This window comes from Mus caroli, unplaced genomic scaffold, assembly GCF_978045245.1.
Source record: "Mus caroli unplaced genomic scaffold, Mus_caroli_1 scaffold_5, whole genome shotgun sequence".
Taxonomy (NCBI): Eukaryota; Metazoa; Chordata; class Mammalia; order Rodentia; family Muridae; genus Mus; species Mus caroli.
In genome coordinates this window covers 37,418,906-37,490,395 of record NW_028227260.1, presented here as the reverse complement: position 1 = coordinate 37,490,395, position 71,490 = coordinate 37,418,906, and the positions used below count along the sequence as shown (strand labels likewise).

Here is a 71,490-nt window from a genome sequence, read left to right as displayed (position 1 = left end):
TAGGAAAATAAAATCAAAGTTTTCCTTTCATTTGTTTATTTAGGTGAGGTTAAAATTGTATTCTACATTTTGGTTAGTAATGACAGTAGATAAATGTACCCATTCCTTTATGGTTGACTTTAAGGAGGTAAATCTCCTGGAAGCTTTTTTCTTGCTAACAATTAACATTTGAATGAAAATGAGATGAGCTACAACCCATAAAGACAGGTTTCTGGCTTTGCCATATTCTTCTCTATTTGTAGGTCACTGTTGTTGCTGCAGCTCCTACAGGTGTTATAGTTCTTTTTTCTTTTTTTTTCTTTTTTTTTTTTTGTCATGAGATACTCATTTCTACTTGGTAGCAGATGTGGGAAAGAAAAGGCACAGATCCTGGAGGGAAAATGAGACAAGAAGAAAATGGTTTGGCATGGACCATTAGGAGCCAAAGGAGCAATAGGAGCAAAGAGTTCATGGGGAAAGGCAGACAAAGGGGGAGAGAAAGAAAATAAGCTGGCTAGGAATCCAACTGAAAGCATAAAAAGTAAGGCATAGCCACCCTGGGATCCGCTACCTCTGCTGCAATACCTGTTTGCATTTAGTCTCAAAGGATACCTTATAAAGTTTAAGTGGGAGGGAGAGCAAACAAGCCTACTTATTTGTTTCCCTTTTATTTACATCATGTTCCAGAAAGGTTTTCAGGCATCACCTACTCCTATTAGCCCACCCCCACTGCACTGCTGCTTTTGAACTATTTACTGTGCAGCTGTCTTTCTAGGGAAGCCAACTATGTTAAGGCTAGCAAGGTGGGCAAAGAAACCACTATCAGAAAATGAATCGAGAGCCAACATTCATTCCAGCACAATGACTTCCTTACAGTACCACTTAGCTAATTCCTTAAGTGATATGTGACCCCAAAAGTTAAATCAGTGATTCTCTTAGAAATTGTATATTGCTGCAAGTATAGCCTTCACTGGCTGTGGTAGGTGGCTAATCTTCTTTACCATTCATAGATGCCTGTCTGAACAGAGGACACATAGCCTTTCTTATTTGCTTGTATTCATTGGCAGTATAAATGTCATTCTAACAGTATTAATGTGTTTTTTAATCTTACAATGGCATTTTCCTCAGTGCGGGAATAAATGCCTAGGGAGTGACTCAGGAGATCTTGCCTTTATCTTGTAAGAATTCACACTCCCTAGCTGAGCTCATGATCTCCCCTGTCTTCCAATTATGCTACCTTTGTTTCCAGTTCCAGTTCTTTTAAATATGATTTCCAAAAAGTAATTCTGTCATTCCTGAAACCAAACATAAAACTCAGGCTGTGCATGCATGAAAAAAGGTGGAGTGTGCTACTGATTAAAGTTTATTTTAAAAGAAAGAAATCAAAGCTCTCATAAAGTAATTCATCTTAGGATACATAATTTTCACCAAAAGGGGTGTAAATGAGGGACCAAAGTTATTATGAAGAAGTGCAGATAAAATACATTATGTATCTCTTAGGATAAGCTTTTCTACCACGAATAAGTACTACTTGTTTTCTATTCCAATAAGGAATTGCAATAAACTATTTTTCTTATCTAAGTCCTGGCCTTCACTACAAAATCAGGTTGGGATCACTTTAAATCAGGAGAGCAGGTAGCAGCATGGATTCTTTATTCACTTAACTACTACCTTCTAAGTCCCAGGCAAGGAGCTTGGGAGGCTAGCCATGTAACCTCCTAGTGACCAAGACTCTGACTAGACCTGCATCTGAGCAGTTAAGAATCCAGAGAAAATAAAAGCAGTCATATTAGTCTGGGAAGAATATTTCCAGAGGAAAATGGTCCAAGTGTCTCGTACAAATTTAAGACTCTCTCTGCTTAAGAGTATGGGCTGGAATGAAAGGCTGATTAACAAAGTAAAACCCTTGGTCTTCTGGACTTGCCTTTAGCTGCCTGTGGGATTTGGGAGGATTGTGTGGCTTTTGGTAGAGATAACTCTTGATGCTTGTCTGTTCATTGGAGGAGTGATACCTTCATTGTGCTGGAGTTGTCTCCGGGATCTCAGTGTTTGCTCTTGCAGCCCCCACAACACTCCTTCTTGTTTTCTCTTTCAACATCTGTTTATAATAAACAGTGTTTATTTAACAGCCTACATCTGGTGTTGACATTTCCATGCTACTAAGTCTTTCTCTTCCCTCCCACTTTCCTATGCACAAAAGCTCCAGACTCCTGATCTCAAAAAGGCATAAGCAGTATTAGACTCCTAGTATACCTCAATCATGCATGTGAGTTCACACACACGCATGCACACACACACACACACACACACACACACACACACACACACACACACACACTTATCCAGGAGGGAAATGAGTCAAAATTAAAGGAAGCTCAACTCTGAGTGAGCCGCTGGACTTTTTTCCAGGCCCTAGGCTTCCTGAGCCACAGCCATACCTAAGAAATTTGAAGAGACTTGAGGAAAGCCAAGTTTATAAGGCACAGTCTGTGTTCAGCTTTCCTAACCAAGCAGGGGAAACATATTTAGTTCCAGAGATTTCGCAAGGGCACCATATTGAGGCTCCACTTCTAAGCAATAACTTCCCTAAGATCTATGAAGTAGACTTACTGGGGAAAAAATATGCTTACTTAAAGCTCCCTGTGTTCCACATTGAACTTGAAAGAATTAGAAGCCAATTTCTCAACTAATCAAAGCAACATGGAGAAAACAAACCAAAAAGGCTGTAGCTCTTAAACCGGCAGTTTATAAACACAGCACAGATTTTGTGCACCATTCTTCAAAACCTTTGTGGAATGCGACATAAACATAATAAGTTATGTGAAAGAAATGTTATGTACTTTTCTGTCATACATCAAAACTATGTCGTGATTTTTTTTTAATGCTGCTGGGCGGTGGTCACCCACTCCCTGGCAATCAGCATATTCTTGAAGATTCTCCTTCAAGTTGCACATTCTAGTCGAATGGGTCTCAAAGATAAGGGAGCATCCTGCCCATGCAACCTCAATTGCAGAAGACCACTGAAACAGTCTCATTCACATTTCATAGCCAAGATCATTCTAGGCTGAAAATCCTTTGCACAAAAGAAACACTTCCTTGCCAAGTGTGAACCCAGCTTTCCTCATGACTTTTTTTTTTCTACCAGCATTAACTCCAGACCAAGTCTCTTCAGTCATCTCTAGGCACACAAGGGATAACTTCTCTCTCTAGATTACCTAGGCTTTTAACACAACAGCCTGATGGTTGAAACGGGGAACTGGAGAAGCATTTGAAACCTCAAGGGAAAAGCTAGAGATGTAGCTGGAATCTCTTAAGCAGGGAACTGAATTTCACCAGATGCCGCCACAGCAGCATTTTGGAAAAGAGGGCATCTCTTCATTTTCTTTCTTTGCAAGATCCAAATTTTAACCTTGTACAACAATCCTTACTGGGCCCATTGTTACTTTGGACTTTTCATGTCTAGCTCTTACAATTTCCATGATTCTGATTGCTGTACGTATATCCTTACTCCTTATTCCTAAGATTGTATTTGTTGAACTGAGTACTTTATGTGGCATAAGCAAGTACTGCCTTCAAACAGAGTTATCATGAGTGGCTGAAATGGAGAAGAAGCCCAAATGATCAACAGGTAGTTGCAGTCCACCAAGCAACCTGACAGGAAGCAAACCAAAAGTGAGAAAAATTGGATTTCCCAACAATTCAATATTGCAACTAGTGAGGGGATGCGGATAGGGACAGAACCTTTAGAGGCATTCAGTAACTTGTCCGAAGTCACACATCTTGTAGGTGAAAGAACTAACATGAAAACTAGAACCTTTCCTGAGAATTCTTTCCTGTTTTACAACTGAATTTGGGGATTAGAGAGAGGATTGTAGATACAGGAAAACTTTGCTAGTAGATCAATTCTGTAAATGGAAGAAATGGCCCCTTCCTTCCTTCCTTCCTTCCTTCCTTCCTTCCTTCCTTCCTTCCTTCCTTCTTTCCTTCCTTCCTTCTTTCCTTCCTTCTTTCCTCCTTCCTCCTTCCTTCTTCCTTCCTTCTTTCCCTCCTTCCTTCCTTCTTTCCTTCCTTCTTCCTCCTTCCTCCTTCCTTCCTTCCTTCCTTCCTCCTTCCTTCCTTCCAGCCTTCCCTTTAAAAAGGAATGCCTGGCTGCTTATGCCATTTTTTTTTCAGAGCAGAGAACTGGTGATTGAAGATGCAGAAGTCCACCTTATGCATAAGAAATAATCTGCCAGCACTGTGTTGGTAGAGAAATACCCAGGGGCCCTTTAATTCTCACAGGCTAGCTTGGTAATAATATGGTACAGTACTTTCTTTTCCCTTCCCTTTCTTCCAGCCTAACACCTGCTAGCCAGCTATTCTGAGCATGTACTTCATCTTTGGAGAGTGTACCTCATAAACAGACAGTAAAGGATGAAGATGGAAAAAAAAGAGCAGCTAGATTAATCACAGGTTTCAGAAAAACAAACCTAAGCCAAATGTCCTCAAATCCCTGTCAGGACAGGCTACAGCCACTTGCCTCCAAACAGATCCATCACACTAAGGTGTGAGTCAGCTTTACTCTTTATAAAAACCTTTCTTTTCTGATCTCACAGACTGTCACCAACAGAAACAAGAAAACAGGGAAAAGTGTTCACATTGCAGGTGAAAGTCAGGGCTTATTGGCTACTCAAATGGAAGACTTAACTGGACTGAGGACAGAGTTCCTGGACAGGGAATAAAAATGGATTTATATTTCCCCCATACTTTGTCAAGTGCAGTCTTTGTACACATTACCTGGGTTTACCCATACATCCACTATCCCACTGGCCTCTCTGTCCTATTCCAACACTCTGACCCTCATAAGGCCAGTAAGAAGTCATTTTGAATTGTGTTGGAAAGATGTCTTTAGCACCCTTGCCCATATCTCCTGCTCCTGGTGTCACAGTACCTAAAATGCACCATTACAGCGCCATTCCTTTGAGTGAAGCATTGCATTCCATTTGTCAAATTGACAAATGTCTTCTCTGTTGCTACTATCTAGATGTAAAATCGCTTGTCAGATTGGTTTCTTCTCTTCCATAAGATCCCTAAAGCACTGGCAGATTCCTGGTTGTCTAGACAGGAGACAAAGGGACAGATGGGAATGAGAAAGGCATGGAAAAAGGCTATGAGGATGCAAAGTGAACGGGGTATGGAGATACCAGAAAAGGGGCTCATCCATTTGCCAATTTGGCAAGAGCCCATTCCATGTCACATGCTGTCTTTGCTCTGTCTCTCCTGGAACAAAGCTAAGTTAGGGGCAAAGTCTGAGGAGAGATACATGGAGCCTGATCACACCTTTCTAAGGTCAGCCATCCTGTCTCTGCTTTAGTTTGTTCCTGGACAGGGCAAAGCCATTTAATTCTTCATCTCCAGAAGGTACTTGAAGCCCGGAGCCAAGGAGCTTAGTAGACAGCAAAGTCCTTCTGATGCCAAAGGCATGAGCTCAGTCATCATATGGGCCAGTGAAGCTTGCATAGCCATTACCCAAGCAGTGAGCTCCACGGGGACCTGAGTGAGACAGTATGTCTGGAGTTACTCAAACCCATCCCTGCACAGTCCAAAGTAAGTCGCTGGCATCATCCTCCTAGACAAAGGACAGTCTGTTTCCGAAGGACACCTTTGATAGCAGAATTCCATCTGGGTGACTATGGAGCTCCCTACTCTTGCACCCTCCCACACACTAAGGATTCAGACACAAATGAAGTCATCCTGATCTCACTCTATTCAAGAAGCTACCATCACTGATACAAAATGGACACGCTGATTAACGGGTACAATTAACATGGCTGCCTCTTCCCACACCCAATAACAACAAACAAATAAACAAACAAACAAACAAACAAAAAAGCCAATTCTTTGCAGAGATGCTAAAAATAATGAAGATCTGCTGAGCTTGGCAGTTTCCAATAGTACTCATCCAGAGAGGTGGCCAAGCAAAGCGCACTGCCAACAGTGCAGGAAAACTCATTCCACAGAAGTACACTGAAATTTTAAATGTCACCAGCACAGTCCCATAGTCTTCTCTTGATGATTGAAAATGCAGTCTGTATTTTCTCTTTCTTTTGCCCAGGTAGGCCACAGTCCAATATCCCCTAGTCTCTAACCCAATTTTTTCCATGCAATAATCCATCAGTGGTGCTACTGATGAAACAAACACCCCAATCCAGCCCCTGGTGGCTAGCACTGTCAACATTTGTCTCCACAATGGATAGTATTTCTAAAGAAACTACCCCCTATTGGAAAGCCTGACAAGACTGTGTCTGAAGTAGATGCCTCTGTCCTCTGCTTAAGTCAGCCAACTGACTGCGAGCTTTTTTTTTTTCCCTATACCTAGAAGTTTCTCTTCCCTAGCTGGCTCCTACACTGAAACTGAGAGAATATTTAGAAGCAGAAGCAAATAACAAGTCTAAAGGGGTTTTCTACCTGTCACAAGCAAGGCTGGCCTTCCCAAGTTAACTCTGCAGTTGCTGGAGAGTTCTCGATACTCTTTTCCTTGCCTTAAAAAAAATACCCTGGCAATCTTCAAATACATTCCTTGGGAAAGAGGAGAGTGTGTCACTGGCAACAATACTTACTCAACAAATAAGCACTGTCCATGTCTAAGGCACTCCAGGACATGTGTGGGACTCCAGGACACAGGGAGCTAAAATGGCTTTGCCTCTGTTTTTCTTTTCAGTGGCTCCATCAGACTTCTCATGCTTGAAGTAACACTTGTTTCTACGAAACCCATCCAACTTGTTTTTCTACTTGAGTTGGGAAAATTTTGACCAGGTTAAACTAACATGCTGTCTGGGACATCAGCAGACACTGAAAACAACCCAACCCAATGGAAAATGAAGGAGGAGGGTGCTGCTAGGAACTGTGTTATTCGAAAGCAACACTGGCTCTGTAGGCCACTTGCTTCTTCAGAAGGGCAAGTGATTGTGCAGAAACCTAACAGGCAAAAGCCTCAAGGCCACAGGGAGATGGTAGGCTTGCAAATAGCACCATCAACTCCAGCATGCTTTCCAACAGAGATCAGACTCCTCTGGAGTTCATATTTGCTTCTAGCCCCAAATACATCCCAAGTTATAAGTTGCATGCTCGGTCCCAAAATAGAATACATCATGGGACTGGGCCTCTTGGTCTGGAGAGAGAGAATTGGCTCTTTTAGAGAGCAGAAGGAAGTATGGGGATTTGTTTCAGCCACTCAAGAAAGTCTTGATAAACAGCCTTTCAGACACGTTCTCCTTGGAAGATTCTGTTAATTTATGGCACCTCACCCTGTCACCAGAGGAATATACAGATGTTGAAAACAATAGAATCAAGTTTTTAAAGCATAACCCAGCAATAACCTGAGTGGGGATGGTTATCCTATAAAATAGAAGACTAAAGGAAGGCAGATGACCGCTAGATTTTTTTTTAACAATAAAGAGAAATAAATCAGTACAGGATAAGACTGTGAGTTAATATTGGCCAATAACATCTTCAGGTTCTAAAAAGGGCAAACACAATACTATTGAAGCACTATTAAAATCGGATAGATGTGGGATTGGAGCACGATGCCTAACCACTCTAAATGGTTTCACATCTCTTTCTAGGATGTCTGGATTTCACAGAAAGATGGGGAGAGTAATCACAGAACATTTAGAATAGGAAGCAGCAGCTCCAGGAAGGAGCATAGGCCCGAGGTGATCCCCAGGGTTAGCACAAGGAGGAAATACTTTCCAGGCTGGTTTGCAGAATATCATTTGCTACTTAGCCAAGGTTGCGGAGAAATCCACGGGAATGCTTCATAATTGGCTCAGCTATTTGGCTTAAATACAAAGCACTGACTCTGAAGGGACTCCCCGAATAGCAAAAAGCACCTCACTTTAATCCTATGTTTTAGAGACTGTCCAATGGCAAGCTGCTGAGATGAGCCCTCAGTACAAAGGTTCTAGAAAGAGAAAGTAGCTCAGGTATTTCCCCAGTTAAAGCATTTTATGAAAGGGCACCCAGACTACCTTACAGCCTGCTTTCCTTCCTCGGCTCCCCAGACCTATGACATGGAGCACACTTTCTACAGCAACGGCGAGAAGAAGAAGATTTACATGGAAATTGATCCCATAACCAGAACAGAAATATTCAGAAGTGGAAATGGCACTGATGAAACATTGGAAGTCCATGACTTTAAAAATGTGAGTTGTCTGTTTCCCCTGAAGCTTTTCAGTTAAAATACTACAATAATTGAATCGAGTTTAAAAAAAAAGAAATAGCCTTTAACCTTCATTTCATTTACAACAAAGCTTTTCTCTTGGAACTCAACGTTTGCCAGTCTGGGACTCTGATAGGTCATGGGATTAACTGAAATAATCACAGGAAATTGATTGTTGTTTTGTTTGTTTTATAGGGATACACTGGCATCTACTTTGTAGGTCTTCAAAAATGCTTTATTAAAACTCAAATCAAAGTGATTCCTGAATTTTCTGAACCAGAGGAAGAAATAGATGAGGTATGTGAGAAATGATTGTACTAAAAGATATCACTTACTGGTCGGGTCACTGGACTAAGTGGTTTCTTCTCATTAAATCCTCAGTCTTGTAAATAGGCATTATTATTATCTCTGTTTTCAGATATAGGATATGGGGTTTAGGACCAAAGAGTGACTTGCTGAAAATGCACAGCTAGTGAGTAGCAAATTGGGGTTCTTTAACTGAGGACTTTTATACCCAAATACCTATTAAAATCAAAACTATAAAAAACTATATACTAATTTTGTTCCTGAACCAATAATTTCTAGCAAAAGGAATTAACTAGAGGAACAAAATTAATCATGAGTATGAGAAAGATTTGAAGAAAATTAGTCCAGGGATGGAGAGATTGCTCAGGGATCCTTAGTTCAATTCCCAGTACTCACATCAGTCAGCTCACAACTGTCTATAACTCCAGCTCCAGAGCCAACACATCTGGCCTCCAGAGGCAACTGCATTCTTATACACACATATATCCCAATAACTTTGGGTATACACAAGCATACCTAAAGTTAAAAATATAATAAAAGTAGGGGCTGGAGGTCTAGCTCAGAGATTAAGAGCACTAAAGTAACTATTCCAGAGGACCCACGTTTTCAATTCTCAGCACCCATATGGTGGCTCACAGCCATCTGTAACTCTAGTTACAGAAGATCCAATGCCTTCTTCTGGTAAAGCAGACATACATGCATGCATACACCTAAAATCATTTTAAAATTAAATAATAAAAATAAATTGTGTTTAAGCCTGGAAATTGGTCCTAAGGCTACAAGAGGGTCCTACTACTTCTGTCATGCTCCAACATTCACCCACTTTAAAGGTTTCTGTTTGGTCCCCTTACCATTCTATGCTGAGCTGTTTGTTTAACAATCCACAGCTCTCCTCGGAAGAACCAAAAGAAAAGACAAAAAAAAAAAAAGCGTCAACCTAAGATGAATTCTCTGGATCTACTAATAAACTGGGATGACTGGGCCCCTGCTCCAATTAGTGATCCCAGGAAGCCATGGGAGATGGGTCATCACCCGCCTAAAATATATCACTCCTCACCATCCTTGAGGTTCTTTTGGGTTAATTTAGTTTGCTTTTGTCCTGAGAGGCTCTGCCAGAGCCTGACCAATACAGATGCAGATCTTCACAGCCAACCATTGGACTGAGCACAGGGACCCCAATGGAGGAGCGAGAGAAAGGAGTGAGGAGCTGAAGGGGTTTGAAAAGGCATAGGAAGAACAATAACATCAACCAACCAGGCTCCCCAGAGCTCCCAGGGACTAAACCACCAACCAAAGAGTACACATGGAGGGACTCATGGCTCCAGTAGCATATGTAGCAGTGGATGGCCTTGTCAAACATCAATGGGAAGAGAGTTCCTTGGCCCTGTGAAGGCTCTGTACAGACAGGCAGCAATGAGAGGCTAAAGCGATATAATGGGCTTTTTCTGGAGTGATATATAAACAAAGGCCATATCTTCTCTGGGTCAATTTTCTCTTCAGTTAACTTGGTGAGATCGTTTAAATAATCCACATATTCACCTCATGATAGTAAAATCATCTCATCTCCAAGAAAACAGAATGTCACACAACAGGTCTCTTTCAGGCTGGAAAATTACAAAAGCCTGGACTTCCCTTGGAACAGTAGCCATGGCGTGCACCTGGAAAACATGCAGAGTCAGTAGCTAAATAGCCCCAAGTTTGCTAACAAAGCTAGGGCGCATACCAACCTCATTTTCTGCAATCCCTTTCAATGTGTTCCAAGATCTTTACAGACTCGAGGGCAAAAGAGCCAGGACTTGAAAGTTGTGAATGGTTCAGAGAAAAAAATTACACAAAGACATATTTTAGCAAATAAATAAACACACTGAAACCTCATAAAACCAGGAAAAAACAAAGGAGGGGAGAAAAGGCCTTATTCAGAGCAGGCGCATAAAGCAGCCGCATTAACAAGTCGGTAAGAACTGGGTATTCGAGGCAACCACTCCCAGCACTAGAAAGGGAAGAGATGGTATTTTTAACAAAACTCTGCAAAGCTCTGTAAAGCAGAGCCCTCTGTGAGATAAACATTAAGCATTTAGAATGAGTGGGATTAATGAGTTCACATTCCATAAGTGGAAGACTTTAAAACATGAAAAGACAAATTTCTTGTAAATCCAAAATGATAGGTTAATTGGCTAATTTAGATGATAAGAGTGGTTTGGTTTGATTTCGTTTCATTTTTCTCCATCTTGAGGTGAAATCCTGTGTTCAACCTTAGCTACACCAGTAAAACACAGCAGGTATTCACCCATTCAAAGGGGAGACACATAAATCACTCATAGTACAAGCTCAAATTAAAGCTTGTGTGGCCCAGGGAGTGCCCAGAACATCATGAAAAGCTTTTCAAGGGAGATGATGGCAGGTGAAGCCCTTTTTAAATGAGGAGCCTTGCAGCCAGACACAGAAGGAAAGGCCCAGTCATCAGCTCTTCTATGTGCACCTACTATCAGCAGGGCATGGAGACAGCTCATGTGCAGCCAACCCTAGCCTTGCAACTCTCAGGCTCAAAACACACTGGTATTCCATATCATCTAACTGGCCACACTAACTCTTCTCCAATCCCAACTCTGACCTACTTTCTTCTTTCAGAATGAAGAAATTACTACAACTTTCTTTGAACAGTCAGTGATTTGGGTTCCTGCAGAAAAGCCTATTGAAAACAGAGACTTCCTGAAAAATTCTAAAATTCTGGAGATTTGCGATAATGTGACCATGTATTGGATCAATCCCACTCTAATAGCAGGTATGATCTCCTGTCCCCGATATGTTACTTCCAGTGATGGTAACATGTTAGTCATGGTGATACACATCTGTATTCCCAGTAGCCAGGAGTCTGAGGCAGGAAGATTTTGAGTTCGAGGCCAATCTAAGCTACAGAGCAATATACTATCAAAAAAAAAAAAAAAAAAAAAAAAAAAGATTGTAACAGGTTAATGCTTCCAGCATTGTGAGAGACCACATTTCTATGAAAACAAATGATCAGTTTATACCTTCTTGGAAGAAACTGTATATGCTGACTGTGGTGAAGAGGGAAGTTTTCACAGCCAAGTTATAAATCAGATAAATTAATGCTGACAGGCTTTTAAAATATCTCAGGAAAGGTAACACCACCGTAATGTGACCAGTGATAGCAAAGAGCTAATCTATCTTTCTTTGTACATCTATATTCATTGCAGCAGGGATACCAGACTATTCCTCAAAACCACAGTGGGTCCAACCCAAGAACTGGAGAGAGAAGAGACCAGACAGTGTACCACCACTGCCTCAAGAATTTTCATGTCAAATGACATTCTACCCCAGAATATAGGACAATCATGTGTGTGTGTGTGTGTGTGTGTGTGTGTGTGTGTGTGTGTGTGTGTGTGTTTAAGGAATCACAATAAATGGGATTGAAGGTTAGAGGTCCAGAGCAGAAAAGTACAACCTTTAATTCGAGAAGATGAAGGTCCCCAGACACGTTATTCTGTCTAGGTGTCACAGACTTTGGCCTCCCTCATTCTGTACAAAGACTACAGAGTAATATAGTAATATTACTCAAGACAGGACTGTCTCAACAATGCAGGCCTCTATTGGTATTATTTGGAGTTGTTTGATTGTGGGGGTTTGTTGTTGTTGTTGTTGTTGTTTAAAGTAACAAATGCAATCTGGTATCCTGGACTTGGATGCTGCAAAACAAAGAACAAGGATGGAAACATTGATGACTAGTCAGTAAGTCTTCCACAGACCTAAGTTGAAAATAAATGAGACACACACGGGGTGGGGGCAGTGCTGGAGAGATTTCTCAGTGGTTAGGCACACTTGTTGATCTTGCAGAGGACCCGGGTTTAATTCCCAGTATCCACATAGTGATTCACAATGATTTTCAACTCCAGTTCTAGGTTATCTGATACCCTGTTCTGCCCTCTGTGGACATAATATGTGTGTGGTGCACAGACATACATGCTGACAAAACATCCATATATGAAAAAAAAACATAAGCCTAAAAAAATTTAGAAACAAAAGAAAATTGATGGGAGAGCAGCTAACACCAAATCAAATCAGACAATCAAGAAATATTTTTGATCACTTGCAGCTAAAAATCCATTGAGGGAGACAGAAGTCCCTAGTCTTGTCAATTGACTATATTACTAAGAAAAGGAGTAAGTGTTTGATGTCAAACAAGCAATGAGGTTGGTGTGAAGCTAAATAGTCTCTGAACTATCCACTTAAACAGCTAGGAAATACAGTCCATGTGTGCCTAAGTTATCCCAGTCAAAGGGCAGACAGAAAAAGCTTTTCTTGACTTTTGTCTTCTAACCCCTCCTCTCGGAAGCTCTTGCGAAGTGATGGCATCCCAATTTTGTGTTTGCTATCTTAGTTTCAGAATTACAGGACTTTGAGGAGGACGGTGAAGATCTTCACTTTCCTACCAGCGAAAAAAAGGGGATTGACCAGAATGAGCAATGGGTGGTCCCGCAAGTGAAGGTGGAGAAGACCCGTCACACCAGACAAGCAAGCGAGGAAGACCTTCCTGTAAATGACTATGTGAGTGCTGTCCACTGCACTCATGTTCAGGGCAGAGACAAAAGAACTCTCATAAAACTTACTACCTCTTAAAGCACTTGAAAAAGTTATCATGGGTTTAACAAACAGTTAAGAAACTCAGATTCTCCAGGGAGTGTGTTCAAAAACCAACCTTGATGGCATAGCTACGTCTCCGTGATTTGGCTAAGACATTTAATTTCTCATCAGCCCCCCCCCCCCCGCCCTCAACTCAGAGTCACAAAGTCCTCTCTTGCTTGGTGGGACCTCCTCCTAAAGACTTCTCCATCCAACACTGTTTTCTTCTTCTTTCAGACTGAAAATGGAATTGAATTTGACCCAATGCTGGATGAGAGAGGTTACTGTTGTATTTACTGTCGTCGAGGCAACCGTTACTGCCGCCGTGTCTGTGAACCTTTACTAGGCTACTACCCATACCCCTACTGCTACCAAGGAGGTCGAGTCATCTGTCGTGTCATCATGCCTTGCAACTGGTGGGTGGCCCGCATGCTTGGGAGAGTCTAATAGGAAGTTTGAGTTCAAACGCTTAACCTTCTGTTAGCCAACATATAATGAATGCATGCTACTCCATGAATTTCTGCCTATGAGGCATTTGCCTCCAAGTAGCCTATCCTTCAGAATTACTTGTAGGATATTCCTCTCTTCATGTTCTAATAAACTTCTACATCATCATCAATGGCCTTGTTGCTGCTGAACACAATGGGGGAAGTGTTTGTTGAGAATACTCCTGGCAATTGGAATGGACTAGACCTGCCTAAGATGGATGGCAAAAATGCCAGTTTGAACTGCATCACCAGACTTGGGTAGACCCTAATAGTTCCCAAATCTCCTATTTTTACTGTGTTGTTTTGACAAAGTAAAAATGAAGGGGTGATGGCAAAATGTCCCCAGAAGCAATGAAGAAAAGCATAAACTTGTGTGCATAGTCCCAGTGCTTAATTACCTGAAAGGCATGCTGTGGACTTAAGTGTCTATAAAGCTGCTGGTCAGGCAGTGAGTCACAGCAGGCCAACACTTAAATATTCTAACTGCTCCGACTCAGCAAAGGAGAAAGCTAACTTAGCAAAAGGGGTCCTGTGTCTCTGGGTCTCCCTCAACTCGAGACAAATTCAACATTTTAGAACCTTCACATCTGACTTTTCTTTACATCAGTATCTGGATACATAATGTTCCAAGGCAATTTTCTGAAACATGAAGACTCATAAATAAAATCCATAGAAAGAGACATATGAAAGTACTGGGGTGAAAAACCAAATGGGCCTTTCCTCCCAGACTATAGAGGACTAGCCATTTGCTAAAGCAATGGTAAGACCTAGTTCCTAATTACCCCATATTTTCCTTAGGAAGAGGAAAGAGTACAAAAGTGAAAGAAAAAAACTGAGTTGAAGGTAATGTTAACTTTGACGTCCCTGAAAGATCAAGTTTCAAGATTCATGCTCTGCCAATCTGTCACGCCCCTTGTAGGTTCATTTGAAGATAACATCCTGCATTGCTCAACTAAACATTATTGTGTCATGACAATAACTGTCTGGAAATTTCCATCAAGTAAAACCCTCACCTGGTCTACTTTTGTGGACTAGAAAGTCATATTCTCCCACTTCACAACTGAGAAAATCCATAGAAACAGCTATAACCAAGACTGACTTAGGATTAGCAAGTTACTAATTAATAGCACACATGCTGTACTTAGAGTATTAATAGTCACAAAATGAAAGTACAATCAAATATATCTAACAATGTTCCCTCTATTATTAATTACTTAAGAGGCCCCAGACGTTTTTGGATTACTCCAATTATACTAGGAATTAATTTATGTTTCAAATAGAAAAATGTGAAAGATGAGATCAATTTGAGGCTGTATGAACTTAGTGGTGTTAGCTATCATTTTTTAAAATAAATTACTCTTTTTGACGCTGTTTCCAATGATTAGCCAGTAACTTTAAGTTATGGAGACACTAAAAATTGAATAGTCTCTAAAATACTCTATGTACCTTGCTCTGTGGAGGATGTAAATTTTCTGAGAACGACAGCCAGCATACATGATTGCAAATACAGGAGCATATAGGAAAATAACTACAGTTGTATTTCCTAGGTATATATGCATGCATGTACACCTATACACACCAACATATATTAGGAAGTATGCAGTGTTCTATGTAAAAGTTTTGCAGTCTGGATTTCTGCTTACATTTTCCCCTCCTTTCTTTCCTTCTACTCCCCACCCTTCTCTGTCTCCAAGAATCTTGAGCATGTGAGACATAGAACACATATCTTATTCCAATAACATACCTCAATCACTAATAATTTCACAGTGGGAAAGTACGAGTCCTTTAATGAGGCAGACCATCAATCCAAACAGGGAAAGAAAAGAGCATGTTTAAGTACCATTCAAACCATCTCTTGGTTTACATGGAAACAAATAAGCACCAGAAAGAAGCAAATAAACCCATACATACATTAGTCTATTTCAGCTTAGGTACAAGCCAGAAGGCAAAAGGAGACAGTGTTCCCATTTCTGCCAGAACTTTTTGCCTTCGAGTCCTGGGTTAAAAAGCCTCACCACTCTATCCCTTCTGCCACACTCAGATCAAATCAGTCAGAGGGAGAGCAGCCTCACTTACTCCTGCCTTTCTTCCCTATGTCAACTTCCCAATCCCGAGGAGCAACACCAAAGAAACCTCAGTGCCCGTGTATATGCTTCACCTGTGTATGAATGTGAACTACATGGATGCCTAGTTCCCTCAGAGGCCTGAAGAGGGCACAAGATCCTCTTGAATATGGAACCTAAGGCTCCATGCATGCACTGGGAACCCAACCCCACCCAGTCCTCTGTAAGAATAGCAAGTGCTTTGAACTGCTAGGCAATCTCTTCTGGCTCCTGTATTTGGTATTTTAAGTAATCTCTCCATTTGTCCTCTACACCAGGCTCTTACCACATGCTTCCAATTCTCCCTCCTAAATCACCCCTCAATTGTATTAATAGTCCAGTTCACACTCTTCACCCTAACAGTGACCGCCTGTGCCTGATGAAACTCTCACATTGTAGATTGAAGGTTAACATAAATGCTTTCACAGGAAGTTTGTTTTTCACATCTAGATTTTGTTCATGTCATTTTTTACCTGACGTTCTATGATAGCTACTTACTACATTAAAGAGCAGGTGTAACTTACATAGAAGACACCCTTAGCCAAACTACGCAACAGCTACCTCCGATCCCCCTTCTCCTCTCACTACCATATCTCCCCCTTGGCAATCCTCAAACACCTTAGCTTCATAACCTGCTTGCCCAGTCACCCCATCATCTCTTTTCCCTCTTGCCCACACAGGAAATCTAAAACTTCTGGATTTCAATATGGGGTCTAAAGTATACAGGACACTCCAACTATCTATTTTTTGAAGGCAATGATGTAGAAGAGGAGAAAGAAGGCAGGAGAGCAGAGGCTATGCTATAAAAGAACACAACTACAAAGCTCTTAGGAATCCTGCAAAAGGTTAGCCTTGAGCTCTGTTAAAAAAAAATGGGGATGAATTATCTTATCTTACTTAAATCCACTTCGTCATCTTCTGACAATGACAACAGTGACGAATGCCTCTAATCGCAAAATGATTGAACTCTTCCAGAAATGCCCACGGCCCAGGCATCTATTTCCATTATAAGACTGCAGCCGTTTGCATTTTAATCTCCAGTTTCAATGATTCTAAGTATAAGGGGGGCGGGGTGCAAAAGGCCTAACTTCTGTGAAGTCACAAGAAATATCATATTACCTTCCAGATTCTTTGGGGATTTCAATTCCAATTAAGAAACGGCAGGTGAGGGGAAGCCATCCATTGCTCCCACTCGGCAGAAGGACACCATGCATTAGTGTGCTCAGCGCCTTCCTGCACACCTAAAATGGCTCTTTGGCAGGACTAGGGGCAAAGAAAATCTATTTTGAGTTTTTATATATAAGACTCACTGTCTGGCTGAGTCCAAAACTGTCACTTTGGCTCCTAAAGTCTAACGCTGAAAGCTTACTGAGATAAATATGGACCTTCTCATTTGGGCTGTCAGGAAATGCGTGGATCTATTTTATTTATACCCTTAAAAATGATTTCATTTTGGCTTTCCTTTTTTGAAGAAGTTTCATCTAGGGCTTAATTTTGCTGACAGCATGCTGTTCCCTAACAAGAAAGAAAAGTGACTCCATATTCAAAACCAGGTATGAGTGTATAACCAAAAATTATTGTCGCTGGCAGCACAGAAGTCCTGCTTCAACGTCTCCTAGAATATTTTAAATCAATTTTTCTATGAAAGCTCCTTAGCCAATAACTGCATTTGTGATTTCTTTAGATGAATATTCTGTTTTGGTATTTACAGACTATGAAGTAATCAGTGGTCTACTTGCTGCTTTGGTATTTCTGTATTTTCCTCTTCTTTCTTAACATCATACTCGTGCCCATTGTCCTTGGTAGAAGGGCTTTAAAAGACAGGCATATTGAACCAAAGGAAACAGATGAAGCCACAAGAAATTCTTCAACCAAAACAAATGGCAACAACAACCAAAGGATTCCAGATATTTCATAGGGCTGAGCTGATCCATATCTGACAGTGATATTAATATACTGTTTACATTTATCCTTCCCTAATTGATGCTATCGTCTGCCATTCTGAATTTTCCACTGACAGCAGTATTTCTGCTGCTCTTCCAGAGATATTGGCTACTAAAATACTTCTCGTGCTTACACCCTCATCAATCTTCACTGAGCCAAGGGCAAGGGACTTTAAGGGACAGGACCTAGCTATAGTGAAGCAAGGAAGCAGCAGCAGGGTTAAATGCCAAGAGATAGAAGATGGAGTTTGAGCTTGTTTATTTTACAAAGGAGCCCAGACCACTTGCCAATGAAAAACTCACTGTGTCAGCTGACATGCATTTCTTAGTGTGAAGGTTGCCTAGTATACAGCAACCCTGGATAAGCTGTGTATATCTAGTAAGCTTATACCTTGTACCTGCCCCCACTGCTTCTCCCAATAACAGCTTTAGTCATGCTAAATAATATTATGTTGAAATCAGAATGGTTTGTGGTTGACCTTTTCTATTTCCTGTTCCTCAAAATTACTTCTCCTTTTAAAAGTGTCTCCCTCTAGGGGCATCCCAATCTAGGACACCAGCCACAGGAATACCACCATCACCATAGGACCATCGTGCTCGACAATGAGAATAAGGTGCCTTCCTTGTTTTATAGCATTTATAAAGTATTTGACATGGTACAATCTATACACTTTAAACAACTAAGAAAGTAGAACATAGTTTTTGTCAAAGGATCCAAAAAAAGCAAAAATTTCTTCAAACAGTCTCAGAAAACAAAACAAAACAAAAAATTCTTTCAAAAGACAACTATTGATTTGCTTTGAACTTTATTACCAAGTGTTCTGGGGGCTTTGTAAACCTTTATTTCTAGAAAATATTTCTACTTCTACTGTATCATTAGTATCAACTTTGGCTGTACATAGCAGTAAACCCCGTTACATACATAGCAGTAAACCCCATTACATAGCAGTAAACCTGTTAACATTTAAATAAGGCAATCCAGGTTATTCAATCAAATGACCTGTGAACCTGCTCCACCATCCTGATTCTGTAGGTTTTTTTTGTTTTTTTGGTTTGGTTTTTGTTTTTGTTTTTGTTTTTTGTTTTTCGAGACGGGGTTTGTCTGTATAGCCCTGGCTGTCCTGGAGCTCACTCTGTAGACCAGGCTGGCCTAAAACTCAGAAATCCGCCTGCCTCTGCCTCTGCCTCCCGAGTGCTGGGATTAAAGGTGTGTAACACCACGCCCAGCAGTTCTGTGGTTTTTACCTTCAAGTTTACCTCATGATCTGAGACGACTCTAATTGTGGTCAATTATACCTGCACTCTATATTATATTCAGACTAACATCAGATAGAAGGCAGACAGGATAAGACATCATCCTGTCTTTTGTGTAGTCACATGTTTAGATACTTTAAACTTAAATGTAATCATATAACCAAATAGAGCTCTGAAAGAGACTTGTTTAATAAATCTTACAATTACCTAGAATGAAATCAAAATTGTGTTAGTGATAAAGAAGGTGTAAAGACATGGTAGAATGGATAACTGACAACTTGGCAGTTATCTGGTAACTTGTCATCAGATCTAAAGGCACCGCTTTCAAAATCCCTGTTCAACTCAATTATATTTCTTGTAATGGGGTAAAAGTCACTAACAAACTCTGACCTATTCTTAAATGTTCACAAACCAGTCAGATTAACTATAGCTCTGAAGAGCAAAAACAAAAGGGAAGCAACAGCACTTGAGAAGCAACGGCAGCTCTGTTCATAGACAGTGTGAAATCAAAGCACCACACAAGGCAAGGCTGGGGGTAGGAAGACAACCAAAACCAATTTTGCTGCTTCTTGCTTTGCTGCAGATTCATCCTACACATGTAAGTTAATGCGATGGTATGAAATTGCTACCACTGTACTGCTCACACCAAAAGAAAGAATACAAATTGAACAATTCCTGTATTATCTTTTGCAAGGCTTTTACTTTGGCAAAGGAGGGAGGATAAGAAAGGCTTAGAATGGGATGGGGAAGCCCTTTAAACAGTCCTCACTGACGCCCTGGAATAAGAGTATGGCGTTAATTTGGAGAAAATTTGGAGGACAGGTTTTGCTTCTCAAAACTCATTAGATTTTGGATTACGACCTTCATAAGATGATAGTATTCATTAAAGAGGTTTTATTTTGATGTTAAATTCACTAGAGAAAGTGTGTTCTCCATGATGGAGAATCAAAACCTGTCTTAAAAGAAGAGAGTAAATCTCATGATACATAGAGCAGATGTGAAAGGTCGAGGCCAGGGGGTGGGGTTTTATTTTACTGTCATTCAGGGAAACCCCTCTTTTCTATCAAACAGCCAATAATCCACATGCATTCTTCAAATCGGCAAAATTTTTGTACCATCAGTGAATTCAACAGGCATCCCAATGAATGTAGATTTGAAGATATAAAAGACTGTAACCAATTTCTATCCCAATCCCAAGAGTAAGAAACGTTCATATTCAGAGAATAAAATAAAATTATTAGTTTGAAACCTGCTCAGTCTTGGGGCCAACCAACAGAAACGGATTCTCTGCCAGCACACTCATTGGGGATACTCAGTGTTAAGCAACCTCACGCGGTGTTGTGAACCAGGATTTCACTTAGGTATGTGAAGAAGGAAGACCATCCAAGCACTGAGAAATGGTTTCATAAAATTTCTATTTGCCTTATGTTCAATATATTTTTATCCTAAAACGTGTTTTTCTGATTGACTGCATCTTGTTAATGAGCCATTCCTTCTCCATGAGTTTCTGAGAAGTTACACAGAAAACACCAAGACCGGCTTTCACTTAAGGCTAGGAGTATTTTGGACTCAAATATTTTATTTTTTGTGGGAGTTGGGAAAGGGGAAGAGAAAGTTGAGAGTCATTTTAGCTTATTCCCAAAGCCTCAAAACCCATTCCCATCCGGCATTCTTTATAGATCTAAATTAAGCCAGTTTTAGTAGCTGGGAGGGAAAACCAAACAAACACACAACTCCAATCACAGAATACTTGCATCGGGATGTGCATGTTTTCCTCTTAAGTATCTAATTACAGATAACAAAGTGTATTGTTTTCAAAAGTTCAGTAATTCAGCATCTCCTGATTGTTATTACACATTCGTCAACTTTTCACACTCCATTTTAAAGTACTCACTTAGAGCCTGTATTATACATAAAAGGAGACGTGCCTTTCATCTCATGAAGTGACATGTGTAGAAGAGCATTTTCTATGTTTTTATATAGGTATGCCACCGATTTCACTCTATGCCATGTTTGAAAAACATATACCACAATCTAGGACACATTTCTGTCCTCATATAGAACTGGCTCTTGTCTCTTCCTATCCAAGCAGGAAGAAAAAGATAGCCATGCTCAAAGCAAGAAAATAAACATCTCAGAGCTCTTTGTTTTTACAAAGTTTAAGAACAACAGACTTACTGTGCTCCCTACTGGTAAAATCAAGAGCTACAGCAGTATCAAACACGTTTAGGAAAGCTTTATGGAGCTAGGCATTAGCAATTACTTTACAGTGATAATATCTTGCTGCTGAGTTCATAAATTACAAGACAACATTAGCAGGAAAGCAAATTCAGAGCAGCTCCAGTGTCAAGGTGAATATGCATTCAGATACCAGTATCATTTGAGATCATGGTCAATATCACCAGCTGTTGCTGTATGCTAGACAAACCATATCAAAATATACCCTGACTCAATGGTTCTCACACTGTCCTCTGCATCACAAGTTCCTTGGGGGCCTGTTCAAAGTATGCAGTCTTAGCTCCATGGTCGAGGAATTCAGCAGCTTTGAGACAAGACTCTACCAATTTGTATTATATCAATTCTTCCCTCTACTGGTGAGTCTGACAATATACACATTGGGAATTTTTTCAAATTATTATTTTTATTTTATATATCTACATGTTTTGCTTGCATGAATGCATGCACACTGTGTGCATACCTGGGGCCCATGGAGGCCAGAAGAGGACATCAGATGCCCTGGAACTGAAGTTACAAATGGTTGTGAGCCTCCATGTGAGTGCTGCAAACCAAACCTGGGTCCTCTCCAAGAGTAGCCAGTGAACTTAACTGAGCCATCTCCCCAGCCCCAACCATGAATACATTTGCATAACAATGATACATTTTTACAAAATATCCTGATAGGATCATTACCTAAATATAGTTAACTATCTACTCAGAAAAATTGACATGTTGTTTTTGAAACCACAGTCAAGCCCCAAAGACAAACATAACTGAAGTCATCAGTTGAGAGACTGATGACTTTTTTCTTTACAGTCAGTATAATAAATCTCTCTCTGAACCTCACCTAGCATTTGGGCCATGCCACATCTTCAACTGCAAACCTTCCATTTCTTCTTGTATCCTTCTTTTAAACCACTATTTTCTTCTTTGTGTTTGTTTGGTTTCCCACTGGGACAAGGGACTGAGGTGCATATGTTACATATCAAAGCAGACCTGGCCTCCAGGTTCTCCCAGCATCCCTCAGTCCCTACCTAGCACACCCTGCCCCCAACCTTGAACTTTGAAGCAAGCTGGGGGTGGGGTGGGCTGCCATACTCCCAGAAGCTCTTTCTATATGCTCTCTCTTCTTCTCCTTCTCTTCTCTCTCTCTGAATGCTCACACACCTTTCTCTTCACCCACCGCCTCTCCCCATGGTGACTCCCCTGGCCTCCATCCTTGGGGCCAGTGACCTCACCAGAGAGCAGCTTCCCAATAAACCCATCTTTAATATAATCTACTCCGGTTTGAACTGGCTCATTTCACTGGCAGCAGAGAAATAACCTATCAGTGTTCTCTGCATAAACTACTTTTAAAGTGACCAAGACACAAAGATTTTCTTCTCTGAGCTTCTACCCAAAAAAATTGTGAGCTCAAGACATATGCAATTCTTTCTAGGTGTGACTATGAATGCCAAAGATCACCAATAAATAGCCAAAATGTTCCCAAGAAACTATATGTTCCATTCGGAGTTTATTGGAGTTTGAGAACCATTTATAAAAGGGAACCAAGTTTAATTTTTTTTTGCATCTATTTATTTAGCATGGTAAGTGTGTACATGTGGAAGTCAGATGAGAACTTAAGGGAGGCAACTCTCTCCTCCAACCATGTGGGTTCCAAGGATTGAACCTAGGCTGTCAGGTTTGGGAGCAACCATCTTTACCCAGTGAACCATCCCACTGGCCTGGGAGCTGCACTTTAGCCACAGCTAAATAAATGATGTTTTATCCCCACTCTGGAACAGTAAATAAGTTAGACAAGACTTTTCTCAGTTTTGTTTTTCTTTTATATGTGATTTCAGGACCAATGTTACCTATACCATAAGGCAGTATGTTTCTGCTCAGTTAGTTTAGTAATAAGCTAATGACTTCTCAGATAATTCCTGCAATGGCTTAAAATAATTTCTACACCATTTGCCAGCAATGGTGTCCCCTGCCATCTGGGGGAACACCTTCACTACTCCCAATTTTTGACTCTGCCCCAGCAGCCTTCAACTCTGGCTTGCTAAGACCTGAGGTTTACCAGAGGTGGGCTGAGATAGCTGCTCCCTCCAGTTCTTCCTGGGAAGAACTCAGCACATGGAGTTAGCTTTCAAGATCTTTTGAAATAAATCAATGCTCTTTAAAGCCCATTCTTAACACCGAGATCTTTCTTTTAGGCCTTTGGCCGCCTCACATGGAAACCATTCGAGAGTCAGTTTGACAACTTCACTACAGATGGGGTCTCTCTTAAGGAGAAAGCTTTGAGTGAAATAAAGAAAATATTTTGTAAACAGGGCTTCTTCCCCCAGGGAGTCATGAGATAGCTCTAAGAGTCACATACTCTTGGATGGAATTTTGTGTGAAGCTCCAAACCACCCTGAGCCCACACTGAGCTCTGGAAGATTGAAGCTGGGCACAGGTACTGCAATTACAGTCCTGCAGGTCTTCAAAGGTTACCACGGAGCTAGGGCAAGGGACATGGAAATAGGCCAGGCTCAAATATGTTCTGATAGAAATACAGGTCTCTCTTTTTTTTTTTTTCTTCAACATAAATAATCCTCAGAATAGTACTTCGATTAATTCCCTAACTTTTTTGGAAAAGTTAGTTTGTATCATTTTTACTTATATTATTATTTCGTGGAGGATTAGATTTGCCTTCCTAGGCATTCCACCTCATTGGCCATTGTTTTATTTTGGAAACTATCTCCAAGATTGCTTCTCTCTCCACCCCTATTTGGCCACTTCTCTTGAAGGTGTTTTACACCAGGTCATGCCTATCTTATGTAGTGTGGTTAAAATCCAAGTGCTGTGTCTGTGAATGAGGTCCTGTGAAGATTAAGGAACCGAGTTAGCCAATTATATTATCTAAAATATCCACTTTCAACATCTCTACGAAGGTTCAGATGTGAAGACCAAAACTAGGGCTTCTATAAATGCATTAAAAAACACTAAAAGAAACTGTGACTTTAAAATTTGTAAGAAGAAACATATGACAATGATATCCTATCATCAAACACAGAATGTCAACAAAAGTCAAAAGTTTTAAATACCCAGATGGACGTTCTAAAGGAAGTTTGGACAGCCAGAGTAGTTGGAGCACTTGGGAGACTGTAGCAAGGTGGCAGGAGGATTACAAGTTTAAAAAACTAGTCAGAATTACAAAAGCGCAAAATAGAGGAGACATGGTAAGGGAAGGGAGAGAGGGGAAATGTAGGGAAGAAGAGGAGAAGCAGAGAAAGGGGTTGTAAAGTTAAAAAGTACAGTAATAAAGGATTTCACCTAAAGGTTTCAACAGCAGACTTGAGCATCAAAGCATCAGAGAATTCAAAATCAGATCGATAGATTGTACAATATGTGTAACCAAAAGTAAAAATGGTGAAACAAATGAACAGACCCTCAGAGACCTGCAGTACACACCAAATACACCCATGGACAGGTTAAGTTCCTAAAGGAGAAGAGGATTGGGGAGTAGAAAGAACATTTGAAGAAATAATGGTCACTATGAAGAACTTTGATCCATATAGCTAGATTCAAAATGGTGTATGTGTGTGTATGTGCATGCGTGCATGTGTGCATGTGTGTGTACATGTGTGTATTCAAATAGATCATAGTCAAGATGCTAAAAGACTCAAGGGCATCAAGAGGTGGGCATCTGATTACATACAAGGGATCCTCAGTAAGATTAGCAGTAGCACTCTCATCAGAAAGCACAATGCATGGAGAAGATATATTCAGACCAAAAGGGAAAAATCATCTATCAAATTCTATATTTGATACATTAGATATATCTCAGTGTTGAAGAGCACTTGGTGTTCTTGCAGAGGACCTGCAGTCAGTTCCCAGGACCCACAAGAGGGTTCACAACCATCTGTACCTCCAGTTCCAGGGATCTGATTCCCTCTTCTCATCACCATGTGCACCAGGCATGCATGTGATGCACATACATATATCCAAGAAGAACATTCATACACTTAAAATAAAATAAAATAAATCTAAAAATAAGTTCAATAATTTTAGATTTGGCAAAAATATTTCAAAACAGAAAAATATTTGATGCATTCCCAAATGAACAACAACACAACACAAAGCATTTTCACTAATAAGCTTGAAACATAATAAATATGAAATGAAATGAAAACAATAAGCAATAACTCAAATCTATACAAATCTGAAATGAAAACAATAAGCAATAACTCAAATCTATACAATGACATAGACACTAATAATGGTGCTTCCCAGATAAACAAGGACAGTAAAAATGCATGTTGGAACCTTTCTCTTCCTGACCCTAAAGAATAGCAAATGAATCAAATATTTAAGAATACATGCCCACACAAAGACTTCTCTGGAAATGCATTCTTCATAATTGCCCCAAACTCCAAACAAAGTGAACACGCATCCCCTAGAAAGTGGATGTGACAGAACCACACAACAGAACATGGCTCAGCAGGAAAAAGGAGCAGGCGACCACGGATGCTCCATCATGGGGGAATCTTACATTCTGCGGTGTAAATGTGTTCAACCCAAAAGACTACTGAACAATTCTGTTTATATGAAATGTCTAGAACAGAAAAGCAGGTTGATGATTGTATACAGTTGAAGGCCGAAACAATGTTTAAGTAAAAACAAAAAAACAAAAACAAAAACAAACAAACAAACAAACAAACAAACAAAAACCCAAGAGATTTCATGGAGATTAGAAATGTAAAATCAATTTATAGGGATGACTACATCACATCGTAATATTAGTAAAATACTGACCTGTACAGTTAAAAGGACTGGATTTTATGTTAAGAAAAAAATATATTTCTATAAACGCCTTGTAAGCATTAGAAGTGACAAGCAATTTGTATGTATCAGACACTGTTTTAACTACTTAGCATACAGCAATTCATTTAATCCTCACAACAGCACTATGAAGTAGATAATATTATTTATTCCCCTTTCACTAATGAGAAAACTGAGGTACAAAGAAAATAAATTATTAACTTGTCACAAAGCACACAGAGATTGAACATGGGCCCCATTGGCTTGGCTCTATGATTTGTGATCAATTCTAAACCATGACTGTATTTGTAGAGGGGAAAACAGGAATGCATAGATATACTGCTGGTTATATGACAGTGTATGGAAGAAATGACAAGATTTTCTCATTAGGAACTCCCTAGGAAACAGAAATGAGGGGCCTGAAAGGGACCTTTTACATATCATTCTCTGAACTCTGAGATCGTACACACTTTATAATAATTTGTGTATTCTTTTTGTAGCTGACACATCTATTTTTACATCAAAGTACTGGTTATCTTCATTTGTTAGAATACACATTTTTATTTTTCTCTGAACATTTTTTTAAATCTTTTTTCCCAGTTCTTTGGGAGTATGTTTTCAAGAGGTCAAATTCTGCATTAATTACAATGACATGCTTTCTGCTACATTTCATCCTTCCTAGGTCCACTCCCCAGGGTGCTCTGGGACCTGGCTAAACAGGGCTAAGACACACTTCGTAAAAGAAGGACCTGAGGTGTTTGGGCTACCTGATCAAATTGGATTCAGGCCCACAGGAAGCTATGCTGTGAAGTTCCTAGTCCCCAGACCATCCTGAGATCCACCAGGGATGCTAGCTGCCTGAAACATTACCAACAGAGGAAGAAATTCTCAATATGCATTTTCACACAAGAAAAGAAACCCATTTAATGAAACTGTCTGGATTTGTGCCTACATGGTGAGAGTGATTATGCCTCTGGCATATGTATATCAGTGAAGAGGAGGCTTACTTATCTGGTTTTCTTTTCTGCTCAAAAAAAAAATTCACATGGGACTAGATTATTAAAACAATCAAGAGATGGGGGATATCTTTACTAACACAGGAAATAGCTTGTAACCTTTTAGTTATGCAACAAGATGCATAAAATTAGTGCTTAATGTTTAAACTAAATAAGCCTTTTGTAATCATTTCCTTGATTCAGTCACTTTGAGAGGACCAGGAAGGACAACAGGGTTGGTGGGTCTGCAGTAATGTACTTACTGCACACTAACACCTTCAAAGGGCAGATGCCAGGAGAAGACGGGATGCCCTTTTTATGAAGGCCTTTCTTTTTAAAGTTTACATTTATTAAATACTGATGAAAAATATGTGGAAGAGAGGAGGGTTGGGTTTTGGTTTTTCCGATTGCTAGCAATAGGCTGCACCGCACAATCTCCTTCACTATAACGATGCCACAAAAACCAAACAAAATATTGTATAGGGTTTGGAGTGTGGGGCTCAGTGGAAAAACACTTTCCTAGCCTGAACTCAAGGCTTTGAGTTCACTTCCTAGTCATACACACATATACACATACACACATACACACACACACACACACACACACACACACACACACAAGATACTATACAATCCTGTGAATCATAGGTTCAAAATGTGATCCATATTCAAATTCCAGATCTGTCATTACCAGCTATATGACCTTGGACAAACTGGATCCTCAAATCATCTTTTTTTAAGGTAGGAAAGGGGTCATACTACCACCTTACCTGTGGTAGTCAAATAATTGGAGCAATGAGTGAGATGTCAGGAAACAACAATCCTCTGTCTCCCCTCTGGAGAGGAAATTGAGTTGGGAAAGAAAATCCTTTGGGCCAATTTCCTACTTTCTCTTATGGTGCCATTTCTCTGCTAAGAACTCTATGGCTTTTCCAGGCAGTGAAAAGGTATACAGCCATCCTGCTGTGTCTTTCAAATTTTCCTATGCTGTACCTAGGTGTATTCCCCAAGTTCTATACAACAGAGCAACTCTACAGGTTCGATCTCTACATGATCTACTAGTTGTTCCATCCACTCCACTTGCCTATCACACCAAATCTTTTTGACTCGCTTTTGGGGTATTGCTATCAGACTTGTATTTTCCCGGAAACGGTAGTGAAAAGCTTCTGTCCTGACTCAGAAGTCCTTCCAAGTAATCATTTCCATTCTCTTAAACAAAACCTTTGACAGTATGGTGATGATACCACCACTAGAGCACGCACCACATATGGCAATCCTACCTAAAGAAGTCATGGTGACCTGACAAATGTATGTGACAGAGCTAGAGATGATCAACGTTGGCAACAGCTGGTGACAGGGTCAATTTAGTGAACACCGTGTCTACCTGTTATTGGCCATGCATCATGGAAGGATGTTGGGGGAATGTGTACGTACGTGTTCAGAGTACTACGTCTCTGGGTATCAGAGAGTGAGCGGAACACAAATGAGTATCTATGATCAACACAAAACAGAAGTATTGAAAAGATAGCACTAAACTTTATATGCCCCAATACAGGGGAATGCCAGGGCCAAAAGAATGGGAATGGGTGGGTAGGGAAGTGTGGGGGGGGGTATGGGGGACTTTTGGGATAGCATTGGAAATGTAATTGAGGAAAATACGTAATAAAAAATATTAAAAATTTTTAAAAAAAGAAAGAAAAGATAGCACTGTTCATCCTTTATATTTAATTCCTCAAGGTAAGGTAAGCTAAAAGAATAGAAAAGGAACACAAGACCTCAAAAGGACAGCAGGAGCCAGGCGTGGTGGCACACACCTTTAATCCCAGCACTTGGGATGCAGAGGCAGGCGGATTTCTGAGTTCGAGGCCAGCCTGGTCTACAAAATGAGTTCCAGGACAGCCAGGGCTACACAGAGAAACCCTGTCTCAAAAAAAAAAAAAAAAAAAAAAAAAAAAAAAAAAAAAAAAAAAAAAAAAAAACCAAAAAACAAACTAAAAAACAAAAAGACAGCAGGAAAGAGGAAGTGCCAGGAAACTAGAAATATCTGTGGAAAGGAAGAGAATCAGCATCTCAAGTCAAAAACAAAACAATCAAAAAACAAAAACAAGAACAACCCCAAAACCTATGAATGGCGTCAAGTCCAGCAAAGAACTGAAGAAGGAGAAGCAGCAGGAAGTGATCTGACCAGAGGAAGCTGACAGTGGTTTCTGAGGTTAAGTGGTTTCTGGGTAGGTAGGTGGTTTCTATTATATCAACGCTGGTGTGTATTGAACGGGGATATTTAGATCAGCATCTTGGTTTTTTCCCAGGACATTAAAGACCCATTATAATTAGACTCATTCATTCACTCATTTATTCCACTAGCATTTAGGTGCTCCCATAAGCACCTAACTCCACTAAGCTCCATTGGGTAGGGCACCTACTAGAAAAGCCATAATTAAATCATAATGCTCCTTTCTTGGGAGCAATCTGGGCAAAGCTTTTAAACTAGAGACATATTCAAAAGGAGAGACTCACTTCCCTGTAGCTATTTTCAACTTATACATTCTTTTCTAATATAGTAGCCTTTTGTTTTCCGTTTTTGTTTTGGTTTGGGAGTCTTGATTTTTAAATTAGGAAGGTTAGGTTTGCTGATCTACAACCAGGGGCACCAAAAAAAAAAAAAAAAAAAAAAAAGTAAAAGCAGAATACTGTGAAGAAAGGAGGCAGGAATGATGGTATTTTTATCTTGTGTTAGATTTACCCGACAAACACAGAAGCCCACACAACGTAGCCCAAAGGAACCAAACTTTCTTCTGCTTCACACACGCAAATGCTTATACTGCCTCACATCTCATAACTTAACACATTTGTTTGGCCACATCACTGGCAAAGTACTAAGCTGGATGCCAACATGAGGTTAAGAAGAGCAAGTCTCAGAGAATCTTGTGAGCTCTAAGGGAAAACAGAAATGGTATTTATACCTTGGATTAGTTATGTATGTCCACAGCTTTCATGCCTAAAACATAAACCAACCGCCCACAGGAACAGGCCATGGAAAGTTACCAAGCATCCCACATTTTCAGAAAATACGCCTACAGAGATCGGCGTCTCTACATGGAGCTCAGAGCCCCCCCCTGCAGTGCAAAATCTGGAGGCTGACAGTAATACAGCCCACTGGACATTCGACACATCAAAGATGAAGAATCATTTTAAATTTAAACTTGGGTATGATGTATAGAAAAAAAGAGAAAATTTGCCAGTTTTTATAAAAACAAGACAAAGCTTCAAAGGATTTTTTTTTTTTAGTGATTTATTTATTTATTTTAGACTCAAATGCAGGCCTGTGTCACAGAAAAAAAAATATTCACTGAGCTATTAGGGGTGTTAGCTCTGGAAGGGGCAGATCTCTTTGGCCCAGTGGAAAATGCATAAATTTGGCTTCCACCACTACAGCCCCTCACTCTCCCCAGCTATTCTAATCTGCAAAGGTGTGAAAAACTTTGCACTCCTCAGGTAGACTCTCAGCTAGCCAGGGCACTCATTAGCATCAGAATTTAGGTTTCATCCAGTATGTACAAACATATGGCAGCTTTATAAGTGGCCTTTTGTATTTTGCCATCCAAAATCAGCATGACTTAAAACTCATCAAGCCATTCAGATGTGTAGTGAGAGATTGTTTCTTTTGTTTTCTTTTTCTATTATTATTATTATTTAATCTTTGTTTACAATCCAGTCGTTATCAACCTCCCAGTTGTTTGTTTATTTTCTACTTCCCATATTTTAATTTCCTACAGTTGTTTTTAGTGAGGAAAAGAAAAAGCTTTTTACAGAAACTGAAGAAAACCTTGAGAGATTTTTCAAGATCAACAATGTCTTTGATGTACAGTTAAGAGGGAGGAACATGGAAGGCCTCTGACCCCACATTCACTCCATCTCAGCCCAAAGCCCAAAAGTTAAAAAAAGACAGCCTGAAGAGGCCATCAAGGAGAACTACAGAGAGATGGGGGGAGGGGGAGAGGCTGAGGTGTGGCTCACCACAGTTAATGGCTCTGCCTGGGGTGCAGGTGGAGAAAGTCCCAACTTTATTTGGGGGACTGGCCACTGGGAGTTTGACCATGCTCCAGTGAGGATATGGACAACACAAAATGCATCTTTTTTTTCTTTTTGCGGGGAGGTGGAGGGAGGGGGACGGGGGGGGGGGGGAGGTCACAGGAAGGGGAGGCAGATCTAGGAGGACTAGGAGGAGAGTGCCATCAGAGTGCATATGAGATTTCCAAAGAATCAATCAAACAACGAAATGCTAGGATTTTATAAGATTTTATAAGACAATAATATAAGAAGTGTCTTTGAAAATTGCTGTGATGGAGCCTGGAGAGATGGTTCAGCGGCTGAGAGCACTGACTGCTCTTCCACAGGACCCGGGTTCAATTCCCAGCACCCCACAAAGCAGCTCACAACCTGTAACTGGAGTCTGTAACTCCAGTTCTAGGGGGGTTGACATGCTCATACAGACGTACAAGCAGGCAGCACACCAATGCACAGTTTAAAATGCAAATATTATTAAAATGAAAAGAAGCACTGCTGCGCGGACCCTTCCGATACTTGCATCCCTACCATCACTACCCTCTATACCTAGAAATCAGATTTATTGCTTTGGGGGCATTTTCATGTTTGTATTGTTACCCCTCTTAGGTCAAACATAAGCCACACCTATCAAAAGTTTACTGCTATGCCTTTTTACACAACTCCAAGCATTTCAACACATGCACCCGAAATTCATTAACTAGGTTTTTGTTGTTTTTAGCATATACTAATTGTACAAAATGGGTTTCATTATGTAAATTTGTGTTTCTGTACATGTGCTCATGAGGGAGTGTACCTGGAAACACCTTAAGTGTTGTTCCTCAGGCACCATCTGTCTTTTTTTTTTTTCTTGAGTCTCTCACTGGCATAGAGTTCACCAAGTAGGCTAGGCTGCCTAGCCGGCAAGCTCCCAAAGATCTACTTGTCTCCACCTGCCCAGTACCAGGATTCCAAAGCATACAACACCTTACCTGGCTGTTTTCAGGTGGGTTCCAGAGACAGAACTCAGGTCTTTGTGCTTTCAAGCCAAGCCAAGCAGTGTAACTAAGCTATCTCCCCCACACAGGACCATAGTTGGTTTTGACTTTGTCTCAATTTATCCCCTTCCCCTCCTCTCCCCCTTCCTCTCTCCCTCTCGCTCTCTCCCCTCTCTCCTCTCTCTGCAGGACTAAGAACTAGCCATGCCTGCCAGGCAAGTGCTTTACCCCTGGCTCCCAGCCCTAGCCGTTCATTACAACATTTTAATGCATGCATATAATGTACTCAGATCATATTCCATTCACTGACCTCTCTTATACCCTCTTCCCCTTCAAGTGGTCCCCTTTCTTATCATAAACTGGGTAGGTTTTGTCCATTTTACTGATGTGTTTGACTTCTTACCGCAAAATCAGGGACTATGTGATAAAAAGAGGGTTCAGTATTGGATGCATAGACTCAAAGTCAAAGGAATTATTTCATTATCCTAAAGATACAGGTCATATGATCTCTTATGCAACTTTTCAATGCAAACTATACCACTACAAACGCCTGACCTTTTAAGAAAATGGTAAACACATGCTATTTAATGACTTGGAATATGATATCATAGAGAATGCTATTTTCAACGGGGATACTTAATAACAGAGTCAAAGCCTTGGCCTTACCTTTCATCCCTAAAAATGGGATTCCATGTGGAAATGTAGGGTTTGACTTTCTCAGTGGGAAAAAAAAAAAAAAACACCATTCCAGTAGAGTTTCTAAAAATTAAAAATGATTCTTTCAGAGGAAATGCAGTATTTATTGTGTAAAGGATCTATATTTATTAATCAAGGATACAAAACAAAATGAATACTATTAAAATGAACCAAAATGCTGACAGTTGGTATGAAGTATGATTTGCTTGGTGAGGAATAGCTAGCTAAAGTTAATCAAGTAAGTTCCAGTAAATTCATAAGGAAAATACAAGAGTTCTGATGCCATTAAAGTAATTATAACCTTTCAAATAATAAAGTAGAATCAGTATAAATGCCTTGGTTTGGTGACAAAAACACATACATTGTGTGCTGAAAGCTGATGTATCACAGAATACAAGTAGTGGCTCTCAGTCTCTGTCCTTTGCACCCAAAGCCTGAGACTGGTACCACCACGCAGGAACGCCAATGATGGGCACCATCCGATGACCAGCTGGAATGAAATTATACAATGCAACTCCGCCTATCAGCAGAGGCTAAGGAAATGTTTTCCTTTTTTGGAGCAGATTAATCAAGCCAGACAATCTTGACTAGTACAAGGCCCACTCAAGGAGACCAATTTTCTATCACACTACATCAACGACAAATTCATAGGGGTTAAAGTTCCATCAGTGACACTGTTAGGGAAATGGCAAGTTCACAGCACTTCTCACAATTCCTATACTGAGAAATCAAATCCAAGGGAAACACGGTATTATTTTCATTTACAATTTACTAGCACTTCCAGTGTTTCAGAGATACAAGGGTGTAAGAATAGGACAGAAAGTGGACACAGAACACAATACACAAGTATCTTGATTGAATCAGCCTACTGGTGTAGCTTTTCAGGCTAAGCAGATGTCAGTCTCCATCCAGGCGCTGTTATAACTCACAAAGGTAACCTTGGTGTCCAAAAAATTAAAGAAAACATAGTTAATTTAGTTGTTGCCTAATTTCATCATCGGCATTTGCCTGCATTCTGGTCTATTCCTGCTAGTGCAGCCCCCCACCCCCACCCCAATGCTCCCAGGTCATGCCCCAGTTCAAATATTCCAGGTACCCTGGAGATTAATTCAGCCAGTAACAATTGTCCCCCACACCTGGTTTTTTATTTAAGCCAGGTTAACTTTAACTCACTGAAATCTAGTCTACAAAAAAATTAACTTTTTACCTAGAAAGCAACACTATTAGGCACTAAGGCTGTATGAATGACCATTAAGGTCTAGAGGAAATATTAACACCAGTCAAGAGCAGGGCATATTTTCCTTAACACTTCATGACTTAAAGGACATAAAGGTCAAAGTTAGACTCTTTGTTTCTCTTCCCTCTAGGTCAAAATCCATGAGAAAGGAGACCTCTTAAGACCTTTAGGCTGAGAAGTGGAAGTGAACTCTTAAATCCAGAAAAGCTCTTTTATTGCCCAGATGTTTGAAAAAGTAACCACAGATAAGCTACATACATACTTTCAGGCCAGCCTTGCAGATAGAAACCTGACCTGCCTAAACAGTGCTTCCACACCAACAAGATTTAAATAAGCTACTGGAGAAGGCCTTGGGAAAGTTAATTCATAATTAATATGTAAATATTAATATCACATAGATATCAATATAAACAGCATTAAGAACCAAAATGAACGCACCTTAAAACTGAGGAGATATAAGCCCATGTGTACTGATTATACTATCTCATACTGGTTATTTGTTATGGCACGAGACAGGCAGTAGGCAAGAAAGATTCCAATTAGCTGGAGAGAAAATACGAACCAAGATTACACATTTACACACACAAACTTGCAGATCTGTCAAGGTTGAAGAGCTCAGGATATGGACGCATTCTCATTGTATTTGTAATTTACCAGTAATTTCCTTCCTTGAATTGTCCTGATTACATTAGCTGCTTCTGCAGTGCCAAGGTCACATCCAATGATTCTAAAAAAAACCTTCCCTAACAGTGACCCGGAACTTCACAAAGGACAGTAAGGAAAATTCAAAAGTCCTGGGATTTAGAGAAGCCCTCAGCTACCAAAAAGAAAATGATGGTATTGTCTAGAATAAGCATTTTATCAAGGAAAATCCGAACTGATGTGGACAAGTCACTTTTTTGGATGCACCTGTGCTGTTCAATACAACAGACTTTAGCCTCGTGTGAGGACTTAAATCTAGTGAGAACGACTGGGGTTTTAATTTTGTCTAAAAATTAGAATGAAGGAGGCCCATGGCTGTTGCATTGGTGCAGATTTAGACGGTAAGACATGCACCTTGATAAATATATTAGGGCCAGCCTTGCATTGGTCTTACCAATTGGTCTTCTATAATGCTAAATGTGTAAAGAAAAAAAAAAAAGCTTTAAAAATTCATTCCAAATCACAGTACCAAACTTGTCATGCTGTAGTGATCAGCACAACTCAAGAAGAAATTCAATCTATAAAATTACAAAATAATAGGCACAAAAGAAATAGAGGCTTGTATGATCTATAAACAAACCACCAGGCAGTTGCAGTCCAAGAAAGGAAGACTCTAATAAAGTCATAGAACCTTGACTGATCGCAGAGTAAATAGTCCTATCAATTCATGTTTTGATCAACTATGAGGGTATTATATCTTCCCACAGTTAACTGCTTTCAGAAAATATGTACTGGGTTTGGGATGTGGCTCAGTGGTAGAGTGCTTACATCTATTTATAAGGCTGTTAGTTCAAGACATACACATACACACACACACACATGTATGTATGTATGCTATATGCTTATTGCTAGGATTGAATTCTTGCTCTTTTATAGATTCAAAGCATGATTTCTATGACAGTGTGAATTAAAATTTAGAGGGGCTTTATGTTTGGTTTGGTTTGGTTTTTGTTTTGTTTTGTTTTTTTTTTTGGTTTGGTTTTGGTTTTTTTTTTTGGTTTTTTTTGTTTTTTTTGTTTTTTTTGTTTGTTTTTGGATTTTCGAGACAAGATTTCCTGTGCAGTCCTGGCTGTATTGGAACTTGCTTGATAGACCAGGCTGAGCTTGAACTCGGAGATCCGCCTGTGTTGGCCTCTGGAGTGCTGGGATTAATGGCGTGTGCTACCACCACCTAGCTAAATTTACAGTTATTTGTTGTCGTGTAAAATGCAGGATTCAGGAAATCCTCCAGTTAAAGAAAGAAATGAGTCAATGATAAACAAAATCAGTAACATACATCCAACGTTAAGTCCCAAGACTTCACCATAAGAAAACCTATCCTGTGATAAGTAATTGACTGCTTTGTGAAACCTAAGACCTCTCTTACATTGTCTTCACTATCCAGTCTCCTGAAGTAAAACCTTCAGCATGTCTCCAAAGGGAAACCATATGGTGGCATATGTCTTTAATGGCATCACTTGAGTGACAGAGGCAGGTAGATCTTCAAGATCTTCTTGAGTTCTAGGACAGCCTGGTCTACATCCTGAGTTCCACACCCAAAACAAACCAACAACAACAACTTCTCTTATACCTATAAGAATAAGATATTTCCCAAAGAACAAAGAAAACCTACCTGAAAGCAAGCAACTCCAAAAGAAATTCCAGCAACGACTCCCATTTCTGACTCTATAGTTGTCATTACCTTTATAAAACAACCCTAACAGGAGAGGAAAAAAGACATTAAGTACAAGTCAAGAAAGCTGTGCTTTTCTTCCTGGTAAGAACTACTTTGATCATTCAGCTGGCCACAGAAGACGGTCTTGAGCTACAGTGATTGCCTTTGCTTACCACGTTACTGAAACCTAGCCTGTCTCACCTGTCCTCAGTCTCGGCTGCTTCCATCTTTTGGATCATGCACTGGACTTGCTAACTATAGGAAATGAAGTACCGGCTTCCCTACATGCTTCAGATTACATCCATTCATGGAGTAAAAAGTGAGTTCATTTTGGATTCCATTAAACCCTCAAATACTGTCAAATAAAAAGTCCTAAAAGGACCCTTACCTCTTCATTGACTTTATCTGCATCTCTCTGTGGATAACAGCCCTCCAGTTTACAGCAGCTCTTGGGAAATCCTGTTTCTGAGTAATAGTTCGTACCTTTCCAATCTCTGTAATTGGTGACACCGCAACAATGCAACTGAGAAAGAAATGTAAAAAGCATTGGTTTATATGACTGGTTTGCTGGCAACCATTTAGCCTAACACCATCTTCTATTGTAATATGTGCCCAAAACAATATGTACTATACTCAGTGATCTCTCTTCTTGATTTATTCAAAAGACTGGCACTTGATTCTAACAATAAGCATGGGTTTTAGACGGCCTTTACGGCCCTGTCTTAGTTGGCCCTAACAGTATTTGTCTATGACGTCAGTGGAAAGGAAGAGAACAAGGAAATGTGCTGGTATCTCACACCGCCTTTCCATACAAGTGGGACACACCCAGCAGCCTAGCTCCATCCTTTCCTTGGAGGCGATAAGGAATGAAAACACCCCAGCTCTAACCACTTACCGTACTTTGGATCTTGTCTACAGCTTCACTTCTATAGTCTCCTGTGGAGTTGTACTCCTTCAGAGCGTTTTCATAGTTACTTTTAAAGCTGTTCTTAATCTGGATCCGAAAAAAAAACAAAATGCCAGTAAACAAATATTCTAGAAAATACTTTGGGTTTCTATATCAACTAAGAAATTCTCATTTCTGGCCAATCATTCTATCTTTGATATGTGGTAATTAAGTCCAATGGTCTGATGATAACTACTAAGGAATATAATTTTGGCTGAAAGGCCTATCAAGGAAAATATTACAATATAATACCTACAAGCTCAAGGTGCATATACCTATTCAAAGGCCCCTATGTACTGCCTTTCCACCCCTCAGCCTAAATCTTCCTCCATGTACAAGTTGGATGCCTACAGAATGAACCTGCACTAACAATTCAAATAGTACTTGAATACACCTTCCCTACTTGATAAACGGCTTCTCAACAGTACTGTCTTTACTTGATTTTAATATATGAATATTAAGCCTTTGATGATTTGCATTAATTGTGTCTTTTCAAAATGGGACTCACAGGAAGGTATTAATTTTCTGCCTTAAACTTTGTATTTTACTTTCCTATTAGTAAAGCTCTAAAACTCCACTTTAATACACCAAATTACAACTAGAAATTATTGTGATTTTGGTTATAATTTTCTTCTAGTGATTATCATCCTGCCAATTTTTACTAGAAAGCCACTCTTGTCAGCTGCAGGTTGAAAGCTTAGCTTGAAATACAGCTTCAAAGGGTTTTCAGCCTCATAGGAGGAACAACAATATGAACTAACCAGTACCCCCAGAGCTCCCAGGGACTAAACCACCAAACAAAGAAAACACATGTTGGGATTCATGGCTCCAGATGCATATATAGCAGAGGATGGCCTAGTCAGTCATCAATGGGAGGAGAGGCCCTTGGTCCTGTGAAGGCTCCATGCCCCAGTGTAGGGAAATGCCAGGGCCAGGAAGCAGGAGTGGGTGGGTTGGTGAGCAGGGGAGGGGGAGGGAATAGGGATTTTCTGGGAGGGGGGCCCAGGAAAGGGGATAACATTTAAAATGTAAATAAAGAAAATACCTAATAAAAAATGAAAAAAAAAAGAAATACAGTTTCAAATGGTTTTAAACATATTGAAAGCTTATCAAACTGGGCCACTTATGGAATCTATTTATCTAAGACAAAAGGACAAATTTTTAACATAGTATGATTGTCTAAGTCAGGCTTACCTCATGTCTGAAAACAAATCCAACAATGGCGGCAACTAGTTCGACCAAAAAAATGAGTGTCAGAAACATCGCGTACTGTGGGATGAAAAGGTTTTAAAAAGTTCAAGTTAGTACAAACAAGACTCAGACCAAAAGACTCATATATCACAGAGGAAAAGAGGGAGGTGGCTGGAGTTCTGAGCAATCAATTGAACACATTTTTATTGAAAAGAGCAGGGAAGGCAATATCAAAAGCTCTACTTAAATATGGAAGCTAGCAGGGGGACTGGTAGTTTGTTTTTTTTTCCATAAGGAATGGAAAAAAGTGTAAACAGCTACGGTCAATTCCAAGAAACAAAGAAATTATAGAACATACAAGAATCTTCTAGGAAAACCAAGAGCATTCTAAAGAAATCAAGGACTTACCAGTTTCAGCATCCAGGCAGAGGCTCGACAGGTAGCGAAACAACCAAAGGTGCCCAAGAGAATAATGACAGTGCCTGTGCCAATGAGCACAAAAGGCACATTGGTGGCCTTCTCATTTAAGAGGGAAAAATAATTTTCCAGGCTCACCTTGCCCCAAATGCCAACGGCAAGAAGGATAACACCAGTGATCTATGTGAGAAACCAGAGAAAGAAACAATCAGGCACCGTACAAGCTTGAGTCCTTGATCACAAACCCAGGAAGCGTCTAAGACACAATGCTTCTGAGAATTAACAGCCCAGTTGCCACAGCACAGTGGCTAGGATATGGGGGGATGGGGTGGGTAAATATGGAAGAGGTAGGAGGAAAGGGTTCTGCAAAAAAGAAAAAAAAAAAAAGGCGGGTTGTGTACTAGGTATCATCTCAAAACTGCATGAATCCGTTTCGTTGTGTAAAATACATTCCCTGCGGCATACATGTCTAGAAATGAAAATTTCCTCAAGCAATTTAATCCAGTCGGAGAAAGAAAACCATCTTGTAAAGAGGGAAGGGTTAAAAGCGTTTCTGGATTCCAGAAACTTCTCGAATCCCCCATCCCCAATTTTGGGATGGACATAGGATACAAAAGGATGGTACACAAAAGAAAACCCAAGGAGAGAGACTGGCAGGAATAGATTCACACCATACTTACCTGTGAAAAACTCCCCTCTTATGAAGCAGTGAAAAGAGAGATATTATTATGCAAAAGACCCCTCAAAGGAAAGGTTCAGGGACACCTCGTGTGCTCTAGGGGCCTTATCCCCTTTCTTCATCTCCCGCTCCGACCTCGATCTCCTCAGACATCTGGGTCCTACTTCAACCAGTCATCTCACATCAAGACCCCAACGCCAACTCAGTGCCGCCCACCCCAGCTCCCAACTCGGGGACCCCGCCACTGTGGCCTAGGCCAACTCGTGCCCAAGGCTGGGGTCTCTGGAACCACAGCCGCCCAAAGCTCATCCCACTCCAGACCCGAGGTTCTCGGCTCCCAGTCACACCCACCACCTAAGCGAGAGTTCCCCAGCCGTTCCCGTGTCTCACCCAAAAGATGAAAGTGTAGATCAAGAGAACGCTTTTCAAACAAGTAATGACTGGCTTGGTCTGCAGCCTCCGAGATGGGGACGCCATGACTACCCGGAGACCCTGAGCAGATGCACTGGGCGATCGGCTCAAGCTTGCCAGGCGCGAGAGTTTCCGAGTTTCCACGGAAACTGCCGAAAACTCACGAGTATCTGCAACTGAGAAGAACCGGAAACAGGAGACGATTTTCTAGAGGGTCATTCTTAGGAGGCTGCCCGGAAAGTTGCAACAATCGGACGCCCCCTACTGATCGTTACTGAAAACTAAAGGTTAATACTTGCTTCGGTATGGTTTTTTTTTTTTTCTTTTTTTTCTTTTTTTCTTTTTGTTCGTGGTGGCTTTTGGTATTGTTGTTGCTCCTCTATGGAATCTTTCCCGTTTCCCACCTAACCTTCTCCTCCGAGTCTTTTTTTACTTCATAAGTTGTCTATTACTGCCCGCAGTGTTGGAAGGTCCAGCCTCCCAGGTCCCTAGTGCCCTAAAAGAAAAGAATAAAAGCAAAATTCAGATTGCCCTCCACTTGAATACGATCTTTACTTCTCATGAGAACAGCATAAGGATATTTTCTTCTTCTAATCAGATTCACACTACGTATATAAAATGTACATAAATACAAATGAATTAATGAAGTGATGCAGAGATGGTTAAGTGTGTGGTATTGCTATAGGGTTGGAAGGCAATATTTACTTCGTATTCAATACAGACTTTACAGCCAGGTTATGTATTCATGAAAGATAAGGAGATTCCTTTTTTTTTTTCTACTTGAAAGTTTGCTCGAAACATATGCTACTACAGAAGCAGAGGGCAAGAAAGTTCCATTGACTAGATCATGCAGAGCTTTCCTGTGGTTTAAATATTGACCTAGGACCAGTTCCTATAACATCCAACCACACATCTGCAGTCCAAGAAAATAACATTTGGAAAATGAGTTATTTCATTCCCAGGCTTTATACTAAATTTTATCGCAAAAGTACAAAGGTGCAATACAAAACTGTATGGAAACTGGAGTGTCTCTCTTTCTCTCTCTCTCATCTCTGTGTGTGTGTGCATATTTTTGCTCTGGGGAGAACATACTCCCATAAATACTTTGAGGTAAAGTCATCAGGAAACAGACATTCAGCTTTTAGAATACATTTACCATAGCTACAGTCAGGCAGCTGGAGCAAGGAAGCTTTAAGAATATGCAAAGCTTCCTTCTGAAGCTAACTGACCCTATCTGAGGATTCCTGTATTAAAAACAACAACGAGCAAGGGAAGTCTTGCTAACTCTTTGTCATCCTAAATAGAAAGTTTTCTTCTGAAGTTTAGATTTGTTCCATGACTTTGAAATCATTTTCGTTGTAAGCCTAAGAGGAAAGTAATTTTTGTGTGGCTGAAGAAAGAAAAAAAAACAGCTAAAACTAAAAGGCACATCTTATTTCCAAGAATGTGTTAATGTTCCTTCTCTCCCTTCCTCTGCCACTCACAACACGGCTTTGTTTGAAGGACAGCCAGTGCCAAACTAAACTGAAAGCCCACATGGAAATTAATGTTCCTATGGCCACAACACCTTGTACCACTCCTGCCTTGCTGGGCCAGCTTGTCCCCTGCCGTGCCAACAAATCCAACAGTTCAATTCAGTTAAAATGTAGGCTGGGGTCTGGATCCCAAACCAAACCAAAAGGACAGCTAATCCCATCTAAAGCAACTTCACATATGCTTCTCTGGGCCATCAGATGAGTTCCTTCTTTCAAGTATTACTGCTGACTGCAATGCTGAGCACCATGTACCAGCCACTGCTGCTAAGCCCTTGATACCTCTTACCTTGCACCTACATCACAAAAGTTCTATTATGAGCTCGGATCCACTACCCTCCTCAGTTTACAGATGGAAAACCAGGCTCAAAGAGCCCAAGTACCTTGCCTAAGACTAAGCCCAGCATACCTCTCTTTCCTGCCTCAGACATGGGGCCCTCTTTGCAGTGAGACATGACTAATATAAAAACAAACACCTATCTTGACTCAGATGGAGCCAAGAGTGTTGCTGCTTAGACTCTGAATCACAAATGGGGGCTCTGTAGAGTCCCTGAAGGGTCTGCTGCCACCAGTCCTTCTTGCTCTTAGAGTGGACAGTTCAGTTTTCCTTTTGCCTTAGCTCCCACAGTCCAATCACCCAGGTAGTGACACTGCCTCCAAGGGGTGAGGCAGAGCATCTGATCTTTTTTTTCTTTCTCTAATTCAATCGGTTATTTTCTCCACATTTTGGGCAACAATACACTTGATGCCAAAAAAAAAATGGAAGAAAATATTTTCCTTAAATATTTGGCTACTTTGTTACGTTCAACATTTAGCAGGGAGATTTGTATCTCTTTCCTATCAAATTCCTTTAACTTTCAAGATTAAGTTGAAATGGTTTTCTTTGGCGCATGACAGGATGCATCAGAAACAAGAGCTCTCTTTTAAGTCAGATCTCTTCTGTGGCACTCCAATCCCCAACCCCCAAGCTCTATTAAGCCCTCATTCCCCACTGCCTTGCCAACATGAATGGTCTACTCCACACTAAGCCAATAAGATTATCCTCTGAACAAGGCTGTTTTCCTGTTCCCCACCAACCCTTTGAAAATGAAAGCTATTTCCTGTTCTCAAAGTCCCCCATCACCCCATCCCAGAATATTCTCCCTCTCACATCCCCACCCTCTAACAGTAGTTAGTACTCGTAGGCTGACCACATTCCAATATTAATGTAGAGCGTTAGTCAGTTACTGTAGTACCTACTCTACATCCTACCTAGATGTCCAGCAGCTACAGAAGAGCTTGTGTGACAGGGCCACTGTGCCTCCTTTTAAACCCTCAGAGCACCTAGGACACAATTGATGACCTCACCCAGTTTTCAGCCAATCCCTGTTCAGCACATGGCTCAGTAAGATCATGGCTGGTCTAGAAGTAACAGCCTATTAGTTGCTCAAGGACTGGCTATTTAACTTAAATTTTTTTTAAAAAGTCTAAATTATTCCAGTATTTCACTGTCACAAACAGGGAAATTAATTTGAGCTGCTATATACTGTCTTCAGGCATTCCCATTCTGTCTTTGAAACCAGAAAAGGCCAGAAAAAGTACATTTTACCTTTTGCTCACATAACCTTAGCATTTTTACTTCCTTATCCCTTTTCTTACACGCCTTCACTTTCCCTTGGCTAAATACATAGGATAAAACTTAAAAGCATCTCCCAGTTATTTTCTTAACATTTAAAATAGGATGTTATATCATCTTATACATTATAACTTCGTCAATTGCTCAACATAGACAGTGTTAAACTCACTTTTCTGGATGGCTATATCTTTTTATTCCCTACTTTCTCTTGGAAATTCTAAGTATTTCTTCTTTAGTTGTCTGTTCTATGTCTATTTTTTCTATTCACTTGTTACTTATTGAGACAGGGTCCACTATGTAGCCCTGGATGGCCTGCTATGCAGACCAAAATGGCTTCAAACTAGTAGATACTAGAGATCTGCCTGCCTCTGCCTTTTGAGTGCTGGGATCAATGGTGTGTGTCACCACTCCTGGCTTTATTTATTTTTACTTGTGTAAGTGTTTCGCCTGCATATATGTACCTCCTTGAGCTTCATTGAGATCCCAAGTAACTCTATCTAATATTTTAAAGAGAATAAAGAGAATAACCCTTACTGAATGTTTAGAGGCTTCATATTAACATTCTTAACTTGAAATGATATCGGACTTCAATAAATTTAGTATGGATTTTGTCTGTAGTCTCCTCTTTTCTTTCTAACCAAACACAAAGAGAAGTGGTTTTGTTAAAGTGTTCACTCCAAAGTATCTAGCATAGTATTTTCCACACAGAGTGAGTGTTGTAGATGTGTGTGTGGGGGGGGGGGGGTTAACCCTGGGTGTTCTGGATGATGCAGAACTCATCTTGTCCATTAATATCAGAGTGTGGTCAGCTTACAAGTACTAACTACAGTTAGAGGGCAGGGATGTTGGAGGGAGAACATTGTCACTGGGATGGGGTGGTAGTGGACTTTGAGAACAGGAAATAGCTTTCATTTTCAAAGGGTTGGCGTGGAACAGGAAGCCAGCCTTGTTCAGAGGATAATCTTCTTCTTGTGCTTTATGGGAATGTTATTCCCTCTCATGTGCCCTTCTTTTCATGAGGCCTGCAGGAGCATCCTCATCCTAGTCTGTGCCAAGCTCTCTGGTGGGTACTGGAAACATGAAGAAGTGTTGAGAGGGCCCACTAGGCTCTCACAGTCTACTAGGGATCAGGCCTAAGTCAAGAACAATGGCAATAACTGTGATGAGTATAAAATTATTGAGATGTATGCAAATGAAGCTGTGGGAGGACAAAGAAGGAAAATAAACTCCTTCTGACTGGCTGAGCCGGAGCTTCTCAGGAGATGTGGTTCTCAGCGGGCCAAGGAGAGAGGGAGGGATTTTGTGTGTGCAAAATCATAACCGTGTTAAGGGAAAGGATCAAATTGCAGTGTGTTGGGAATGAGATGAATAATGAGATAAATTCTCCAAAGGAGCCTGAAGACAGATGTGGACTTGTTTATAGAGGGACAGTATGGCATGTTAGGTCAGACCGGGGACTCAGACTGTTCCTTATGCCAAGTCAAAGGCAGAGCCAGTGCTAGTAAAGGAGTTATTTTAGAAATCAACAATCTGCTTAAAAGTTATTATTATTCCTTCCCCCATCCCTCAATACACACACACACACACACACAGAGAGAGAGAGAGAGAGAGAGAGCATACACTCACTTTTCCTAGTCATGATTTTAGATCTTCTGACCCTAACCTATGCATTGAACTTTTTAAATGTGTCTCCCCTGAACCATCTTGCCCATCAACCCTCCATAACCTAAGAGTGGCCCTCAACTTACGTCATTTCCTTTGTCTGAGAATACACCAAAGTCCCTTACCACTCCCCACCTCCCCATTTCTGGCCTCTGCCTAGAGTCCACAGAAACTACACTAAAGTTTTTGGCACTTTATTACTATTGGTGTTGTATTGTTTTCCAATTGTCTGAGCCATCCTTCTCTCCGATACTCACATAAATTCTCTGGGAACTGGATGCAAGATTTAAAAATCGCATTCTTTGCTCAACACCATTTCACTGATGCTTACCTTATTTGATCTGAGCAACAAAAATTCCCCAAGCACATTCAGAGGTCAGTAAGCACATTTTCCTTTGATGTGATTGTTTTCTTTTTGATTCCCTGAAGTTTTTGAGTATATATATATATATATATATATATATTTGTTGAATTAATTATAAATGAACATCAAGATATCAGGGATTTTATCTGTTGTATTCAACATTCTGCCCACCACTCTTTCACATTTTATTAAATATTGATGTATTGTTTATATATGAATTTATTAAATAAATACATTATAAAAATTTATAAGGTAATATTTTATTAAATAATGAGGCAAAATTATGCCTTTTACTTTTTGATATTGTACCACACTTTTGAACCCATGCTAGATATTCAATACATATATGTAGCTGGTGGTTTGGAAATAAAAATCGATTTCATGCTTACTTGTAAACTTTGTAAAATTATAGACCCAATTCTTCTCTTGAAGATCAAGAAGCTCTTATATACATAGAGCAAAAAAAATTTTTTTCCCTACAACTACTGATTTTTTTTTCCTTTGAAAGAGTATAGATTCTTAGCCAGGCATGGTGGCACACAATTTAATCCTAGCACTCAAGAGGTAGAGGGCAGGCAGATCTCTGAGTTCAAGGCCAGCCTGGACTATGTAGTGAGTTCCAGGACAGCAAGGGCTACACAGAGAAACCATGCCTTGGGAAAAAAACAAACAAACAAACAAGCAACAACAACAACAAAAACCCTGATTCTTTCACAATTGTATAGAGATCTTAAATTTTTCCTTTGTTACACACATATATTATTTACATACAACCTACAGACACCATTTAATGTTGCTCATGTGCGTACATTTGGAGCTGAACACTTAGGATTGAATAAGAGGTTATGCATATGAGAGGATGTTGCTAGGGTATGGAAGGAGTGCAAGAAAGGGAAGGGAGGAGTGGAATTATGTAAACACGGGGCTCTAGTATGAAATTTTCTAAGGGAAAACTAATTTTTTATAGGAAAGGGGCATATATTGATCATATCTCCCTCTCTCCTCACCTCATTTACCCCCACCCACCCACAACACACCAAATTCCTTTCTGTTCTTGACAAGTCCTCACTCTGCTTTCAAGCTTTTTTGTGATTGGATGCAGTTAATTAGGGTGGCCTGCATGAGTGAGTTGAGCGGAGCTATTTATGAATTAGAGCAACTTACCAGTGGCTGCACCACTGAAGAATATGACTTCCTCTCCCCAGAGACCATTAAGTGCCCCTTCAGGGTATGTGGTTGGTAGATGGGACCTAACAACCCCCTTCCTTGTCTATAATAGGATGTCAATGGGCACTCTCATGCAGGTCTTGTGCACATAGACACCCCTGCTGTGAATTCATGAGTGCAATAGCAATGTCACATCCAAAACATAACATTTCACAGAAACCACTGATTTTTTTAAAAAAGCATAATTAAACCTATCTACTCCAGACTATCCTGCAATATACTCTGTAGTTTAGGCTAATCTGGAACTCACAATTCCCCCTGCATCAGACTCCTAAGTGCTAGAATATTAGGCCTATAGCACCAAGTCCACCTAAACTGACTTTTCAAGAGATAGAAATGTTAACTATGAGTAGGTTAAGGGTATAAACATAATGTCATTACCAGAAAAAAAGACAAAGAAAGCTTGCTCCCAGTGATGAATAGCCCTCCATCCAAGACAGCTGAAAAACAGCTTAGCAATAAATATCACCTTGCCATGGATAGATTATTTAGATTTATTTAAAGAACCTTTCAGAAAAGCCTCCCTAGGCATGCTTTCCTTCCATTCATGGTATGGGAAATTAATCTTAATTCTTCAGGCAAGTACTTAGGAAGGAAGGGATATGCTCCATGCTCCCATGGCATGCAAAAAGCCCCAGGTTTGATGCCTTATGCCTTACACATACACATGAATGTTTGGGGTTTTTTGGTAAACATAATCTTACCAGAAAGTTATAACCAAATAGAGAGAAAAAAAGAAGTTGGGTGGGTAGAAAGGTGGATACAATCTGAGAGGGACTGGAGGAGGTGAAAATATGATCATGATGTATTATATAAAAAACATTCTAAAAGAGCTAAAACAAAAACTTAAGTCATTAATGGGAAGGTTTCCAAGTGTGTCTGACCCTGTATCATACACATGACAAAGAAATTGTGAATTTGAGAGGAAAAAAAGAAAGCATAGGAAAAATCTAAGGGAAAGCTAAAATCAGCTCCATGTGTCCCCTCTCTGGAGCTGGTGAAATTCCCTTTCTTTCAATCCCGATGTCATGCTGAGTCATAAAAAGCAGTGTTCCTCAGAAGTCCTCTCTGGAGGTCCTATGCTAGTCATCACTCCACCCAGAGCTTGAAACCAGTGACAGTCACACTTCCCCTCTTCTGCAGCAGACAGCACTAGCTCCTCTAATCCTCTTGCTTCCCCCTCCCCCAAACTTTTCTTGGGGAATAACAAATATAGCTTTGGGGATAATATAGCTTTAAGACGACTTTTGGCAAATGTAAATGTCCTAACATCTGGGCAGTGTTACCAGAATCCCGGAGGCCCTGACAGACCAGGAGCCACTGGTTCTAGGAATGTTAAAGTAGAAGGGCTTTTGCCCACCCCCGACTGATGAGAGGAGCAGAGAGCAAAGAAAAAGAGGAGAGATGAACGAGACCACAAAAATCATAAAATAAAAAGCAGGTAAGTACACTGCACCTAATTCCTCAAACTGAACTGCCCCACTTCACAGCTGTGGAGAGGTCAAAAGCCTCGGGACTTAGATGATAGAGCTGGAGGTGGGGGGAAGAAGTTTGGTTTTTTTGTTTTGTTTTTTTTTTTTTTAATAAAATTGGATCATATGCTGTTTTCATTTGTGCTGGCCGCAGATGCATGTTCCTGCTCTTTTCAAAGCATCCAGTAGAAGGATGGCTCCCTCCGGTGAGTCAAATATTTCAGTCTGAGCTTGGGGAGGAGGTGGGCAGGAGAGAGGTCATAGGCTCAAAAAGAGTATGGGGGCTGACACAGGAAAACCTTTATTCCACTGCAAAGGCGTTGGTTTGAGGCTGGATATGGGAGAAGGGTCAGCAATGAGCTCATTTCCCTGGCTCTTTTTAAAATCTCTTTCTGTTGCTACTTGGTGCTTTAGTCAATCTATTTCCTCTATCTCCATCAGAGTTTCTTTTCATGATCACATCTATACTACAGCTTTCTACTTTCTTAACCCCTATTCCTTACTCTCTCTCTCTCTCTCTCTCTCTCTCTCTCTCTCTCTCTGTCCTAATTTATAGATACTCTAGATCTAGAATCAAGAAATAACGACTTGGAAAGTGACTTTTTGATTTTATACGATGTACCTTTAAGGACTCTGCCATCAGATTGGGTTTTGTTTTTTTCTGTTGTTTTGTTTGTTTGTTTTTAATGTTTCCATGTCTGAGATTGACCCCCCATCTCTGAGCATGGCATTGCATGGGAAACAATGATGAATGAATGCTTGCTGAAAGATCCAGTGGCTATTGTACATTGATGGGCAGTGAGTTGTAGCAATGCTACTTAAGGTGTGTTTGTCCAGTAGCATTACAGAATTCTCTCATCTCATCTCATTGCTGTGAAGATTTCCCCCAGAAAGGAAAATGAAATAGCAATAGGAACTTGGCCATACTCTCCTTGTGGGCTCATTAGGTGGGTCCTCGTTAACCTCTCTGTCTTCCTCCTAGCTCAGCAGGGCAAAGCTAGAGGGGTAGGCTGGACTTAAAAGCTAGAAATAACTGTCAAACCACTAAGCCTCAAAACCCAGAGCTAAGAAGAGAGCAGAGCTATAGTTACTGCTTGCAAGGCTGGAGAAGGCAAACACCCTGTCTTGTCTAATATGAAATTAGTAATAATAATGTCAAAAACACTGATTTTTTTTCCCTCTGCGGTAGGCAATAATGTACATACTATTTTTCTTGTTGTATAGGTAAAGTACAGAGAAGTTACCTAATTTGCTGATTCGTCACAGCATATCCAGATCTGCCTCACTCTAGCACGGAAGGTCTTAGGCCATATATGTCAATGCTTCTCCAGCTTTGTGGTTAAGAAATACTGAGTGGACACAATCCCTAAGTAGCAGCCTTTGGATTTCCACATTCCTTCCTAGTTCTGTGTGATTTTGTTAGTATTTTCCTAGTGTTGGAACTTCAGTGTCCCTCCCTGTGACTTGGACCATGCAATATTTGCACTTGATGGCCCCAGAGTACACTGAAGATTAGCTCCTAATACCCTTCTCTTCCTGCTGGGAGAAAAGGGGACCATAAATCCAAAGAAGCCTTATTATGCTTTGAAGCAGGAAAGGTTTATGGTCCAGATAACACGACTGGAATTGATGAATGTTCAAATCTTCTTCCTCACAGATGTCATATGCCTGCTTCCTCTCAATTTTGGGAGTTCATAGCTGGTTCTTCTCTGAAAGTCATTCCCCCTTATCCTGGTACTTCTGGCCACATAGCCCTAGCCTCATTTTCTGAAGCTTCCCTGTCGACGATGATGACTGGTCCACTGACTCAGAGAGGTGCTCTCTCACTGCTGCTCCTCCTAATGCCCGCAGTGACACCAACATGGTACGCAGGTAAGTTCTGGCAGCTGTTGTCCGTTCCTTCTTGGGAGATCAAGACCAGTAGGAAGACTTAAAAGAGGGAAGAGCGAGATGACAATGAGAGAGCCCTAATTTAGGCCCACAGAAAAACTGATAGGTGGCAATGAACATGATCAAATATTAGAAGGGGCTGCCAATCAGGGCCTGTGAGGCATCATCCTAGCAGTAGCTACTTGGCAATAGGCCAGTACCAGACACACAAGTGAAAGAGGACAGCGTGGCCTTTGAGGGATGCTTCCTAGTTTCTTTCTTGCTTTTTTTTTTTTCAGTTGCCCTTTTCACTTAGCTTCCTGACAAGGAGTGGGGCCTTTAGGTTTGACTGTGTAGTTGGTTGGTTTGTTACATGCTTGCTTTCTACACATGGGATTGAATTTAAGAATCTCACAAATCGTACCCAAGCTCTCTGCTGCTAAACTCTATCCACAGTCCACGGAAACCTCTTTAGAAGTTGTATTTTTTAATAAACCAAAGCTTTATTAATATTAATTCTTTCCTGAGTCAAATATCCTTGTGGAGACTATAAAATAGGACTCAAACCATGTATCTCTTTTGGGGAAAAAAAAAAGAAGGGAGACAGACAGTCTACTGAGAGGGAACAAGAATTCACCAGACTTCCCCTTCTTTCTCTCTTCCTCCCAGGGTTTATCTACAGGATTTGTATAGCCGCATTTTTGGCCAGCAGGGTCAATGACAATACAGATTACATTCTTTGATTTAGGAATCCCCTAGTCTCTTCTGGCTTGATCCTTATTTTAAAAAGGATGTAGCTCTCTGGATTCTTGAATGTTTCACGCCTCACCCCCTGGGAGACAGGGTGAGCTGACAAGAGTGGACTAAGGAAGAGAGGCGGGTAGAATGCAATGGGAGTAGTATCCAAGGAAAGGATACCGAACCACCATACAGAGGTTTTTTGATTGGGTTGCAGTGGCATTTCAAGTGCTAAGAATATTCTGTGGCCTGCAGTGTCTGCCCTCCTAACAACTGGAGAGAGTAGGGGAATGAGACAGTCCCAACCGATGGGGTTAGGAAAATATCCAGAGATGAGTAAATAACAAACGGCAACCACCACAGCCACAGTCATTGCAGCTAAAATTTTCCACATACCCCAGGGTCCTGGTAGAGGCCTTTGGCAGCAGCTCTGTTTGCCTGGAACAGCTGCATCCAGCTTTCAAACAAGTATGTGAGCTTCTTCCCCTCTTTGGCTTAACCTGGCTTTGTAGGGGGTAAAGCACAAGGGCTGACATTCAGCTGAAGAAATTCAAATTAAGCCCTTGGCAGAGCTTACACTGTTTGGGGTTAAAAGAGCCCAAGTCTTCTGGAGATAAATATGCAGCTGTTCTCTCCAAACACTCCCTGGCTTCAATTCAAGTACAGTGGACCAAAATCTACTCAAAGACCACAGAAGTTAAGGGAGTGGAGATTGAAGGTTCAAACCCCAGTTTTGAACACCTGTATGAAACTCATCAAAGCCAGAGATGTTTTTCAGACAAGGCATTAAAAACTTCATGTGAGGTTCTCTCGGAAGGCTGTTTGCAAATCCGGCACTCCCCAGTTCTACATCAATTACCCCGAGTCTGCTCCGGAGGAACCCAGGCTGCTAAGGTCTCTGGCAGCCCTGAGAGCCTTCTTAGAAGGCTGCACGATGGGAGATATTTGGAGTTTTCATGATTCTCCTCTTCAATGCTAGCTCCTGGCTGGGTTTGTGTCCATTTGCCCATTTGTTCCTTTGATCATTCAACAATTAAGTGACAAATATTGCCTATACCTCAAGGACTGTTTGGTTCTTTGCCTTTGTTCTCAAATGGGAATGGCACAAAGATGCACAAAAAAATGGCTAAGTATGGACTCTGGGCAAGTGAGAAAATGTGTCCAGGAAGAATCAACAGAGAGTGGGAAAATGTTACGGAGTATACAAGGAGCTGAGTGGGTTAAAAATGTGTACTGGAATATCTGCATATTTCAGGGACTCACACTGTCTTTGTCATCAGAAGGCAGGCATTAGTGTGGCTCTTAACATCATCTTCAATTATCAAATATAATTCCAACCGTACAGCCACCAAGGGCTGGGCTTAAAGGGTCCCACTTGGCTGTGGAATTTGAAGGAACCCAGTACCAGACCACACAGTAAAACAACCACTGATTGATGCAAAGGAACTGAGAATTGTTGCTCAGGAAAATGAAATGAGACAGAGGCTGTGTCCTTCTTTCCTATACCCCACTTCAGAATCCCAACATGTGCACAAAATATTCAAAAGTAGGCAACTAGGCGACATGGGAAAGTTTAAGTGGTTATGTAGCCCAAGCCCATTCCTGGTACAAAAGAAACCTAGCACTGGTTTCGCTACCTCTGCACTCTGGCGGAGACTATAATTATGTGATTGAGTCTTCCCCTCAGATTTCCCACATCCCCTGTAATTCTGGAATGGTATAAAATACATGGTGGTCTATGGTCTCCTTACCCCACCCCTTGCCACAAGGGAAGAAAATGCTAGATTGCATGACAGATTTTGACTCTATCCCTTCTGAACATAGTCAAAACACTGCCTTTATTACCATTTGAATTTTACTATCTGAATCCATAGAGTTCAAACGGGCCTGGGCTGGGAGGTCTACTCTGCAATGTATCATCTAGGAGGCCTTGGGCAACTCCTTCTATTCCTCTGAGTCAGCTTCTGTGTCTTTATGTAGGAGCGCATTAATGTTGTGTACTCAGTTGAGATGGTATGGCAACTTAATGAGCTAGCATATGCTCTACAGATTAAGAGCTAAGTTGTCATTGTCATTACTTGATCCAGACCTAGGCCTGTGACACCCTTCTTTCTCTTTTGGTGAACAGATGTCTGTTCCCTGATGAGAGTTTCTTCACAAGCTAGCTCTGCAATTAGAATGGGGAGGCCCAATACTTTAAGGAACCAAGCACATCTGGTCCCCTGTTTACAGAAGCTGTGAGGGATTGAGACTAACACTAAACTGAAACAGCTGACAAAGATTCTGCACAAACAAACCTCCCATGTGGGAATGAGAACAAGAGGGGACCTACAGAGGAATAAAGGGAAGCCAGAGAAACTGGAAGGTGAAAAGAGCAAAACTGAAGAGAAAAAGGGAAACCCTTTCCTTTTGGAATGAGGGCAAACCAAGGAGGACATGATTTTCCAAGGCGAACCTGCAATTTGATTCATCTCCGTGTTTACTGAATTGAACTAACACCACCACCACTACCTGTCCTGCTGCCCACGTCTCTGTCTCTCTGTCTCTGTGTGTGTGTGTGTGTGTGTCTGTGTCTTTCTCTGCCTCTCTGTCTCTGTCTCTGTGTCTGTCTCTCTCCCTCTCCCTCTCCCTCCCTTCCTCCCTCCCTCTCTTTATTGCAGGAGACCCTGTGCCTCTGCCCAAGAAAAGGCCACAAGCTTGCGTTCTGTGTGTTTACATAGGTCAAAGGGCTCCAGCGTTAAAGCCCAGCCCTGTCCTGTAAGCATGCCTTCTCCAGGAACTGGAGAGTTATCTTCAGACTGCAACTAGGCTGGCTGCCCTCTTCCTGCACATGCATGAGAGCTCAGGGGCATTAAAGAAGGTCTCCCGGAAACTTTGCTATGGAAAGAACGAAATTGTTTCCCAATTAGTTCATACTCATGACCGATTTCCTGCGTCTGCTGGAACACACTGTTTAGTCTCCCAGACAGCCGCAGACCTGCCACCACGAGGGACTGGACCACTTAACTGAATGGAAGAAGATAGGCTGGGAATGTTTTCTAGTTCAGCTGCTCACTGCTCAAGCTGTTCCTGACAGGAAGGAGGGGAAATTAGCCATTGCACTACACGGGTGAGGCCCTAGGATCAATCAATAGCACTGAGGAGGAAAAAACAAAAACAAAAACAAACAAACAAAACCTTACTCCGACTTCTCTTTTTACTCTAAGCCAGAATAAGGTGCTTATGAAGGCATTCTAGTTCCCCTTTGCCCTTTAAGCCATCCGCCTGTCTTGGCGTGCCTCCCTAGCAATTACAGTCAGGTGCTTAATATGCCCTGAAGGCTAGTGAGAACTTGAAATACTGTTTTCCTGTGAAAACTCTGTGCAATGTCTGTTGCTGGAGAAGACACTTTGGTGCTATTGTTTCCTCAGAGCTGGGGACAACGGTCCATCTCCAGTGCTTGGCTACTCACTAAGGCTGTGTGTGTGAGCTTCAGCCAGGGAATTGGGTGGTTTATAGTCAAGATTGGCAGAATTGATCAGTGGTTAAAGAGTTCAATTATTTTTTGTTTTGCAAGTCTTCCAGTACAACCAGTGAACACCCACCACATGTCACCCTTCTGAGGTTGGCAGCTCTATCATGAAGTGTCAGATCCTATGGAAAAGACAAGGATGGGAGTACCGGGAAGTGCTTGAGTGAGAAATGAATATACATCTATATTTTCTTCCTCATTCTAGGCTCAGGTTACTCTCCAGATGAAAGCTACAATGAAGTATATGCAGAAGAGGTCCCCGCTGCCCGTACCCGTGCCCTGGACTACAGAGGTGATTCTCATTGTTTCTGAAGCTCAGCTAGGATGTTTTCTGGCCTAGGATCTGGACCGTCCCAGAAACATCCTCGCTCATGTTTAGCTCATATGTGTCAGACTTGAGCTCAGAGAATCATCAGGATCTATGATTTTTCTTTGCCACTGTTTTGATTTTGCTTTTGTTTGCTTTTAGGCATGCAATCTAGTACTGAGCCCAAGCTCTCTTGTTCTGTTCATTCCTTTCTTGAGACAGGGTCTCACTATGTATCCCTGGACAGCTTTGAACTCAAGATCTTTCTGCCTCAGACTCCTCAGGGCTGCCATTACAGGTGTGCACCTCCACACCCAGCAGGTGTACTAAGCTTTCTAATTACAAATTTAGTTACTGACTTGCTGTGTGGTTTTACCTCCCCAGCCCGTAGGAGTCATTAAGTATGGACTGAGTATCTGCTTTATGCCTATCACTGTGTAGGGTAAGCCTGTGGGAAATACACGGGATACATAAAACAGGGAATTGCCTCCTCAAGGAGCTTGCATTCTGTTGGTTGTGCAGTGAGAATAAAATTAACACATGTAAAGTGAATACATGTGAAACTGTGTGTCAGCCATAAATGAACTAGGAGCATAAGAATTCAGGCAAGAGGTCATTTGTGAAAGATGACACAAAACACCCATGGAAGGAGTTACAGAGACAAAGTTTGGAGCTGTGATGAAAGGATGGACCATCTAGAGACTGCCGTATCCAGGGATCCATCCCATAATCAGCCTCTAAACGCTGACACCATTGCATACACTAGCAAGATTTTGCTGAAAGGACCCAAATATAGCTGTCTCTTGTGAGACGATGCCGGGGCCTAGCAAACACAGGAGTGGATGCTCACAGTCAGCTATTGGATGGATCACAGGGCTCCCAATGGAGGAGCTGGAGAAAATACCCAAGGAGCTAAAGGGATCTGCAACCCTATTGTCGGAACAACATGATGTACTAACCAGAACCCCGGAGCTCTTGTCTCTAGCTGCATATGTATCGAAAGATGGCCTAGTCGGCCATCACTGGAAAGAGAGGCCCATTGGACTTGCAAACTTTATATGCCCCAATATAGGGGAATGCCAGGGCCAAAAGAATGGGAATGGGTGGGTAGGGAAGTGGGGGGCGCTATGGGGGACTTTTGGGATAGCATTGGAAATGTAATTGAGGAAAATATGTAATAAAAAATATTAAAAATTTAAAAAAAGATGACATCCAGGATAGGCCTCGAAAACAGGGAGATTGTGATGAACTGGAAAAGGTTATAGACATTTGACAAAGCAGATTGCCAAAGAGATCAAAGTAAACCAAATTTACTACAATAAGAGGCTAAGAAGAAATCCCACTGACTTGAAGGGATGGAATATGGGTGGATTAGCAGAGAAGAGACTTGAATATAAAGAGTGAAGTAGGAAAGGTTCCTTGACTTAGTGGTTCTTCCAAGGAGAGTCAGAAAGAATGCTGAATAGTATTTCCTGAATTGATAGCAAGTTAGCTCAGGTGATGTCTAAAATGACTTTAATTTATGATTCTCTCTGCCCATGCTTTCCTGGACACACAGAAGAGTTTATCTGTTATGCTAGGAGCTCTAAAGAATGATCATGTGATTTTTCCACAGTGCGGCGACAATGTAAAAGATATTTCAGAACACTAAGTTATTTTGTTTAGAAAAATAAAAGATAGAAGAAGGAGAGCCTGAGTTGAGGAGACGCTCCAGGAATCTGTTACAGCAATGTTATGGAGAGATATTTGAGTCTGGGGGTAAATAAATGTAGAGTAAAGATGGACCCCAGAGGGGCTAGATGTGTAGCCCAATAACAGAGTGAATTCATGGAGTGTAGAGGCTCTCCTATGTTTGAGTCCCAGCGCCACAATAAAAGGATGTATTCCACAGATGTTGTAAAGCAGATGATAAGATTGAGTGCACTAATGCCTGGAAGAATCCATTCTGAATACCAAGGAGAACTGTAAAAAAACATTTCAGAAAGACAAACTTAAAGAAGTATGCTAGGAGCCAGAGAGATGGCTCAACTGGTAAAAGAGCTTGCTGCCAAGACTGACAACCTGAGTTCAATCCCCACCACTACATGAGATAAGGACACACAGACACAGCACACTCGTGAGCACAAGCATGTCTGCATGTACGCGCGTGCGCGCGCATACACAGACACACACACAAACTAATTTGGAAGGTTGTTGGGCAGATAGTTTAAAGAGAAAGTTGTGTGATTACCCGGCTTAACTGACAGGGCTTTCTGAAGAGAAAAATCAATGTCAAGCCTTGGAAGACATTGCTAGATATGTGTAGAAGAGAAAGATAAATCATTGAACAAGAGTTAGTGGTCAGTATAGAAGAAGACTGTATATTGGGGATATTACAAAAGCTACAGATAAAAAATACAGAAATCCAGAAAGTATATGAGATCAACTACATCAAGTATTGCAAAAAGGTCAAACTGAAGGATAGGAAATATTTTAGTTGCTGAGGTGGTAAATAAATGGGCAGTTTCAGTAGAGAAATGATCCAAACATGGGGTTGTTCTATCTTTCAAGCTATTCTTTCTTAACTTCTTTTTACTGATAATGGTGCACAACTACTACCTCTGACTCTAGGTTCCCTACAGCCTGTTTCCCCATCCACCCACATATTTCCAGTTGACACACCACATCTTGAAAATGATAGTTCTCTCTTGATCTCCAAATCATATGGCCTTGGGCGTCAGTCAGTCTGCCTGGTCTCTCAAGCAGCAGTAAGCACATCCTTTTCTTCCTGGTTCTCCTTCCTCAGATGCCATAGTAATTTCTCTATTCTGACCATAGTTGAAGCCAAGATAGGAAATGAGGTGTGGGTAGTGATCATAGAGAGAAGAAGGCTGGGATCTGAATTTTGGGGATCCCTGACATAGCTCCAGAGCTCCCGGACTGCATCTCTAACACTGCTAGACACCCAGTTAGAGATGTCTAAGAGAGAATTTTTGTCTTATCTGATCAAAGGTTCTACCGTAACCTGACTGTCCTACTTCTACTTTCTGGTAATCCTACCACCACCCTCTTAGTGACTCAGACCTCCAAGTACCCTAATATGACTTCTAATAACCCCCAGCATGTTTAATTAACCCCCTTCCCTCCTTATTTCTTACTAGTCATTCACAGAGACCTATCATTTCTTTAATACATGGGCTTTAGAATTTCATACATGGACAAAGACTATTGTTTCCTAATTAGATTCCCAGGCTCAAGTTTCTGCATTCCCCTAATGTAGTGACCTAGTAAACCTATTTTAAACCAAAGTCTGGCCCTGGGTCCTAGTCTGACCACTTTTTAAACCATTTCCCCACATGAAATCTGTGTTTTAGCTAGAGTGGTATACTGTTTTGTTTTGTTTTTCCCCAAAGTTGATCTAGTGCACACCAGTCCCAGTCCTTCCCTCACCAGCTCATCCTTTTTTCTTCTAGTTAATGTATCCATTTGTTTGGAGGGAGGGTGCCACAGCATACGTGTGGATGTCAGAGGACAACTTGCCATGAAGTTGCTTCTCTCCTGCTACCACGTGGGTCCTGTGGATCAACCCTAGGTTGTCAGGCTTGTGTACAAATACATTTACTCCCTCAGCCATCTTGCTGGCCCTCATTATTCTACTCTGTACCTCTTCTGAAATGAATGTTCGTTTTATTTGCTGAGACAACTCACTCGTCTGGCCTTCATTATAGACTGTTTCGTGCTGGGAGCCAAATGATTATTTAACAAAAGGCATAATGCATATCACTCCCACCGAAGCATATGAAAAGCAGGTGGTGACAGTTAGCCTCCTGGGAACCCAAAAATGAAAGAATCAGATACTAAAAAACACCAAATGTAAAAGATATTTCTTTATGTGGTGTTGTGAATTGAACTCAGGGCCTCGTACAAATGTTCTACCACCCAGCCATACCTCCAGTCCCAGAAGTACTTTTGAAGGGTCTGGCATCCCCATTATTACCCCTTATCTGCCTCACTGGTTATTTTTAAATGATCAAAAAGCCCTTTAAAAACCTATATGCCACACAATTTGCTTTGGTGTCGAGTGTCTTTGGAACTTGGTCTCCAGGCCTAAAACAAACTAAACAAGGTTATCAATGATGCATGGAAAGGAGTGGCCAGGAAAAGTACAACCAGAGGTCCTGGCCTCCCTTGTAATCCCTGTTGTGCCTCATAACCATTTTCTCTGCAACTGTACCATTTAAAAACTTCCTGCAGTTTAGAGCTGATATCTCCAAACGGAAGTACTGGAAATAGATGCCACAGTGTATTGATGCTCGAAGACAGGTGAAAGGGTGGCTCCAAGCCAGACACTGATTTAGAGAACACCATTCTGGAGAGCAGGTATTTCATGTGTGGAATCCCGTTTGCTTCTCACCACAGCTTCATGGGGCTGCTTTATTATCTCCCATTTTACAGACCAGAGAACTAAGCTCACAATGACAGAAGATAATGAGGCAGAATGGGCATTGAAAGTGAGGTCTGTCTGACCACACAGCCATATGCATCCCATGTCTTTCATTAAAAATTGAATTAATTGTTTTTTAGGGTAAAAAGAAGAGAAAACTGTCTATATAGTTTGGTATTGTCCTCACAACCCTTCTGCCATTCTCTTATCAGGAAACCTGCCTGGAGTCAGAAACCTTAGTCTGGAGGTGCAGCCTTGGTCTGCCTGGTGGCTAAGCAGCTGCCCCATAGCTTCTCTCAGTCCTGAGCAAAGTACTAACTGACTGGGTTACCTTGGGTTTACCACAGACAAGGTCTTTTCCTTGTCTTGTCAGACTTTCTTGTCCTTGTATGCCCCCCCCCAAAAAAAGCCCTTCTGGTTTGTTAACCCCAGACAAGTGATTATCATGTGCCACTCATAATACTAAGTGTTCTATAAATGTTACTCCGTTTAAATAAAGTGCACACTTGCTATGTTGTGATATGCAAAGATTTCGGAAACACATTATTAACTTCAAAAATAGTAGTTAGAACTGCGCCTATAGGTCAGTGATAGAGCATTTACCCAGCATGCAGAAGGTCCTGGGTTTGATTCCAAGAACCACAAAATGTAAAGCAATGGTGGGAACAGTGAACACAATATGCTTGCATATGTGTCAAAAAAAAAAAAAACACACAATGAAAATAAGACACTATGCAAGGGTTTGCATTGTATCTATAAACAAATTGCTACCATGGGCCTTTTGGAAAGGGAATAATGAGCATAGGCATATAAGAAGGACCAAGAGGAGACATTTTACTATATAGCTAACTGCATTTTGGATTCACGAAACATGTGGATGGATTAATAGATTCTTCAAAATGGCAGCTACAGTGGCAGGTTTTATACTTAGGATAACCCATTTTTAGAATAGACAAAGTTAGGTTCCACCTTGCCCCTGCCCCTTACTTCCCAAGGAACTCTGGGAAAATTACTTCATCTATAAGAATGAAGACTGCATACCTCACAGGGCTACTGAGAAAACTATATGAGATGGGCATGAAAATGGAAGAACGACTCGTAAACACAGGACTCAGTATGATCACATGTCCCATCAGACATTTCACCAGGCAGCATTTAGCCATAGTCTTAGTTTCAGTTACAGTGTTGTTCAGCCAGTTATGTCTCTCTTGAACTGTACTGTCACTTCTTTTGTATTTCTTCATCTTAGCCACATCAATGGCATGGAAAGTATGGTCTGGCATATGCCTCACTGACTTGCCCATAACCTATCTATCATCATCCCTGTTCTACCAGTCTGGTGGCCCTTCCCAGAAAGGAAATCAGGTCATCCTGGAATAACTTGTTCTTGAGTGCTCCTGCCGGTTCACGGGCCTCACCTTGAAATGGTCTAGAACACTCTGCTCGTTGTCCCATCAGTGGTACCAGGTTATACTACCTAGAGACTACCTTCTCCCTTATTTGAAAACTGAGTTTGTGGCTTTGTCCCTTTCCTGCCTTCCAACATTCTGTCCTTATGTCACAATTCTTCTGGGCTAGCAATTAAAAAAAAATCATACAAGTATATATTGTGTGTTGAACGAATCCCTTCCTATCTCTGTACCCTCCTATTTCTCACCCCTCACTGCTTCTGTTGGTCCTCTTTGTTCCCCTTAGGTAGTTCCACTTGTACCTGCATGCCATAATTCTCTACATCTGTATAAAGTCTAGGAACCACAAATATGAAAAAAAAATGTGATATTTGTCTTTCTGAGACCAGGCCAGCAAGCTTGAACTTGTTTACAGTAGCTGGGCTTCTATCGCTTTCTTTGTATTCTGAGCTTTGTATCTCTAGCTTCCATTCTTGTTTCCTCTCCCAGTTTCAATCTGATTTGTATTTTCCTTGACAGAATGTGGGAGACAAAAAAGAACAGACATGCTTTTGAGATCCCAGGCTCCCGTGTAAGTCTTTGTGATATGTGTTGTGGCTTTGTAATTAGCAGCTCTGCACAAATCGAGCACTTAGGCAACATTATGTAACTCGGAGATGGTATCTCCAGATGGCAACCCCACCACTGCCACAGATGTAAACTAATAGTGGAAGCCCAAAGCATCGTACTGGTCAGAGAATAGTTTTTGCTCTGTCATCTATCTTTATTCTCCAGATGCATGAGAACAGAGGCCCTAGCCTTCCATTGTTCCTTAACCTCCTGGTGTAATGTGCTTTTGATAAAAGTTCCCCATATTCTTGTCCCTATGATTTGAAAATCAAATAAACTTATATGGTCCTTTTTGCCTTCCAAATCCTAGACAAACAGATCTGTAGCATGCTGTGTGGGTAAACTTGGGCAGGCCACCATCCAGTTGTTTCTTTGTGTCCTTCTAAACTCTGAACCATATGGAATGAGGTGTACTGGTACACCTGTAATCCCAGCACTCAGGAGCAGGGAATCATGAGTTTGAGAACAGCATGGACTATATAGCAGACTCTATCTCAAAATATAAACGAGAACATGGAACCAGTGGAAGAGTCAGTTATTGTGTTACTAGTAAGGCATCTTTATGAAAGAACCACCCTAAAATCTTGTGTGTTCAGTACTGAACAGGGAGTAGACTTTCATTCCTCAGCAGTCTGCTTTGAGGTCACGATCCTGTTCTCTCTCTAATGTACATCTTCCAGGTTTTTTAAATTTGCATACAGCAGAATGCCCTGTCTGGTGTACTGTTCTATGAGTTTTGACCAATACATAGAGTAAGATAACTACCATCAGAGAACAAAAACAGTTTTATCTCCTCAGAAACGTGTGCCATGCTATCACGTTGCAGTTCTCCTCTGTCTTTACCTCTGATGTGGAGCTGTACTCTATGCCTATGGTATTGCCTGTGTGTTTGTCATATAATGGAGTCTTGTTTCTTTAGCTTCCCAAAATACACTTAGAATTCATCTGTGTTGTCACCTGCACATTATTCTTATACATTTTTATAAAGAAATAAACCCATTAGCTATGCTGTTCACACACAAAACCAATTTTTGACAATTACGAATAGAGGTATTTCAGACATTAGGGTGTAAGACTGTGTGTGAACTCAGGTCTTTATTTCCATTGAGTAAACACCTTGAAATGAAGTTGTGGGGTCAACTTTCTTAACAAAGAAAGTATATAACTTCTGGATAAACTACTATTTTCCAGTGTGCCATTGTTTTTCTATTTCCCAAAGCAATTTGTAGTTCTGATTTCTCTCCATCTCCTTTAGCACTTTGTACATACATTAGACATCCTAAGGGGTTTATTAATGATATTGCCCTGAGGTTTTACTTTGCATTTCTTCAGTGACTAATGGTGCAGAACATCTTTTCATATGTTTATTAATCATTCATATATCCTCTTTAATAACATATCTCTCTGGGTCTTTTGTCCACATCTTTACTGTTGAGTTTTGAAAATTCTTTCTATATTCTATTCACTAGCCTTTTGTTGTGGATGTGATATGTGGTTGGCAAATATTTTCTCCCAGTTTTTGCATTTTCCTTGAACTTATTCATAGAGCAAAATTTTTACCCTTGAAAAGGTCCAGTTTGTTGATTTTCTTTAATAATTTATGCTTTTGGTATCACTTCTAAGACTTCTTTGCTTATCTTTGAATCCCAGAGATTTTCTAATTTTCCAAAAACTCTGTTCCTTTTGTTTTCAATGTAAATCTAACGTCAATTTTGATGAGAATTTGAGTAAGTTGTGGGATTTAGGTTCTAGTTGTCTTCCTCCCCTGCCTCCTTTTTTGCACCTGAAACTCCAATTTCTCTAGTGTCATTTGTTTTGAAAAGCTGTCTTTTCTCCATTAAATTGGTTTTGCACCTTTGTCCAAAATCATGTTGACGTACTTAAGCCTGTTTCTGGGATCTCCCTTCTATTCCAATGAGTTCTCTTTCTTCCCTTTTGACACAACCACACTGTTTTGCTGTTGTTGTTGTTGATGTTGTTGTTTTATTTTTTTATTTATTTTTTAAGTTGTGTTTCCATTACAACATTTCTCCTTTCCCTTTCCATATACCCCTCCTTGCTGTCCTACAAATGTATGGCCTCTTTATCTATCAATTGTTATTGTATGCATATTTGCATTTATATGTATACACACATGTGTGCATGCATGCCCGCGTATTTGAGTCTATATAATGTTACTTGGATGCATGTTTTCAGGACTGACCATTAAGGCACTGGACAACAAATCAGTAGTGTACTCTTCCCTGAGGAGGGCAACCTCTCCTACTCCCAGCTTCACTGAGTTGCCTATAGTTACTATTTGTGTAAAGTTGATTACTGTACTTCTAGCTTACTTTTCTTCTGCTACTACAGTCCCCCGATGGTGTTACACATTGAATATCCAGGATGGAGAAGCCACATGCTACTCACCAAGGGGAGGAAATTATCACAGTAGCCTAGGCACACGTTGCGAGCTCTCCTGTGACCGGGGCTTTCGATTGATTGGACGGAAGTCAGTGCAATGTTTGCCAAGCCGGCGTTGGTCTGGAACTGCCTACTGCAGGCGTAAGTTGCATGTGAGCACATACAGATATGTGTATGAGAGAGAAGTTAGCCTGCTGGCCATGAAAGGTATATACCTGGGAGTTTTATGCTGTGAAAGTTGGTAACTTTCCATTGGCCTTCAACAGAGCCTTTTCTCTTCCTGACATTGTGGTTTCTTTTGCTCTGTATGTGGTGGTTACTGTCCAAGTAATGTGGATATTTAAGTCATAGCCAGCCACTCTGACTCATAGAACCCAGAAATGTGTGTGGGAGAACAAGACTTGGCCATGAGGAACTAACTGATCTAGGCCTGGGCCACTTCTTGGAGCTTTCAAGGATGTGTTCCAGACTCCTTCCCACTTGTGGTCAAGTGTCATTAATTTTCCTAGCCTTAGAGGTCTTGCCAGTAGAGCTGATGAGACATCTGCTAGTCTTCATTTTCTTTTTAAAGTAAAAAGGATCCCCAATAGCATTATATGGGAATACATATACACACATAGCTTGAATTCTATCTCACTTCATCTCCCAAGCCCCTACTTTTTATTCAAACTCTTCAGCCTTTTGGCAGCAAGAGGCTTTCCATATGTGGTCAGCAAATACCATTTAAAGGACATCCATGTACACAGGATGCTGATGGAACTCAGTCAGCTCATCAACTACCTTTAGGTTGCTAATAGGCTAAGGGGATAGAAACTTAAAGGTGTGCACGTGCATGTTGCACATCTGTGTGCTTATGTGCTGAGAACTCAGAGATTCATGAGCTTGGTGGCAAAAAAAAGCTATGAAGGAGAGAAGAAGGTGGATGGCCAAAAAGGAGCTACTACCATGACATGTAAGTAGCTTTAGGACTTAAACCTCAACATTTCCAAAGTGAGTTTGAATTGAAGTGATAAAAAAAAGATATAAGGCTATGAATTATAAGCATAAAAGTAGTCAAAAGCATAGAGATGTTCCCATTTCCATGAGGTGGCTGGTACAGTTGAGTCCTGTCTTTAGCTTGGACCTTCCTCGTGATTGAATCTACTTTTTTTCACTGTTCCATAATACTGAGTAAATGGATTCATCTGAAGAGACCTAGCTTTCTCCTTGACTCTGGTTTCAAAGGGGTCATTTTGGGGTGTGTTTTTTTTTACATAACAAATGCAGGGAGAAAGAAAAGCCATCAGCTCAGCATCAAGCTTCATTTAGTCAAGAAAAAAAAATGAACAGAGCCTATATAAAATTTTTCTTAAAAGTCTAAACATTCAAACTCTATGTAAGACTGAGACAAGCTACAGAAATGTCTGTGGCTTACTTCTCTCAAATATCAGTTATCCAAAACAAGACTAATGATAGGCTCACAACTATATACTAACAGTCTTGAAAGCACACATATTCTGCTTTTATTAAATATCACCATGTCCTCCAGACAGTGGCCTGACTCAAGTGGACCAAAAGCCTTGTGGACCAAGTGTGCCTTGTGGCATCCAAGTGAGCCTTAGCTTAACAGTGTATACAGGCAAGGAACTTTGAACACGCTTTAGGACGTATAACAGTTGAAGAAGGCCCAGCATCTAAGGAACAAGAAACAAAAATTAACCATTGCTGAGGCTTCCCTTAAATTGTCCTATGCGATAAATGTAGTTTATTGATTAAAAAGAAAAACAGTAAGACTCAGAGAAATGAGGTAATGTCTCTAAGTCAGAGAGCAAGAGGTGAAGGTAGGATGCAAACCGAGGTCTTATTTTCATAATGATGCACTCAGACAGCTGATTTACTTTTTTAGACCCCACACTCCAGCCCACTCAGATTGTTCTTTTACTTTGTAATATGGAATTATAAAAGGACAATTTGAGGGAAAGGGCAGACTGGATGAGATTTCTATATTCTCTGTTGAATATAACCCCCCACACACACACACACACACTGTGGTAGACACTCATGAACCCCCTCCAGAGAGTCCTATAGGGTGCTGAACTTGCTGTTTGATTCTCTCTTAGAGATAAGGTGCCACACACTGCCATTCATCACTAGTGGCACCTACACCTGCACCAATGGAATGCTGCTTGACTCCCGTTGTGACTATAGCTGTTCTAGTGGCTACCACCTAGAAGGAGATCACAGCCGCATCTGCATGGAAGATGGGCGATGGAGTGGAGGCGAGCCTGTATGTGTAGGTAAATACTGGTAGCTCCAGTTATTCTGTTACAAAAGGTGATCTGGCATTATGTTCACAGAAGATGTAGAATTATAATCACAGAATTATTTTTCTCTATGACAATACAGAGTGGGCATAGCATTATTGCCTATGGAGCCAGCCTCCTTCCCCCTCTTTCTTAGATAAAGGTGAACTTTTGTTCTTTTACCTACCCAGTATGGCGTGTAATATTGCTTCCATGAGGGAAGGCAGGGGATCTATAAATCCACATTTATTTTTTGACATCACCAGACATAGATCCACCCAAGATCCGTTGTCCTCACTCTCGTGAGAAAATGGCAGAGCCAGAGAAACTAACTGCTCGAGTATACTGGGACCCACCATTAGTGAAAGATTCTGCTGATGGTACCATCACCAGGTGAGCTTGAGTCATGCATGCCTCTTGTGTCCCCAGTAGTTTCTCCCAGTTCCCCAGTGCAGTTCTGTTGTTCACTTCTTCCTTCTGAGTGTTCAGGCACTGATATACAATAGGCAGGGAACGATGGAGCAAAGTTCGGAAAGGGTGGGTCAGCAGGATCCTGGTCCAGCAGTGAAGGTATTCTTGGAGGATTTCAGTGTTACAGCTCTTTTAGACAACATTGAGTGAAACAGCTCTCTTAGACAGTATTCAAAGGAACAGTTTGTATTCTTTATTTGGGGTGAACAAGAACCATATAAACCTTGAAAAGTGGAAAGGGTTCTTCTTAGGGTGAAGGCTTATTGGCTGAGGCTTAGGGTTCTGAGATACCTCATTTGCATGGAGACACAATCCAGGAAGTTGAACCTGTAACTTCACCAAGGATTAAGTGACAATTCCCAGGTAGAGTGTGGGGGCTGGGCTCCCCAGATTAGGTAAAGAAGAGGAAACCCTGCTGGGAAAGTGAGTTCTCTTTTGCATGGAGCTCAGGGGAGCTATCTAGACATGATAGACTATGACCTTTAAATAGCAGGATCTTCCAGTACCCTACTGTGCTCAGGTGACCAGACAATACAGGCTGAGCCTGTAGAAAAGATGTGCCTCATATCTCAATTCTATCTTTGCCTTACTTGTTCAGTAACTCCTTCACCCTGTCTCATGCAGGGTGACACTTCGGGGTCCAGAGCCTGGTTCTCACTTCCCTGAAGGAGAACATGTGATTCGTTATACTGCCTATGACCGAGCCTACAACCGGGCCAGCTGCAAATTCATTGTAAAAGTACAAGGTCAGAAGAAACGAGAGAGAGAGAGAGAGAGAGAGAGAGAAAAAAAAAGACTCTTCATTGTATACACTGTTCAAATTCCTGCTCTGCCCTGACCTTCAGAAACCCACAACAGTTCTTTCCTCTTTTTTATATTGGGGAAAAGCCAACTTCATCAAACAGATGTTTAAAGAAAACCTACACTACATCGGCATAAAATTGTTCTAGGAACCTTGATTCTCCAACAAGCCTTTATAGTCCTTCTAAATCTAGATACAATTCACAAATAGTCTACATCCATTTCTCTTCTTAGTATTCAAACTGATCAAATCTAATCAGTTCTTGCTGCATCTATCTACTGAAAGGATAACATTGGTGGCCTGCTGGCCCCCTTCCTCTCTGCTCCTGGTTATATAGTTTCACTTTGGTTTTTATTTTTTTGTCATCTTTAAAAGAATTCATGTTTATAACTAGACATTTGAAAAAAATAACCAGGTAGAGTAGCACATGCCTGTATGCCTGTAATTCCAGCAGGTGAGGCAGAAAGAGAAAAGCAAGCTGAAGGTTAGCCTGGTCTAAGTAGCAGGATGCTATCTCAAAATTACAATTAAAGCAACACTTAAACACTATAAATTATTCTGTTTTAATTTAAAAAATTAAATTAAAACAGAATAATTTATTACATCCATCTTCCAGGGCTCATTGCTGTAACATCTTAGTATTTTTCCTTCTAGTCTTTTCTCTATACATATTTCCAATGTATAATTTAAGCTCACTCTTCCTACTTTTCATTAAATCACAAGTAATAGCTCCATGTTCTTTGATACTGCTTCCAGAAATATTTTTAAGTACAACATAATAATTCTGCTCTAAATCTGTATTATGATTTGTTTAACCCATCTCTCAATCATGGGCTTATCTAACTTATACACTATTAAAAGTAAGTCTGACCAAGTATGGTGGCACATACCTGTAAGATTAGCACTTGGGAAGCTAAGGCAGACAGTGAGTTTGGAGCATCTTGGACTCCCCGAGAATCCTTCTCAGCCTGTGCTATATTGATTGTGAGATCAGGTCTCAAAAGGAAGAAAGTCATTCTTCTGCACGTTGGTCATATTTACACTGGTTATCTATAAAAGTCTACAAACATAGATGACAATATTCTCTTTTATACATTTACAGTCATCTGATGACTGTGCATGACTCTCTCTCTCTCTCTCTCTCTCTCTGTGTGTGTGTGTGTGTGTGTGTGTGTGTGTGTGTGTGTGTGTGTTTATAAAGACTAGGAACCTGGGTTTGCATGTCAAAATTAATTCCTTAGTGAAGAAAATTGTATCTCCTGCCTACTGAAAACACAGAAAATCTATTCATTCGGATCATCTCAAGTCTTTTGTCCTAGAAAGCCTGGAGTGGACCCTTTAGCCCTTCCTGACTATGAGAGATATCATAATCCTTAACTTGACCTTCTTCCTGGTAGTGAGACGCTGTCCCATTCTGAAGCCACCACAGCACGGCTACCTCACCTGCAGCTCAGCGGGGGACAACTATGGTGCCATCTGTGAATACCACTGTGATGGTGGTTATGAACGCCAGGGGACCCCATCCCGAGTTTGCCAGTCAAGTCGACAGTGGTCAGGATCACCACCTGTTTGTACTCGTGAGTGAAACTAGGAAAGGAGTGACTAGGCTTATGGCTCAGGGGCACTCTGAAAGAACTCCTTCCATTGTCTAGGGGTCAGATATCAATGCATATGGTATGAGTCTGGAGATTCTGAGATGGGTCTATTTTAAGGTCCAACATTCCCCCAAAGAATACTTATACTTCAAAAAGAAGAGTATAAAATATTCAGGTTTCCTTCTGGAATTCACCTCAGGGAAGGGAGGGCAAGGATGTACAAGACTGGAATGCCTTCAGGGGTGAAGAAGGACATATTCCAACTTACCATCTGCTTCTGTCCTAGCTATGAAGATTAATGTCAATGTTAACTCAGCTGCTGGCCTCCTGGATCAGTTCTATGAAAAACAGCGACTCCTCATAGTCTCTGCTCCTGATCCCTCCAATCGATACTACAAAATGCAAATCTCTATGCTGCAGGTGAGATCTAATGGCTTAGTAAAAAGTTTACTCTGTGTAACACAAAACCTACATAGTCCTACTATTCTTGTGGAGAGCATTTGATTCATTTTACCATTATGTATATTGGTCACATTTTAAAATGTTTTTGTGGAGAAGTTAGTAAGTATGGTATGTATGGAAAAGTCAGTAAGTATGGCATGGTAGATTTATCTCCCAAGGAACTGGGTGTAGGCTGGGAATGGAATGTAGAGAGGCTTGTAAAATAGTTGTCATCAAATGTAAATATTAAGAATAACCTACATGTGTGTTTCCAAGGAATTTCACTTGTGTAATAAGTGCTGGGTAAGTACCACATAATGACTGGCATGCTTTTACACATATACAACTAATTCTTACAACAACCCCTATGATGTATGTGCTATTTTTTGCCCCACTGAAGATGTGAGGGAACTGAAACAGATTCAGTGACTTGGCCAAGATCACTAGCTAATAAGTGGTAGAGTTGGGAATGAACCCAAGCTATCTCACTTCAGGTCGGTGCTGTCTATTACTATCAGTACCTAAGTGCCATGATATCACAAAGGAAAACAGGGAAGTTGCATGGTGAATTTACCTGATAAATGGGACAGATAGGGAGATAGGTAAAAGACTGATTTAAAAAAAGGCCAGACTAGGTGGCTGTCAAGAAGTGTTTCTCTTTTCTATTCCATGTTGTACAATATGTTTCAGACAGTTAAGTAGAATAAAGGAAACACTTTTGTGAAGCCAGTACTTCAGGAATGAGAGGGAAGAGGTTGTACAGACCTCATAGTACTGTGATCGCTTGATTATGAGATTGTGTGATCGTTGCAGAAACCCTTCCTTTCCCATGTTGCCTTAATGGAGTCACAGGGTAAGGGGTTAGCCAAGCAGCCTAAGAATGTAAATACAAAAGGCTATTCTATTTAAGGTTCTCTCTCTCTCTCTCTCTCTCTCTCTCTCTCTCTCTCTCTCTCTCTCTCTCTCCCAGCAATCCACCTGTGGACTTGACCTGCGGCATGTGACCATTATTGAGCTGGTGGGACAGCCACCTCAGGAGGTGGGGCGCATCCGGGAGCAACAACTATCAGCAGGCATCATTGAGGAGCTCAGGTGCAGGCTGTGAGGCTGTAGGCGATGGGCAAGATGCTGATATAGGACAATAGCAACCAAGAGCAGGGCTGAGCCAGTAGATGTGAATTAGTGTCTTGGAGGCATTTCTTATGTTGAACTCTTATAGCTAAATCACGACAGTGATTCTCAGTTCTAAAGGAACTAAACAGAGTCTTAAAATACACATAACCAGGCTCTACCTCAAAGTCCAGATCTGGGCTTTCATAAAGTCACCTCAGATGACTTTGAAGAGCCACAACTGAAGAGAGACACAAAGGATTCCACGCCAGACTAGAATCCCTAGGAAGCTTCGCAACTCATTGCCTATGACTTCCTCTGTTTACTTCCAGTCTCCAAAGGAGAAAAAGGCATCTTTGGTGACTGAAATCTGAACCATATCTATCTGTCCCTCATGAAAGAGAAGGTTATAGGTAACAGGTGGTAGAAGTTGACTTCTCTCATTATCTATCCATTATCAGCCTTACAGTTCCCCCAAATTATGCTCAGGTCCAATAAAGGCATCAGTGTTCTCTGAGAAATAATACCTACCTCTAGGATTCAGTTTCAGCGGGAACAGAACAATTCAGGGCAGTCAAAAAAGACTAGGAAATACTGAGGACGGAGACTTGCAGCTGCAAATGGAAGAGTTTAGCACAATTTGCTAATCAACCTTAGAGCTCCTAGGTTTAATGTGCATGCAAGTCATAGGTTCTCCAATTACATGCCTCCTGGAGCTGCTCCATGCAGGCTGCATGCAGTGTGCAATATTCTTGCTTCAAGTGGAAAACACAGTGAAGAAATAACAGGCTAGGGTTAGGAGGGAAAGCTAGACACAAAAGGCTACCAGGACTAGGAATGCAGCAGAAAATAAGCAAAAAGGATTTGAGACGGGGGTGGCAGGGGTGGAACAAGGAGGGGCACAGCTATAAAAGAACAGAGGGACTTGGACCAAGGTCTCACTCCTCTCTGAACTGCTCTATCTAGGCAATTCCAGCGCCTCACTCGTTCCTACTTCAACATGGTGTTAATTGACAAGCAGGGTATTGACCGGGAACGCTACATGGAACCTGTCACCCCTGAGGAAATCTTCACATTCATCGATGACTACCTGCTGAGCAACGAGGAGCTGGCACGGAGAGTGGAGCAGAGGGACCTATGCGAGTGACCTTGAGGCAGGGTGTGGTTGAGGCACCTGTCCTCCGGAGCTTAAACTGAGAGGAAATGCTGTGCCCCCGCCCCCCCTGCACTGTTGGGAGCAGCCCTCGGGTGGGGGTGAGGTTTGCCAAATCTAGGACAGTTCCAGGCAACATTTTAGGGTAGAATATTCATTTCCCTAAGCAAGTCTCCGTTTTGGGTAGCACTGGAGGAGCCTATGAAACTGAGGACATGCCCTGGGCAGTGAGTTGTAGACAGGAGTCCTTCTTCACCTGCCTGGAGCCTCTCTGTCTAGACTCTTCCCAAAGCCTTTCAGATAAGTAAATACCAAATTCATTCCTTTACTGTGTTGTAAATGGTTCCTCTACCCTACGATAACAGCAGGGGGCAGCATTGCAACAGACAAGCAAGACACTTTGACCAAGTATAAATAGATTTCCCTCACAGTTAGTTATGTGAGGAACAGGAGAGAGGAAGACTAGGATCTAAAAAACATTCTTGAAGCTGCTCGTCATTTCCTCCTCTAGGATGCTGGCCTTAAAAACAATGTTGCTTGAGCCATTTCTTCATCAAGAGTTAAAAAAACATTTTCTCCAGAGGGAGTTTGGGAAGCAACATCTAGCCAT

At 41.0% G+C, this 71,490-nt stretch overlaps 3 protein-coding genes across 5 annotated transcripts in view; 2 read left to right on the top strand and 1 right to left on the bottom strand.

The window, feature by feature from the left end:
• Nucleotides 1-13,570, top strand: part of Tnmd (tenomodulin) — a 14,165-nt gene extending 595 nt beyond the window's left edge. Inside the window, exons 3-7 of the mRNA XM_021153624.3 lie at nucleotides 8,022-8,162; nucleotides 8,375-8,476; nucleotides 11,114-11,267; nucleotides 12,882-13,048; nucleotides 13,361-13,570. Coding sequence (XP_021009283.1) covers nucleotides 8,022-8,162; nucleotides 8,375-8,476; nucleotides 11,114-11,267; nucleotides 12,882-13,048; nucleotides 13,361-13,570 — 774 coding nt within the window. The remainder of the gene's footprint in view (nucleotides 1-8,021; nucleotides 8,163-8,374; nucleotides 8,477-11,113; nucleotides 11,268-12,881; nucleotides 13,049-13,360) is intronic.
• Nucleotides 13,571-33,399: 19,829 nt separating this feature from the next.
• Tspan6 (tetraspanin 6) lies at nucleotides 33,400-42,697 on the bottom strand. Of its 2 annotated transcripts, none has more exons than XM_021153336.2 (10): nucleotides 42,669-42,697; nucleotides 40,185-40,381; nucleotides 39,865-40,061; nucleotides 38,787-38,975; nucleotides 38,382-38,456; nucleotides 37,137-37,235; nucleotides 36,630-36,764; nucleotides 36,200-36,283; nucleotides 34,324-34,428; nucleotides 33,400-33,586 (listed from the first exon to the last, which is right to left on the bottom strand). In XM_021153336.2, exons 3-9 carry the CDS (start codon nucleotides 39,949-39,951, stop codon nucleotides 34,360-34,362), a joined length of 738 nt encoding a protein of 245 aa, XP_021008995.1. In that variant the 5' UTR covers nucleotides 39,952-40,061; nucleotides 40,185-40,381; nucleotides 42,669-42,697; the 3' UTR covers nucleotides 33,400-33,586; nucleotides 34,324-34,359. The 2 variants fall into 2 exon arrangements, with proteins under 2 accessions (XP_021008995.1, XP_085694160.1); XM_085838034.1 differs by lacking the exon at nucleotides 42,669-42,697 and adding an exon at nucleotides 41,453-41,467.
• Nucleotides 42,698-47,396: 4,699 nt separating this feature from the next.
• On the top strand, nucleotides 47,397-71,189 carry Srpx2 (sushi repeat containing protein X-linked 2). Of its 2 annotated transcripts, XM_085837607.1 has the most exons (12): nucleotides 47,397-47,726; nucleotides 47,912-47,963; nucleotides 49,415-49,629; nucleotides 54,081-54,167; nucleotides 62,976-63,167; nucleotides 65,126-65,302; nucleotides 65,575-65,701; nucleotides 66,404-66,525; nucleotides 67,979-68,158; nucleotides 68,463-68,596; nucleotides 69,588-69,709; nucleotides 70,694-71,189. In XM_085837607.1, the coding sequence occupies exons 3-12, from the start codon at nucleotides 49,422-49,424 to the stop codon at nucleotides 70,872-70,874; spliced, it is 1,530 nt and encodes a 509-aa protein (XP_085693733.1). In that variant the 5' UTR covers nucleotides 47,397-47,726; nucleotides 47,912-47,963; nucleotides 49,415-49,421; the 3' UTR covers nucleotides 70,875-71,189. The 2 variants fall into 2 exon arrangements, with proteins under 2 accessions (XP_085693733.1, XP_029329264.1); XM_029473404.2 differs by lacking the exon at nucleotides 47,912-47,963.
• The last annotated feature ends 301 nt before the right edge of the window (nucleotides 71,190-71,490 follow it).

Bases quoted from the DNA above. Each gene is read 5' to 3' on its own strand.
- Tspan6 (XM_021153336.2), bottom strand. From the start codon at position 39,951: ATGGCGTCCCCATCTCGGAGGCTGCAGACCAAGCCAGTCATTACTTGT. The intron at 38,976-39,864 runs GTGAGACACGGG...TTTCTCACATAG, and splicing joins TCTACACTTTCATCTTTTGG to ATCACTGGTGTTATCCTTCT. The intron at 36,284-36,629 runs GTAAGGGTCCTT...CTCTCCTGTTAG, and splicing joins CAGATAAAGTCAATGAAGAG to GGTTGTTTTATAAAGGTAAT.
- Srpx2 (XM_029473404.2), top strand. From the start codon at position 49,422: ATGCCTGCTTCCTCTCAATTTTGGGAGTTCATAGCTGGTTCTTCTCTG. The intron at 49,630-54,080 runs GTAAGTTCTGGC...TCCTCATTCTAG, and splicing joins GACACCAACATGGTACGCAG to GCTCAGGTTACTCTCCAGAT. The intron at 68,159-68,462 runs GTGAGTGAAACT...CTTCTGTCCTAG, and splicing joins ATCACCACCTGTTTGTACTC to CTATGAAGATTAATGTCAAT.